Source organism: Nicotiana tabacum, chromosome 15 (genome assembly GCF_000715075.1).
Source record: "Nicotiana tabacum cultivar K326 chromosome 15, ASM71507v2, whole genome shotgun sequence".
In the NCBI taxonomy this organism is placed as follows: domain Eukaryota; kingdom Viridiplantae; phylum Streptophyta; class Magnoliopsida; order Solanales; family Solanaceae; genus Nicotiana; species Nicotiana tabacum.
The window spans coordinates 76,891,672-76,963,760 of record NC_134094.1 but is presented as its reverse complement, the minus strand read 5'-3'; the positions used below and the strand labels follow the sequence as shown (position 1 = coordinate 76,963,760).

At 37.2% G+C, this 72,089-nt stretch overlaps 1 long non-coding RNA gene across 1 annotated transcript; it reads right to left on the bottom strand.

Moving 5' to 3' along the window:
- Positions 1–44,916: 44,916 nt before the first annotated feature.
- Positions 44,917–47,025, bottom strand: LOC107810140 (uncharacterized). The gene is made up of 2 exons (XR_001653569.2): positions 46,233–47,025; positions 44,917–45,197 (listed from the first exon to the last, which is right to left on the bottom strand). It is a non-coding gene; the product is annotated as an uncharacterized LOC107810140 (long non-coding RNA).
- Between the last annotated feature and the right edge of the window lie 25,064 nt (positions 47,026–72,089).

Genomic DNA, 72,089 nt, shown 5'->3' with positions numbered 1-72,089 from the left:
TGTACCATTAAAGAAGGCCACTACTGCTGCATATACTTCTTCTTTAATTATTGGCCAACAAGTTTGGTAAAACAGTACACTCAATCCATCAGGCCCTGGTGCACTATATGTGCTTATAGAGAACACACTCTGCTTGAACTCCTCCAAAGTCGGCAAAAGCAATTAACATGTTATTGTTCTCATCAGTCACTCTAGGTGTGACACAATCCAGTATTGACCAATCGTCTAAAGAGGTATTGTGACTGAATATTTTCTGAAAATGGCAATTGATGATGTAGCTATCTCCTCACTTCCTTCTCTCCATGTTCCACTATCATCCTTTATCTTTGAAATGTTTAGTTTTCTTTTCATGCCGTTAATCATTCTATGGAAGTATGCTTTATTTTTATCCCCATCTTTCAACCGATTTGCCGTAGTATCGAGTCTTGAAGCTTTAAGAACTGGAAGTATTCTGCCTTACACTTGTTTACTTCAGCCCTTTTTCAATTTGAGGGCATCATAACTAACTCTTCCTCTAGATCATCTATCTTCTTTTCTAATTGCTTCGGCTTTTCATATATTTCCTCGAAGGCTTCCCTGGACCAAGAGATGAGCCCGTGACACAGTCTCTTAAGTTTTGATGTAGAATCCACATAGAGTTGCCGTCCATAGATTCATTCCATACTTTTTGTACCACAGGCATAAAATATTTATGTTCAACCCAGAAATCCAAAAATTTGAAGTACTTGGGTTATCTTTTCTCTATTGATGTCATGGAGATCATCAATGGGTTAAGGTCCGAGGTGACTCTTGCTAAGAGCTGGACACCTGTCTCATTGAATAAGTCCAACCATTCTGCATTGATAAGCAACCTATCAAATCTCTTCCATATTATTTTAGGGGCTTTTCTATTGTCACTCCATATATATTTAGCTCCTGAATATCCTACATCAGCTAATTTGCAAACATCAATACAATTCAAGAAGTCCATACATTTCTCAATTTTGTATGGCCTTCCACCCTTCTTTTCTTTCGTAGCTAGTATTACATAGAAATTCCCGACCACTGCCCAGGGAACTTGTATTCGATTACTCCAGTCTCTCAAATCGTCCCACAATTCTCTCCTCAGTTGAGTCGACCACTTTGAGTATGCCACTGTAAGATAAATTGAGGTTGGGCTTACTGGTAAAGAGATTTGCCAAGTGACTTGTTTCTCAGTATCTCCTAATATGTTCGGGACAATATCGGACAACCAGAACAACCAAATTTTATTATTACAATTGTGATGGCAGTGTTGAAACCCCTATTGAAGTTTGAACTTTTCAATTTTTGTTGATCTCGCCATAGGCTCTTGTAAGGCTATGAATGGCAGTTTATGTTGTGTTTGTAGAATTTTTAGTCTTTCAAAAGCTTGTTGGGACTTCATTCCCCTAATATTCCATGAAAGTGTATTAATCATGGGAGACATTAGGGGTGATGGCTTTTGTGCTCTTTTTGCTATGCTTGTTTAACTTAGGGGACGGCCAACCCTTTCTAACACCCCCTCCCCCCCAAGTCTTGGTTACCTCTAGGCAAGTTGTTGTGTTTTGATATCCTTTCTTGTACACTGGATGCTTGTTATATTTCATTCTCAAAAACCAGTGCCCTATGTAATATTCTTGCATTTTCATCATCTGATTAAGTTCCATCTTCCTCCTTATCTAAAAGTTTTAGCACTAGCCTCTGAGTTTTTGGAATCATTTTTACATTTTTGGCCTGTTTAACGTTGTCTTGTTCTCCTTGACCTGTCATCCTAGGTAGATTTGGTGTAGGATATTTCCATGGTGTAAATGTATGAACCTCTATTGGGATTGTTGTGTTCAATTTGCAGTTTTCCTCTCACCCCCGACCTCAACAAAGCTAGTGTGGGAAAAGATAAATTATTTGGATCCCCGTTTGCAAATTCTACTTTGGTCAGGTCTTGGGCTGGTATCTTGGACTTAAACATCTTCTTCTTCCCTATGACAATCTTCTTCACGTGTTCGTCAGTCACATTCAGGAGCATGATCTCTTCAGCCAAATTTTGATCAACCGTCTGCTCTGAGACTGTTGTTGCTGATTTTCTAGGTTTCCTGGGCTTCTTTGGTTTCGTTTTTTTTTTCCAATTTTTATTTATTATTTTTCTCCTTCTTTGTCTTGTTTCCTTTAGCTTTTTTAATATTTCTCTAACCTATGGCATGTAGTGGTACTTCTTCTATCTTATCTACCCTCAATGGACTTGAACCGAGCACCACCTCCATTGGGGTATTTTCCTGAGTTATTTGTACCTCTACTAGTGCCATTGTTTTCTCAACCAAAGTGGTTGGTTTTTTGTGGCTTTTCTCTTCAAATCCTTGCATCTTCTTGTTACCATCATATGAGTTTTTTTAATCATTTAGCCCTAATAACTCCAATCCATCCCTCATCTTTTGATTTTCCTTCTTTGCCACTAGGTTTAATTTTTACCACCCCTGAAGTGACTATTTTCTCGTCCTTTGATTGTTTCAATCTACATTGATCATCCGTGGGACCTTTAAAAACATAGGGAAAGCATAAATCTGGGATGATTTCATATTCTATCGCCTAGTTACAAATATCCAGTTTCATTCGGTCCTATAAGCGTGACCTCTACTTCCTTTATCCTTGGTTTTGTTAAACAAATTTCAATTTGAGCTTTTGTAGGCCTGGTAAGTGCCACTATTGCCTTATCAAGCGCAACCAGCGGTCTGTTGGGTTCCAATATGCATTTCATTGTTGCCCACGTGTGATAATGCCATAGAAATTCTGGCAGCATCACCCATACCGGTGCTAAGGTGGATTCCATATTAGCCTTGAACTTTTTCGTCCACCTCTCGGTTCTCATGATCATACCACATAGCAATATTGATGTTCGCCCATAGCATCTCTTGAAATAGTCTTCGTCTGAAAAGTCCATAAATATGTGCCTCTAGTCGTATGCCCCAATCTTAATAGTTCCCTTTAAGAGGAAGGTTCTCCTAAATTTGTCTAGATCTGATCTTGTCGATTTGTGGTAGGGTTCGTGAGAACTTGCCTACCATAGTTAGCCTGCACTTTTCCACCAGCAATTCGTCTTCCTCTCTGGGGAAGACCACTCTTGCTTTTTCGTCCACCAATTTGTAAGGTCTGTGATTTAGCTGAAGCCTTTTCCGTCCTCCCTCACTCGAAACTCCATCCAAAGCAGTCAAGTAGCTTGACTTATTGAGAAAACCATCACCACCTGGGGTTAGGTGCTATCACTATCCGAAATACCAACCAATCGGATTCGTGATGGCGCATAATAATGCTTGCCAAGCAAGCCAACACGCAACATATAAATAGGAATAACCTCTATAAAAGACTGATAATAGAGTAATAATATAACATAAAGTCAAATCTGAGATAAACATAATAAGTCTAAAGCCACATCTAATGCGAAAATCCAAAAATATGGTGCCACAAGTACATAAGCTTCTAGATTATACAACATACAATGCTTGGAAGGGAAATACAATACTGTCAGAAACAAATGGAAATAGTATATGGGAACTAGGAAAGTGACTCTAAGGAATGCGAACGGAATACAGCTTTACCTTGAATCACTGCCTCATATCGTCTAAGTACCTCTCGGGACTCTGCTGGTACCAATGACAGAATCTTAACAACAAGTGTAGAAATATAGTATGAGTACAACCAGCCCAATATACTCAGTAAGTGTCGAGCCTAACCCCAACGAGGTAGTGTCGAGGCAAAGACAAGATACCTACTATAATCTTGTGCAATTATATATCAAAGTAAAAAAATAACAAGTAAAGAATCAAAAGTAACAATGGGATAGGGACATATGAAAGGGGCAACAATCAGAAATGATAAGTAAAGAATCACCACATAAATCTCTTTCCAAAGTAAGCAACGAAACCACCAAGTCAAGTTCAAGTTCCAAATATCAAGTAAAAGCAATAAAATCAATAAATTACACGGCATCACCCTTCGTGCTTTCACTCTCATCCTCACAATATAATATAAAAGCAAGTGCACCGCATCACCCTTCGTGATTTTACTCTCTTTCCCACATAATAATATAAAAGCAAATTGCACGGTATCACCTTTCGTGCTTAATCCTCTCGTTCACTCAAGCAATAATATCAATATGCAAATAAGACACAACAATAACCTTCGTGTTTTTCACTCTTCCTCACCAAGAAATCACAGCAACACAATACCCAGCAAGGTGGGAAACAAATTCGACTTCAACAATAATATTTGAACACAACTCATCATATGAGAATCTTTTAATAACTAGTTCCAACAACCAATCAACAAATTTCACAATCTAAACACCCAATATCACAACAATCGCAACATAAAAAATAGCATGAAAGCGAGTATTCAAAGAAGTAACAATCTATCTAAAGCATGGAAGACATAATACACAAAATAACATGGTACAAGTAAGGTAAATTCCACCCACATGCTTATCCCATGGCCAACGTATATACACTCATCACCTTGCATATACGATGCCTCCAACACATAATTCACATAGAAAATAGACTCGTGTAATGACCCGGCCGATCATTTTGAGATTTGTAGCCTCGTTCTCCCATTTACTTCTCATTTTGTATTTTATAGCTGTTATGTGACTTGCCGGAGTAGTCGATTCGGGTCCGGTGTGATTTCAAAATGAAATGAAATACTTAGTCTCAAAGTTGAAAGCTTAAGTTGAAATAATTGACCGGATGTTGATCTTTGAGTAAACGACTCCAGAATGGAGTTTTGATGTTTCTATTTGCTCCGTTAGGTATTTTTGGTCTTAAGAGCGTGTCTGGACTGTGATTTTGAGGTCCGTAGTGGAATTAGTCTTGAAATGGCCAAAGTTGAAATTTTTGGAAAGTTTGACTGGAAGTGGACTTTTTGATATCGGTATTGGATTCCGATTCCGGAAGTTGGAGTAGGTCAGTAATGTCCAATGTGACTTGTGTGCAAATATTTGGGGTCAATCGGACGTGATTTGATAGGTTTCGGTATCAGTTTTAGAAATTGAAAGTTCAGAGTTCATTAGTCTTGAATCTATGTGCGATTCTTATTTTTGATGTTGTCTAAGGTGATTCGAGGGCCCGACTAAGTTCGTATGATATTTTGGGCCTTGATGGTATGTTTGGTTGAGGTCCCGGGGGCCTCGGGTTGATTTCAGATGGTTAACGGATCAAATTGAAGTTTGAGAGAAGTGCTGAAGCTCACCAGCTTCTGGTGTAATCGCACCAGTGGAGTGGGGATAGAAGGTGTGATCTCGTAGAAGCGAGAGGTGAACCGCAGCAGCGGCCAGGGAGGAGGTAAGTAGAGGTCGTAGGTGCAAGGTCATTTCCGTGCCTGCGATGCCGCAGATGCGGAGTTGGGCTGTCCTGGGCAGGGCATAGGTGCAAGAAATTTACCACATCTACGAGCCCGCAGGTGCGAGCGAGGCTCCGCAGATGCGAAATTGAGAGAGGGGCCTGTTTCCGTAGAAGTGGATGGAAGGTCGCAGAAGCGGCTCCGTAGGTGCGGCACATGGAGCGTAGATGCGGGCCTGAGGAATTTAATTAGCTTTCGCAGAAGCGGAGAATTTACCGCAGAAGCGGTTCCGCAGGTGCTAAAAGCCTGGGCAGATTATTAAAATAAGGGTTCGCGATTTTGGCTTCATTTCAAACATTTCAAGCACGATTTAGGTGATTTTTGAGAGGGTTTTCGAGGGGATTCTTGAGGTAAGTCCCTTATGCTTGTTTTTTTATCAATAATATTGCTTCCCCATTGATTTTCCCATCTAGTTGGTGTGTATTGAAGGTGTAAATTGGGAGTTTGAGGCTAGAGAATTGGAGAGTTTGATTTGGGGATTTGGGGGACGATTGGGTATCGGATTTCGATAGATTTGGTATGGTTAGACTCGTGGTTGAGAGGGCTTTTGAATTTTGTGACTTTCGAGATGTGGGCCCGAGGGCCGGCTTTTGAGTTTGATTTTGATTAATAACTTAGCATTTTCTTATGGAGTTTATTCCTTTATCCCGTATTGATTATATCGCATTGTTTATGGCTAGATTCAAGGCATTTAGAGGTCGTTTTGCGAGGCAAGGGTATGTTGGAGTAGAGACTTGCTCGTATTGAGGTAAGTAACAGTTCTAAATTTGGTTTTGAGGGTACGAAACCCCATATTATTTGTCATGTATTTGGTTTTGAGTGACGCATATGCTAGGTTACGGGCGTGTGTGCGTGCATCGTAGGAATTGTGACTCGGTCAAATTCTATGGGATTGTGTAGTAAATAATCTGTTATTATCTGCTTATTCTCCATGTATTAGAGAAATTGAACCACAAATCATGTTTAGACTATGTGTGTTCATTGTAGGACCCACAGAGGTAGTGTACATGTTGAATTATCTGCCAATTGTTATGTGTATATTACATCTCAGCCTCTATTGTTCATTTTTGATGCATCACATCATTGATGTATGGGCTGCGTATTATGATTTCTGAGAGCTCGAGAGACTAGAGAGGTTGATGATTTAGTGAGGCCGAGGGCCTGATTGTGAGGTATTATATTATAGTACGTGAGTTGTCCGTGCAACATGTGAGTTGTCTGTACAGCACATGAGTTGTCTGTGAAGATCCAGATATTATACTATAGCACGTGAGTTGTCCGTGCGGATCCAGATATTATATTATAGCACGTGAGTTGTCCGTGCAACACATGAGTTATCTGTGCAGATTATAGCGCTTGGGCTGAAGGAGCCCCTCTGGAGTCTGCACACACACCTAGTGAGCGCAGATACCTATTGAGTGCGAGTGTCGAGTGCTGAGTGCTGAGTGAATGGGAAGGTTGAGTGACTGTGGCCCTGAGAGGATGCATTTGATTTTATTATTGTTGCATTAACTGCCATGTATCATTGTTTGAAATTTCTGAAAGATATTACACTCTGTTTCACTTGAACTGGTCATGGAATAACTGTTGACCTAATTTATCGAACTTGAGAACATGCCTACTTTCTTATGTTGAAATCACTGTAACTGAAATATAACTGTAAAGCTCATCACTACTTTCAGTTCTTTATTTAGTATTATTACTTGTTGAGTTGGTTGTACTCATACTACACCCTGCACTTCGTATGCAGATCCAGGTGTTTCCGGACATAGTGGGCGTTGATTTTCGCGCACAATTGATCTTTTGGAGATTTCGAGGTAGCTATCGGTGTTTTGCAGACCTTGTTTCTCCTTCCCTATCTTTCCACTTATTGTGTTTCAGATTTTCATAGACAATATTTTTCGGACTTGTGATGTATAGATGCTCATGTACTCAGTGACACCCCTATGTTGGGAATTTCCGCGTTGTATTTTGGATTTCTATCTTGTTTATGAGAAGTTGTTACCATTTAAACTATTTTTAAATCCATTTTCTGTTAAGTGTTGGAGTTATTTCATAAATATCGGCTTGCCTAGTACCACGATAGGCGCCATCACGACAGGTTAAGATTTTGGGTCGTGACAACTCGATTCTACCTTATTTCTCTCAAATCAAGGTTAACCAAAATACTTACCTCTTTCCGGAAATAAGTCAACAATCCAACACGGTATTTCCTTTAGAACAAGCCTCCAAACCAACTTAATCTAGCCAAATACCATTCAAACAATAAAAAAAAAAAGCTTTAAAACAACCCAAGAATGAAAAAGGTCCAATTTTTAACTAAATTGAAAAAGTCAACTAAAAGTCAACCTGGGTCACGTGGTAGAAATCCGAGATTAGGATCAAACCCCAATTACCCATTCACCCCCGAGCCCGAATATGTATTTTGTTTCTAAATTTGACCTCAATTCGATGTCTAAATCTCAATAAATTCTACCCGAAACCCCCAATTTCTACTTTGAAATTCATATATTAGATGATGAAATTCATGAAAAAGCAATTGAATTTGATTGAAAACAATTTAGGTTAATAACCAATGAATTTGGGGAAAAAATTACCTCTATGGAGTTTAGGGTTGAAAAGTGGTATAAAATGAGATGTGTCTCAAAATTCCCAACCTTTACCCAACTAGAAATGTCACATGTCTGCAGATTCCGAACCACTAATCGCATGTCTTAGCCATGTAGTTATCGCAAATATGGCATTCCCTTCGCATTTGCAAAGACCCTCCAGCTCTCAAATTCAGACCCATACTTCACAAAAGCAAAGCAGCTCAAAAATCCCAAGTGTCGCAAATGCGATGCACCCACCGGTTTCAAATGCGACTCAGACATCGCAAAAGAAAAGTTCCCAATCCCACTAATGCAAAAAATCACTTGCAAAAGGGGTGTTCGCATTTGTAAGAAGTACCTCGCAATTGCAAGATCTGCAGGCATGAAAATCCAACAGAAGCATCAACTATTCAAAACTAACCAAAACGCATCTGAAACTCACCTGAGCACCTCAGGATCTAATCCGAATATTCACACAAGTGTAATAACATCATACAAACTCGCTCGCTAACCCAAATCATTAAAATAACATCAAATATCAAGAATCGATCATCAAACTCAAGATTTTCAACTTAAAAAAAATCATTTTTTCAACTTTTTACATAATGCGCCGAAACGACCTCGGTTCACCCAGGACCCCAACCAAACATGCGTACAAGTCCAAAGAATATCATATGAATCTACCGAAATTCGTCAAAATACCAATCCGAGGTCGTTTATCAAAAACATTAACCGTGGTCAATTCTAGATGTTTTTAAAGCCAAAAATCACTTTTTCTTTAAATTTTCACATATGAACATTCAAGAAAACGACGCGGACCATGCATGCAAGTCATAAATCAACAAATAAATCTACGGGAAGTCTCTAAATACAAAAAATAATGAGCTAGTACTCAAAACGATCTATCGGGTCGTCACATGTACGTAGAAGGCAAACCTTGTTGATTCCCCATAGCCATCATCATGATCAGATTCATGATTAGTGGTAGCTTTTGGGATAATCTTTTAGCCCTAGGGTAGTCTTTAGGTCGCGCATGGGAGCGCGCTATTTTTCTCTGCTTTCTTTTTTAGTGATAACAAATTGAGTTACTAAGTGGAACTTGATCCCCATTCCTTTGAGTAAATAACTCGGAATTCAACCAAGTGCACCACTCAGCTTTTGTAAAGCATGGGTGCCAACAGATAATATTAGACTAATTTTAGAAAATACATAAATAAAATACCTAGTTTAGTGGAGAGACTATGGGTTCATGTATCCCAAGCCCTGTAAATCCGCACTAATACCATCACATAGATTTAATGGGGCTCCAGGCGGCTCCATAATATTATTCAATAGTTTTGTAATGATCCAACCGGTTATTTTACTTTCTAGATCCCCGTTCCCTTATTTAAGACTTCTCGTATGTGATTTTCCTATTTCATGACTTTCGGGAATGGTTGGTTTGGTTTCGGAAGGGTTCAGGTTGAATTTGGAACACTTAGTTCTGTAATAGTGGTACCTAAGGTGGCCAAGTTTGACTTGAGTCAACACTTTGAGTAAACGACATTGGAATCGATATTTGAAGGTTCCAATAGGTTCATATGGTGATTTTAAACTTGAGTTTATGTTCGGATTGAGTTTCAAGTGGAGCAGGAGCGTCTCGGCGCTTATTGTTGAAAGTTGGCATCTTGAAGGTTTTAGAGTTTTCTAAATTTGATTTGAAGTAGAATTTGATGTTATCGGATCCCGTTTGGCATTTCGAGCCTGGGATTAGGTTCATTTTGTCATATCGAACTTGTGTGCGAAATTTGGCATCATTCCGAGTTGACTAAGTATGATTCGTTGCGTTCGGAGTTAGAAGGAAGAAGTTTGAACTTTAGAAGTTGATTAATTTAGTTTTGAGGTGTGATTCTTGGATTTGATATTATTTTATGTGTTACGAGACTTTGAGTAGGTCCGTAGTATATTTATGGACTTGTTGGTTTATTTAGACGAGGTCCTGAGAGGCTCGGGTGAGTTTCGAACCACCCTGAGCAAGGTTGAAGTTGGCAGATTTTGCTGGTGTCTAGTGTGAATCGAGATCGCAGAGATGATCACACGATCGCGGAGAGCTGTGAGGCTGAGGGGAATTTGTTCTACGCAATTTCAGAATGGGCATCATGATTGTGGAGGGTTTCTTGGAAGTGCTTCGCACTAGCGAGGTTATAGCCGTGAACGCGATGGGTTAATGGTTTGGGCCATGAAGAAAGTTGGTCGTCACAATCACGTGAAGCTAGTCGTGATCGCGTAAGATGATTTGCAGGGGCAGAAAGGTGTAAGCCTTCATGAAAGAGGAACGCAGATGGCTGGGGGTTTTGTGCACCGCGAATGCGACTTGGGAATCGCAATCGCAATGAAGGTTTTCTAGGAAGAAGGCAAATTGGCCTTCGCGATTGCTAGGCATTTTCCACGATCTCGATTAAGAATTCCTGGGTAGAATGTGATTTTAATATTGGACTTAGGCTCATTTCCCTAATTTTTCTCTTGACTTAGGAGATTTGGGAGCTCTTTGGAGGGGGATTTTTGTCAAGCGTCATAAGATAAGAGATTTCTACCTATTGTGAGTTAAATACAAGGATTAGCTGTAGATTTTAACTCGAAATTAGTAAAATTTTGGAATTTTGTTGAAAAACCTAGAATTTGGTAAAATGGAATTTGACCACGAAATTGACTATGGAATTGAGTACAAATTATATATTAGAGTTCGTAAAACCATGTGTAACATTTATATTCGAAAATTTCCGGAATCTGGGCATGTTGGCCCGGATTGACTTTTCTTGACTTTCCGCGTTGGGTTGAGAATTTACTCTAATAGTGAAATTATGAGTTTTGAGTATATATTGATTGGTTTGTACATTCTTTGACTAGTTTCGGGTAGCTTGGCATTGATTTGAAGCGACTAGTGAGGTTTGAGAGGCGAGTAGTGGGCTTGGAAGTAAGGTAAGTGTCTTGCCTAATCTTGTAAGAGGGAATTATCTGTGTAGGTATTTTAATTATTGTGTGCTACTTGTTATGGGTGTTGCACATGTACTAGGTGACAAGAGCCCGTGCGTAGCTAGATTCATATTTATGTCCGGATAGACTTAGACCTACACCATCCCTTAACTGTACTATATAAATTAAACTTGTTTGTTTGATTACTTGAAAGAAAGGACACGTTGTGCCCTGACTTGGGTCACCCAGAAACTGAGGCACTACCTCTTGGCTTATACTATTTACCTCATTTCCAAAATAGATCCCCTAAAGTATATCTTTCAAAAGCTCGTGTCGACTAGTAGATTGACAAATTGACAGTTCTTTCTCACTGAGTTCAAACCTAGTCAATGATGAAAATCAGCCATTGGACACTTACTTCTAGACGAAGAAGTAAATTCAATTGGAGAAGTATTTTTGGAAAATAGTAATGCTTGGAAACTATATTTTGATGGGGATGTTAATGCAAAAGCCGTAGGAATTGGGGCAATCCTCATTTCATCTATGGAGCAACACTACCTCGCCATGGCACTTCTTTGGTTTTTATGTACCAATAGCAACGCAGGATACGAAGCATTCATCATGGGCATAAATATGGCAATTGATATGAATATGCAAGAGTTGTTGGTTATGGGAGATTCTAAATTGCTTATTCAGAAGGCCCAAGGTGAATGGGAAACTTGAGACATCAAGCTCATTCCATATAAACAACATGTGGAAAACCTTGGCAAAAGTTTCAAGTCTATTGAGTTCAGGTACATTCCTTGGTTTCACAATGAATTGGTGGATGTGTTATTTACCTTAGCTTCATTGATCCCGTACCCGGGTAACACTCATATTGACCCATTGTAAATCCAAGTCCGGGATAAACATGGTTACTATAATATGATTAAAGTAGCGCCTGATGGTGAACCATGGTATCATGACATCATACAATTCCTGAAAATAAAAGAATATCCCAAACAGGAAAACAAAGATCCAGAGAGAACCATTAGACAAATTGCAAATGGTTTCTTCCTAAGTGGGGAGGTCTTGTACAAAAGAAATCCAGATCTGAACCTATTGAAATGTGTAGACACCAAAGAAGCCTAAAAGATCATAAATGGAATACACTCTAGAGTATGCGGGCCACAAATGAATGGTTATTTGCTTGAAAAAAAAAATACTTCGAACCGGATATTACTAGTTGACCATGGAACTTTATTGCTTTAGCTTTGTCTACAAGTGTCACCTATGTCAGTTTCACAGTGATCTGATTCATTTGCCACCTTCAGAGTTATACCCTATGTCTTCTCCTTGGCCTTTTGTTGCTTGGGCCACGGATCTTATTGGTTCAATTGAACTAAAAACCTCAAAGGGTTATAGATCCATGTAACGATTCGACCGGTTATTTTGAGCTCTAGTACTTTTCGGCAGGTTGGAGACTTTGAGGAGCTTCATATGATGCAATATGAATTGCGTGTATGATTGGTTTTGAGGTTTGAGAGGTACATGATTGATTTGGAAGAATGATTCTCAATTTAGAAGACTTAAGTTGGAAGAGTTGACCAAAGTTTGACTTTTGAGTAAATAAAATCGGAATTTGATGGTTTCAATAGGTTAGTATGATGATTTTGGACTTGGGAGTGTGTTCATATTTTGATTCGGAGGTTCCTAGAAGACTTTGGCTCTACTTATTAAAAGTTGGCAAGTTGAATAATTGGAGAGTTCTTAAGTTTGACCATAATTTGACTTTGGTGTTATTGGGATTTGATTGGTGTTATTGGACTTTGGATAGGTTAATTTGGTTAATTGGGACTTGCATACAAAGTTTGGTTGTGATCCAGTATGTCTAAGTGTGATTTGGACGAGTTCGGCAAAGTTTGAATGTTTGAAAGTTAAGAGAATGATTTGGTCTTTGACTCTTGTTTTTGATATAATTTATAGTATCTTGAGCCTTTGAATAAATTTGGTTAATGCATGTGGACTTGTAGGCATGTTTAGACGGGGTCCAGAGGGGCTCGGGTGAGTTTCGGGGTGGTTTTGGATAATTTTGAACCACTTTGAGGTTGTTGATTTTCTAGTGTTCAGGCATGCATCATGATCCCGGGAGTGCAGAAGCGATCACAAAGCTTTATCGTTTAGCTGGGGATGTTTGTTCACCGCGGGCACGAAGTGTTGCATGCGATCGGGGAGTAGGATCTTGAGGTGGCTGGATTTTGGTCTTCACATTCGCAGGCTTGATGTCGCGATCGCGTATGGCGGATGAGTTTTTACACGTTCGCATATAGTGGTCCACGTTCACGTAGAGGAAGAGGCCGACTGGGGTTGTTGTATGTGATCGCGATTGGATAACGCTTTCACAATTGAGGCAAATCTGGAGAACTTTGCATTCGCGAAGTGGAGTACGTGATCGCGAAGGCTTATTTCTGTGCAACAGCATTTTGTGCTTTGCGATCACGAAGTGTGTGATCACGATCGCGATGGGTTTACTTGGGACAGGCTATAAAGAGCTATATTTCTGGACTTTTCCCATTCTTTCATATTTTGAGCCCTAAACTTCGAGGGGAGGAGAATTTGAAGAGCAATTTCACTACTACATTGGAGGTAAGAAAATTTTACTTGGATTTGGTTTTATACGTTGATTCTCCTTGGATTTCTATAGATAAAACTTGGAATTTTAAAGTTAAATATGGGACTTTTATCTACAACTTAAGAGAGTGTATTTAGAGGGTTTTAGGAACAATTTGGCCCGATTTCAAAATCTAAATCACATATTTAGACTCATTTGGTTATTTGTAGCCGGGATCTATCCATTGTCTCGGGTTTTCACTATGTGAGCCCTGGTTTACTTTTGGAAATTTATTTAAAGATTGAAGCTTTATTATTTGGAACTAATTCATGCGTCTTTGTTTGACGTTCTTGAGTTGTATTTGACTAGATTCGAGTTGTTTGGTATTGGATTTGTACGGAAAGGTGGTTTTGTTGTTGATTAAATCTTGTCGGGTGGAGGTAAGTCTCTTATCTATCCTAATAAGAAGTAATTCTACTCATAGGTGATCTATATACTACTTGTTACTTGATTTAGGATCCGTATATGCGAGGTAATAAGTGTATATGCATAGTTAGGTTATGTCCATATCCGGTAAATGCTGGCTTATGATTATGCCTTGTTTGGACTATGTGAACTCCATTCACGTTTCTTTAATTTTATGACTACGTGATAATTTATATTCATGATCTTGGAGCATACCTAGGGTTATGATTTGTTGATTTTACATAAATAATTGTTTTGCCATGTTTAGCTTTATAAATCCATAGTCATACACTTGTCTTATTGCTCCATGATTTTGGTGGTTCCTATGGCCTAATTGACTCATAATAAATAATATGATTAAGATAGAACCTGTTAAATTGCTTGTTGAGCGGTTGTGATAAATTGAGTTACATGATTTTCCATAACCATCTTTTAGCCATATAAGCTTTTTATTTGCATTCTTACTATCATGTTCGATGACCTTCTATTATATAGTTTCATACGTATATGCATGAGTTGGAGAGATATATGTTGTGGAAATGTTGAGGAATTTGGCACTAAGAACTACGTGAGCGGATATTGTTTATCGATTATTGATGATATTATGATTGGAACAGGTTGTGCGCTGTAATGATTGATTAATGATCATTAAATATAATATGATCTTACGCTTGGATATGGATCCCTCCGGAGTCGGGTGATTACCCATGTTACCTTGAGCTCTATGAGCGTAGGCACCCATGATTCTGTTAGTGCTTGTTGGACACGTGGCCTATGTCATGCACATGGATTTGTGCTATGAGTTGTTGAGAAAGGGATCAGGAGCATGCAATGGTAGCTTAGACTCATGCATTGGATCTCATATACATTGATATTGGATCATATGTATTGGTAGCTTGGACTCATGCATTGGCTCTTATGTACATTGAGAAAGGATCCTCAGCATGCATATATATATATTGTTTACTCATATAGTGATTTGATATAAATGTTGTTGACATGAATCATGTCTTAATATGAGGATCGAGGTGTTGATATCTTAATTTCTCTCTGTATTTGTTAAGCATGCCTAAATTTTGTATGACATGTGTTTCTTTGAGTTGTCATACTCATTTGATGATATCATGCTTATTTCCATATTTTATTTATGCTTTACCTAATAATTAGAATATTAGCGAGTGTCGATGTTGGACTTAATACTTACTGAATAACGTGATTTTATACTCATACTAAACTTCTGTATAATTAAGTGCAGGTTCTGAAACTGGTATTAGCGATACCAATGAGTTGAGTAGGAGCACTATATTGGAGACTTTGTGGTGAGCTGTTATCTTTGATTCGATTCGCAGCACATGGAGTCCCCTTCCCTGTTTATCTATTTTCAGTTCATGTATTCTTTTTCGAACATATGTATTTGTTCAGTTGACTCTAGTTACTCTTATTAGATGTTCGCAATGCAGTAACACCAAATTTTAAGCAATTAATTAGACAGTTGTGGTCGTGTTTAGCCCATGTCATGGATTATGTACCTATATTATTGGTTAAAAATTCATTCTACATTGTTATTATATCATAAAATAGTTAATAGCTTAATAATTGGATTATATGGTTGTTGTTGTATGTTGGCTTGCCTATCGAGTAGGTTAGGTGCCATCACGGCCTTTGGTAGGATTTTGGATCGTGAAAAATTGGTATCAGTGCGCTAGGTTCATATAGGTCTCTCGAGTCACGAGCATGCCTAGTAGAGTCTTGCAGATCTATATGAAGACGTTTGTACTTATCTTCGAGAGGATATAGGACTTTATAAACTTTTCCTTTCTTGATTCCTTATCGTGCGACTTTATCTCCACTTAAAGATTATATCGTCAGTTCTTTCGATTCATTCCAATGTTAAGTACTCAAAATTAGTTGGGCATCAACGAGTTGTGACTCTGATATATAGATGTGGTGCAGGATGTTTTTCCCCTATGCTAGGAGGGAATACTACTATCATCACCTAATTGAGGGTTTTTCCATCTATAATAGCCCCGGTGTTGGTGTTGCCCACAGATTTAGGGAAATATGCAGTATGTTGTGATGCTTCACGCACTAGTCTTGGCACGGTGTTGGTGCAAAATGGTAGGGAGGTTGCCTACATGTTGTGGCAGTTGAAGCCCCGTGAGAGGAACTATCTAATTCATGATTTGGAGTTTTGCATTTGTTTCTACCGGATGAGAGGCATTTGGGGATATGAAAGTTCCACCCTTGGATGGTTTGAATTTGACAGGAAGTGTTGCTTGAGCTACAAAGGGAATGTGAATGCTTGATTATCATCTTGGTGTACTATACGGTCTTGAGTTTTGGATGTGTTGATGGATCTTTCAGTTGTGCATTGATGAAATAAAATAGATTCTTACAGCATGTAGACGAGTGTGGACTCGGGAGATTGATTGATTACTTAGTGGTTGTATCAATAGCTTAATAATTAGATTCTATGGTTGTTGTTGTATGTTAGCTTGCCTATCGAATAGGTTAGGTTTCATCACGACCTTTGGTGGAATTTTGAGTCATGACAAATTAGTATCAGAGCTCTAGGTTCATATTGGTCTCTCGAGTCACGAGCATGCCTAGTAGAGTCTTGCAGATTTGTATGAAGTTTGTACTTATCATCGAGAGGCTATAGGACTTTATGAACTTTTCCTTTCTTGATTATTTATCATGTGACTTTATCTCCACTTGAATCTTATATCTCCATTTCCTTCCATTCATTCTGATGTTAAATACTCAATATTAGTTAGGCACCAAGGAGTTGTGATAATGATACGGATGTGGTGCATGATGTTTTTTCCCCTGTACTAGGAGGGCATACTACTATCATTACCTAATGGAGGGTTTTTCCATCTATAGCAGCCCCGGTGTTAGTGTTGCACACAAGTTTAGGGAAATATGCAGTATGTTGTGATGCTTCACGCACTAATCTTGGCACGGTGTTGGTGCAAAATGGTAGGGTGGTTCCCTATATGTTGCGGTAGTTGAAGCCCCGTGAGGGGAACTATCTAGTTCATGATTTGGAGTTTGGCATTTTTTTTAGCGGAGGAGAGGCATTTGGGGCTATGAAAGTTTCATCCTTGGTTTATAGATTTGTGAGATTGGGCATCTCTGAGAATAGTGGAGTTCTTGCATGTGTTATTGCGCGGTTATCTCTATGTGAGCGCATTAAGGATTGTCAGTATGATGGTTTCCATTAGCTTGTCCTCAGGGACACAGTGTTTTGAGGTAGTTCTTAGGAGATGGTCCTTAGTGTGGATGGTGTGTTGCGACTTCTGGGTAAGATTTGTGTTTCCAGTGTTGATGGTTCGACGAAGATGGACTTTAAGGAAGGCTAGTGTGATTTGGGTTATTTTGAAAAAATTACTAAGTTTGTGCATTTCATTTTGGTAATGACTACTTACATTTTGGAGGGTTTGAATTTGACTGGAAGGGTTGCTTGAGCAACAAAGGAAATGTGAATACTTGATTATCATCTTGGTGTACTATACGGTATTGAGTTTTGGATGTGCCGATGATCTTTCAGTTGTCCATTGATGAAATGAAACAGATTTTTACAGCCCGTGGACGAGCATGGAATCAAGAGATTGATTGATTACTTAGTGGCTGTATCCATGGCAAGGTCGTAGAAAGATATTTATATGAGGTGACGCATGTGGGCTATCTCCTATGAGAAGGTTGGGGGTTGCATGATTTCTTATGAGGTTCCTATAAAGCATTTTACCTTCTACCTAGTAGAATGTGTGTACTATGATATAGGTTTGGATCACTTGAGTAAGATGGCACGACTATCATGAGGTTGAGTGTGTATTTGGGCTGATGATTCATGATGTGTTATAGGTAGTGCAACATGATCTTATGAGGAATTCAGTTGAATAGTTATGTGGGATCATGGCAGGTAAAGAATAGCAGCCATTTTGGGTTCTTGTATTATGTGATTGTGAATTAAAGCCAAGTAGGGGAGTCTACCATTAGCGATTAGGTCACCTAGTCATGTGTTGTTATTAGCTTCTAGTCTATGTGATGCTTGTGGAGTAGATATGACTTAAGGAGGATGATTTCGAGGATGATTCGAGCAAGGAATTGTTGGGTGTGTGTTGTATTTTACCTTAGTGGTATATAGAGGTTGTGGAAGAACTCATGTTCGATATTCTTCTATGGGGGTAGTATGCAAGGAAAGGATTCACTCAGTTATTTCTTTTTGGAGTATTCATGTGCCAATGGAGCACTAATCTTTTGTCATGATTGTCTATGTATTTAGGACTATGACTGAATAGGTGACTCTCGAGAATGTTCTAATAGATTCAAAATTCAATATGTGGTATCTAAGTATTTTTGGATTTGTGTGTGACTAAGGATTCAAGATTTGTGTTGGATTGTGGAAGAGACTTGGAGAATTTTTGTATCATTATCAGTTCTGTAAAGCAGTGTTTGAGAGATGGAAGGAACAACTTCTGATTTATAGAAGATCTCTTTGTAGCATGTATTTCGGTTTGAGGTACTATTGGATGTGTAAGAGGGAATAAAGTGTCTTATGAGTCTTAGGATGACGAGATTTCATGTTGGGATCACTTGGGATAAGTTTTGATTGAAGTCCATAGTGTACTAGGGAAGAGTAACGTTGCTATGAATGTAGGTCATGAGTAATCTGAAGGAGTTGGATTCGTCTAGCAGTGGCTTGGGGCAGCATGGTAATAGAGATGATCGCTTTCTTTGGTATGATAGTGCCTTGAATGTGTTTTGGTGGTAACACATTTGGGTTAGAAGTCTGCGTGACTTGATTGACTTAGAGAAATTCAGTTCTGATGGCTTGGTTATGTGCATATAGATTCCGAAGAGTTTGTGATGATTTTGACCATTTGCGGTTGGTGTCTTCTGGAGGCAAGAGAAGTTTATTGCGTGTTGTGATTTTCTCCTGACTTGATCTTGTGAAGGTTTATGGTTGATGGAGTGTGTATCTGGTTCATGATAGATGTGGTGAGCTGTATGGAACTGGGAAATGGACAAGATTGTGATTCAATTTTAAAAAGGAAGGTCACAAGTTCTAGACAACGTGAGAGATTTTAGATGCTTAAGAAAATTCTAGCACTATCTTGCATCCCCTGAAAAGGGTGTGTTTTGTGGAAGACGCATTGTATATGGATTTGCGGATGCTTGACTAGTACCACAAAAATTGCATGGTTAGTAGCATTGATGTTCAAGTTTTGGTACTTGGTGATGAAGGTTATGGGAGTATCTCCCATGGGGTGATTGTGTATGCGTGACGTGACAGCCATTTAAGTGAGAAGGTTAGAGATCAGGTATGGGGATTCTGGTACTCTCGTAGTTTGGAGATTCTATTTCTGAGAGGCAGACTATCCCTCTAGTTGCGAACTGTGGAAGTGTTTTCAGGATTTGACTACTGATTGTGTGTGTCACAGACAGGGTCACTGTGGATATTTGGAAGGCTATTGACCTATTTTGGAATGATCCCAATCAGTTTAGGGGGTCCTTTGGTAGACCTAATGAAAATGTGTATTCTACATTGGATTGGATTTGCTTATTCAGCGCAACATTTTCTATGGGTATGTCATCGGGCATAATGGATGTTATTCATGCCTTAATTTATTTCATGTGCTACTCTCTTATGCTATGATGGGTTGTGAGATGATTCTGCTATTCACATGCATGTTATGGCCCTGTTTAGGCTTTATGGCGATATATGAGCGGGATGGCTCTTGAGATGTTGATTTGCTTATTGCACCATAGATGTGCTTGCCTTTTTTAGCGCATTATGATATCCGTCTCCCTATGGTTATGTTTATATGCTTATTGTTGATACATATGTGTTTTGTGAGTATGAGAATTATGGCCCAATAGTTATTGATGATGTTGTATAGATCGGGTTGCATGCCGCTACGGTATTATGTGTGGATTAGGTGGCATGCCACCAGGGGTACATGTGTGGATCGGATGTCACGCAACCACGGGAGCGCAATGGGGTTATGTTGGGAATGATTCCTTGTGCTTGTTTTGTGTGATTCATTTCTCCCTTGTGGGATCGATTTATAGCATTATGCTCTTATTGTTGGTCTGTTAAACTTGTTGGATAATTACCTTATGGCTTTCTTCCCATTATTGAACATATTCGAGCGGTTTCGTGTTTGGCGCGGATCACATCATATGAGGTTCTGGATGGTATTTGATGTGGACTATCGGTCGAGCAGCTTGTACTATGTAAGACGTGGTTATTGGACGTGGGATTAGTACAATCAGATCCATATAAGGTATGTTTAGAAAAAGACTGCCATTAGTCAGTCCGAAATTCAGCAATGGTTATTGTCGAGCGAGAGAAGTCACGACTTGTTATGTTGATGGGTGATTATGAGTTCTTATACATTTCTTCCTTCATTGTGGCAATGCGAAGGTTTGGGGTGAGGTTTTATTTATCATGAGGTATATTACTGGTACCGAGTTTGGAAATGAGAAGCTATTGTGGCTGGAAGATATTTCTATGGGCAAACGAGTTATGCAGTACGTCGTATGGTTATATCTTGGGAGTATACTTATGGTTTGATACAACTTGTTAAGATTGATACAATGTATATATGTAAGATTAGATCTTAGAGTTAGCTCCAGAAGTTGGAATTTGGTTTTAAGGAATGTAAGCTGAGGTTGAAGGAAAAGTTTACAGTCATGATTGTGTTAATGGGCTTATAGGCTTGAGGTGATGTGAGATTACCCATGGGTATGTATATGATGATCTACACTGTGATTTTGGAAGCTTTGGGATGACTTTTAGCACGTTTGAGTATGAACATATGTTTAAGTGGGGGGAGAATGTAATGACTCGACCGGTCATTTTGATATCTAGCATTCCATTCGGCGGTTTGAGAATTTTAGTAGCTTCATATTATGCAATATGACTTGCATGTATGGTTGGTTTTAGAGGTTTGAAAGGTTTGAGATTGATTTGGAAGAATGATTCTCAATTTGGAAGCCTTAAGTTGGAAGAGTTGATCAAGATTTTACTTTTGAGTAAATGACATCGGAATCGAAATTTAATGGTTTCAATAGGTTCATATGATGATTTTGGACTTAGGCATGTCTTCATATTTGGATTCGGAGGTTCCTAGAAGATTTTAGCTATAATTGTCGAAAGTTGGAAAGTTGACGAATTGGAGAGTTCTTAAGTTTGACCGGGAGTTGACTTTGGTGTTAACCTGATTGGTGTTCCAGATTTTGGCCAAATCTTTTGATTGGTACTTGTGTGCAAAGTTTGGTTGTGATCCGGTATGTCTAAGTGTGATTCAGTCGAGTTCGGCGAAGTTTGATTGTTTGAAAGTTAAGAGAATGATTTGATCTTCGATACTTGGTTTTGATATTATTTATGGAGTTTAGAGCCTTTGGATAAGTTTGGTTTATGCATATGGACTTGTAGGCATGTTTGGACGGGGGCTCGGGTGAGTTTCTAGGTGGTTTCAGATCATTTTGAACCACTTTGTGGTTGATGGCTTTCTAGTGTTCAGGCATTTATCGCGATCGCGGGAGTGCAGACGTGATCACGGAGAGTTATTGTTGAGATGGAGATGTTTTTTCACCACGGTCGTGAAGTGTTGCATTCGATCGTAGAGTAGGATCTCGTGGCGGCTGGTTTTTGGTCTTCGCGTTCGCGGGCTTGATGTCGCGATCACGAATGGTGGAGGAGTTGGTCTGCGCATTCACGTAGAGGAAGAGGCCGGCTGGGGGTTGGTGTAAGCGTTCGCGATTGGATAACGCGTTCGAAATTGAGGAAGAGCTAGAGAACTTCGCGATCACAGAGGCTTATTTCTGGGCAACGGCATTTTGTGCTTCGCGATCGCGAAGTGTGTGACCGCAATCGCGAAGGGTTTACTTGGGGCGGACTATTAAGTATTATATATCAGGATGTTTTTCCATTCTTTCATATTTTGTGCCCTAGACTTCGAGAGGAGGAGAATTTGAAGGGCAATTTCACTACTATATTGGAGGAAAGGAATTTTTACTTGGATTTGGTTTTATATGTTGATTCTTCTTGGATTTCTACATCAAAAACTTGGAATTTCAAAGTAAAATTTGGGGGTTTTGTTTACAACTTTAGAGGATGTATTTTGGGGATTTGAAGGACGATTAGGACCCAATTTCTGAATCTAATCACATATTTGGAGTCGTGAGTTATGGATAGCCGAGATCTACCCCTTGACTCGGGTTTGGACCAGGTGGTCCTAGGTTGACTTTTCTTCACTTTTGGGAATTTGATTAAAGATTGAAGTTTTATTATTTGGAATTGATTGTTATGGATTTGTTTGACGTTATTGAGTTGTATTTGACTAGATTTGAGTCGTTTTGGTGTTGGATTTCTAGGGAAAGGTGGTTTTGTTATTGATTAAAGCTTGTCGGATGGAGGTAAGTCTCTTGTCTATTTTTATAAGAGGGAATTCTCCTCATAGGGGATCTATTTGCTCCTTGTTACTTGATATAAGAGACACATATATGAGGTGAAAAGTGTATATGTGTAGCTAGGTTATGACCATATCTGATAAATGTTTGGCTTATTGTTATGCCTTGTTTGGACTATGTGAACTCCTTACTCATGTTTCATTGATTCTATGACTATATGATTCATGATCTAGGAGCATTCCTAGGGTTATGACTTGTTGATTTGGCATAAAAAATTATTTTTCCATGTTGATCTTTATTATAAATCCGTAGTCATACACTTGCCTTATTGCTCCATGATTATGGTAGTTTCTATTGCCTAATTGCCTCATGATAAATAATATGATTAAGCTAGAACCTGTTAAATAGAATGTTGAGTCATTATGATAAATTCAGTTACATGATTTACCATAGCCATCTTTTAGCCATATGAGCTTTTTATCGACATTCTTATTATCATGTCTGGTGGCTTTTTATTACATCGTTTCATATACATATGCATATGTATGAGTTGGATGTTATGGAAATATTGAGGAATTTGGTGGTAAGGACAATGTGAGCGGATATTGGTTATCGATTATTGATGATATTATGATTCGAACGGGTTGCGCACTGCAAAGATTGATTAATGATCATTAAATACAAAATGATCATATGCTTGGATATGGATCCATCCCTTCGGAGTCAGGTGATTACCCATGTTACTTTAGGCCCTATGAGCGTAGGCACCTGTGATTCTTTTGGTGCTTGTTGGACACATGGCATGTGTCAGGCACATGGATTTGTGTTGTGAGTTGTTGAGAGAGGGATCAGGAGCATGCATTGGTAGTTTGGATGCATGCATTAGCTCTTAAATACATTGACATTGGATCATGAGCTTGCATATGTTCATAGTTTTTACTCATGCATTGGTTTAATATAAATATTATTGACATGAATCATGTCTAAGTATGATGATCGAGGTGTTGATATCTTAATTGCTCTCCTTATTTCTTAAGCATGCCTAAATTTTGTATGACCTATGTTTCTTTGAGCGGTCGTACTCATTTGATGATAGCATGCTTATTTCCGTATTTTATTTATGCTTTACCTGATTATTGGATGATTAGTGAGTGTCAATGTCAACCCCTCACCACTACATTTTCGAGGCTAGACTTGTTACTTACTGATTATCGTGGCTTTGAACTCATACTATACTTATGCACATTTTTGTGCGAGTTTTAAGATCGGTATTAGCGGTACCATTGAGTTGAGTAGGCACACTATATCGGGGAGTTCGTGGTGAGCTGCTATACTTGATCTGATTCGCAACACATAGAGTCCCCTTCCCTACTTATTTATTTTTTGTTCATGTATTCTTTTCCAGATAGATGTATTTATTCAGTTGACTCTAGTTACTCTTATTATATTCTAGTGATGTAGTGACACCAGATTTTGGGCAGTTTATTAAACAGTTGTGGTCGTATTTAGACCCTGTCATGGATTATATACTTATGTTATTGATTTGAAATTCATTCTGCATTGTTATTTATATCATAAAATAGTTAATAACTTAATAAATGATGGTTGTTATTGTATGTTGACTTGCCTATAGAGTAAGTTAGGCGCCATCATGGCCATTGGTGGAATTTTAGGTCATAACAATTCATTTTGATCGCCATTGAGTACTTCACATAATGGGTAGAAGTGATCACTTTCAAAGCAGTCACCAAGAAAGCGTTGGTGTACTTTGTACATTCCAACATCATATGTCATTTTGGTATCCCAAAACTATCATTACAAATAATGTTGCTAGTTTTAATAGTAATCTGATGAGGGGCTATGTGATCAGTTCAAAATAATGCATCGCAATTATATCCCTTATCAGCCCAAAGCCAATGGTAATATTGAAGCTGAAAATAAGAACGTCAAGAAGACTCTTAGGAAAATGGTCCAAGATTCCTAGAAATGGCATGAAAAGCTATCGTTTACAGTCTTAGGATATCGCACAATTGTCCGCACTTCGTTCGGCACAACTCCTTACTGGTTTATGGAACTGAGGCAGTAACACCAGCAAAAGTTCAAATCCCCTCTCTTTTAATCATTGTCGAAGCAAAGGTGGGGATGCTGAATGGCTCAAACCCCGATTGGAACAATTGACACTGATTGACAAAAAGTGATTGAGTGCATTCTATCATGGGCAGTTGTTTCAACAAATGATGGCACACTTACAATAAGAAAGTGTATTCCATACAATTTGAGGTGGATCAACTTATTTTGAAATTCATCATTCTGCAACAGGAAAAGGCCAAAGAAAATTTATTCTAAAATGGAAAGGTCCTTATATCCTCAAGAAGGTTTTACCAAAAGGAGTTTTGTACTTGGGAGATGCACAAGGAAATACTCCAGAAATAACCATTAATGCAGATGCGGTCAAAAGGTACTATGTTTGACATACTTTCTTGCAAAAGCTTTCTTAGGTTGGGATGACGAAAGGCTTTTATTCTCACTATACAAATGATGTTTACCCTTACTTAAACCCTTTGAGTCTAGTTCACTTTTGTTTGTTCACCCTCTTTGGAACCAACATATCTAAAAGAAAGAAAAAGAAGAACAACAAAAATCGAAAACAAACAAAAATAAATTTCATGTTTGATTGAACAAGGTTCAACCTGATTTTGAAAGGATACGTAGACAACCCTACTCTAGAGTTCGGTCCCACCAAAGAAAAAGACACACATTCCACTAAAGTTAAAACTGGGATAGAAGGTACGATATTTTGACGATAGTTTCGTTCGAATGGTTCCAAAGTTATAATTCAGTCCATAATTCTTTTTGCCTAACCCCTATTAAGACCTTCTAACAAACCTTTTTGAGAATGTTAAATTCAAAAATACCATAGTTATCAGACCTCACATTTCCAAGAATGAAAGAAATAAAGTGAAAGAGTCTTCTTAGTGAAAATTCTTGCGTGCACTGTAAGGCGATAGTGGGTCAAAAAATAAAAATAAAAGAGTCTTATCGGTGAACACCCTAACAGGCACTGTAAGACGAAAGTAAGTATAGAAATGATAGAGATTAGTTAGTGAAAACCCACAAAGGGAACTGCTGGGTGAAAGAGAGCCTACACTACCACGGCACCAACACAATTAGGAAGGGTCTAGGTTTCAAGATAGAGGTTGGGACTGATTTTGAGAATTAGAAAGTTCATGCGGATCGGGCATCCAATCCAAGAGGCATATAATATTCATTGAAGTCTACATGTACCACCAGATAAGTCTTCTTCTCCATTCCTCAAAAGGGATACCTCTTGTTTAAATAAGCTCTTTCTTTCTCAATCGTTTTCTTACCTTTGCAATCATATATTTTATTGAAATACCTTTCGATTTAATCCTGTGTCAAGAGCAAGGCAAAGAAAGGATGGCAAATTTGGCTACAATACTCTCAGTTTGGTCAAGCCAATTCATTAAATGTCACCTAGCATTGACGAAGGGCACCAAACTGAATGTGATCTACCCTGATTGGCAGATTCCCTAAATAGGTCAAAGCCTTGAGTTAAGAGGTTGAAAGAAATCATAAAAGAAAAATGCGAGGTTGAATGCTAAATCCACCATGGATAAGTCGTATTGGTTACGAACAGTCAATTGGAATGTTAGAAAAGTAAAGGTCTCCATCTGAATCGGAAAAAGAAGCCATCATTCAACACGACCAGCCATCGTAGCAATCGGCATCCAAGAGGATGAGCGTTCCCTAGTCGCATTTTTATACATGGTACATCACTCCCTGACTGCATTTCTCAATATAGGGTACAACACTCCCTAGTTATATTTTCTTTCTCACATAATGTACACCACTCTCTAGTCGTATTTTTATATATGGTACACCACTCCCTGATTATATTTCTCAACATAGGATACATTATTCCCTAGCTGTGTCTTTTTTTTACATAGGGTACACCAGTTCCTAGTCGCATTTTTACACAGGGTACACCACTCCCGGATTATATTTCTCAACATAGGGTACACTGCCCCTAGTTGTATTTTTCTTTTCGACATAAGGTACACCACTCCCTGATTGTATTTCTCATCATAGGGTATACCATGCCTAGTTGTATTTTTTCCGGCGTAGGTTATACCGCTTCCTAGTCGCATCTTTATACAGGGTACACCACTCCTTGATTGTATTTCTCGGCATAGGGTACACCACTCCCTAGTTTTGCTTTATTTCTGATATAGGGTACACCACTCCCTAGTTATATTTTAATACAGGGTATGCCACTCCCTGATTGCATTTCTCAACATAGGGTATATGATCCCTTAGTTGTATTTTTCTTTCCACCACAGAGTACACCACTCCTTAATCGTATCTTTACACATGGTACGTCACTTCCTGGTTACATTTCTTAACATAGGGTATACTACTCTCTAGTTGTGTTTTCGTTTTGATATAGGGTACACCACTCCCTAGTCGCATTTTTACATAGGGTACACCCTCCCTAATTTCATTTCTCAATATAGGGTACTCTATTCCCTACTTGTATTTTCTTTTCGACATAGGGTACACCATTCCTTAGTCACATTTTTATACAGGGTACACCACTTCTTAATTGCATTTCTCAACAAACGGTACACCACTTCCTAATTGTGTTTTTTTATGTAGGGTACACCACTCCCTAGTTGCATTTTATATAGATATACCACTCCCTAGCTATTTTTTCTCAACACAAGGTACACCATTCCCTAGTTGAATCTTAGGGAAGGATCCTAGTTCTACTCCTCTGTTATTTGACTTTACTTTCAATAAAAGGATAGTTTACGATTTTTGCTAATAACCATTAAAAACTTTTCTAGAGCAAAACTAGGGTAGGAAATTTTGTTCATTTGTTTGTCTTTGATGTCCTTACAATTTTTTACCTCATATTACAAAGATAAGATGATCAAATATAAAGGAACTCCGGGTCCTAGTCAAGAAAGAAGCATGTTCGATCACAAGGGAAAAAGGAAGATGACATAGACCATTCAAAAGTAGGCAGTGTCTTGTGTTTCATTCCCTCCATTCTGGTCAAGAAAGAAGCACCCAAGGATGATCCGTAACCTATATCTAGAGAGCATCAAGATTTACGTCAAAGTCCATTTGAAGAGCAAGTGAAGAATCAAGACAAGTCTTCAGAAAATCCACATATAGGAATCTTGTAATTCATAGTTGATAGGCATAGGTAATTTCTTTTGATTTTGGTATAATAAGTAGATCAGTAAACAACAATAGCAACAACAATAACTCACAGCTCTTCGGTAGTACCCAACTATCAAAACTTCCATAACTACACTAGTATGTTTTCTTCATAACCAAGGATATGTAGGCAACCTCAAAAATAAGGCTCGGTCAACTTTTTTTTTAAATGCTTCCTATAGAATACTAAACAGTCCAAAAATCGATCACATGCTCGCTTTTCTTTTTTCGAAAATTCTTCATATTCTCGAGCAAAGATGGAGAACTATGAGCATGTGGTTTTTTATTCAAAATTGTTCCTAAAGTCATTTAGCTAGTAATTTCGTTATTTTTATTTTTATAGAATTTTTAGGAATTTTGTTTTTGCATGATTAATTATATTTTTACATTTTAATTGCATTCCAATTGCATTTTTAAATCATATAAAAATCACAAAAATGTCTTTGTATTTATTTGTATTTTAGGACTTTTAATTGTATCATTAGGCACATAATTAGTTAATTAGTAAACTTTAATCGTCGATTATTGAAGTAATTAGACCAATAGGCTAGTGGTACAAAATGAGACTATTTGAACTTTGAAGGTCAATGCAAAATGGATGTGTTTGAAAGAGAAAAGGGAGGTGATTTGGGGCTATTTGTTTTGAAAATAAATTGAGAAATTTTCAAAAATCACTATTGTTTAGTGGCTATTAACTTGCTATGGCTACCATTTACTTAATTACTTCCTATAGCTATCTTTTCACTTGTTATAGAGTATATTCGATGTATTCAAACTACTGTATTCATGAATATTGTAGCAAAACTCGACGAAAAACAGAGAAGTCCAGCTAACATAGACTGTATTCATATGTATTCGCGAGCTGTATTCGTGAATACAATAACGGAAATCTGCGAAAATAAAGGTCTCTCCAGCTGTTTAAAAACGGTAAGTGAATCAATTAACGTGATAGACTCCTAATATAACTCAACAAACTCAATTATACTTATTGCAGTGACTTCTGACTGTTGTATTTAGATGTATTTTATTTCATTTAACAACTTTTTAAAATACACTAGTTGTTATAGTTTTAGTTATGTATTCCAACTAAATGTTTTCATCTGTATTCTCAAGCCAACTGTATTCTACTGTATGTATTTGATGCTGAACCTACAAATGCATGTTCCACTTGAATGATTTGTAAATCGAAAGATGACCCTTCGAAATTGAATGCTTTGGTGGGTATACCTCGGGTAACCCTCTTCTAAGTTGTTGAATCAGCCATTGGAGATGAAATTTCGAGTTTTCTGGTGAAAGCATAAAAATGGTGATTATTTATAAAAAAATAGTAAAGAGAAACAGAAGAAGCACAGTACCAGCAAAACTCTCACAACTTTAACACTTACCACAACTTTTTGGAGCAAACAATATTGAAAATTGAGAGAGAATGGAGATAAATCAGTGGAGAATCGTAGATATAGAATAGGGAAAAGACTCGCGTTGTGAGATAGATAGTGGAGAGAGAGATCGTGGAGAGAGAAGTTGGATACTATACGGTGATCTTGTGAGAGAAAGAACAGAAAGTAGGAGAAAGAAAAATATTACACAGCGTATTTAATGGCTTAACGGTAGGAAGTGACCATAAATACATATTTTGCTATAAAACCTAAAAGGTAGCTATAGAAAATAATATTTTAAAAGGGTATTTATTTATAATATATAAGGTGTAAAGCTTTGCTATAGGAGATAAAATTTTCAAATAAATTCGAACTGTGCCTACTTCATTTGGCCCAGTCTTGCAAATCCCCGCCCAATTCAACACCTGACCTAGTTTGTTGCCACCTTTGAACCAAAGGTCAAACGACGTAGTTATGAGATAAAACTACGTTGTTTTAGTTCAATTTAATTTTTAATAAAACTAAAAACCAAAGATCAAATTTTTAATTCAATCTTGTTATAAAATAAAGACTGTAAAGTAAAGACAAGTATAGAGAGAGACTGATATATTATTCAAACTTCAAACTTATGTACATAATGAACTGAAACCTCATCTATTTATAGAAGAAAGCAAGTTGATGTGTAAGCTGCTACTATACCAGATATAGATAATCTTCTACCGGGGGTAATGTTTATCCATAACGGAGTACCGAAAGGATAAGCTCATTATACCCGATATAGATAATATTCTACCGGGGGTAATGCTTATCAATAATGGAGTACCGAAAGGATAAGCTCATTATACCAGATATAGATAATCTTCTATAAGGGGTAATGTTTATCCATAATGGAGTACCGAAATGATAAGCTCATTATATCATATATAGATAATCTTCTATCTGGGGTAATGTTTATCCATAGCGGAGTACCGAAATTATAAACTCATTGTACCAGATATAGATAATCTTCTACCGGGTGTGATGTTTATCCATAACGGGGTACTGAAAGGATAATTTTCTTCAGGAGACTTATTTTCAATAGAGTTCTAAATAGATAAATATATTTACGGTGGATTCTTATATAGATAAGCTTATTTAGGAAGCTTATTTTCAACGGAGTACTAAATGAACATCCATAATATAATATATTTATAACACTCCCCCTTGGATGTTCATTAAAAGATAATGTGCCTCATTAAAACCTTACTAGGAAAAATTCCATGGGAAAAAAATTCTAGTGAAGGAAAAGAGTGCACATATTTAGTAATACGTATAACTAGTTGTCTCATTAAAAACCTTATAAGGAAAACCCTGTGGGAAAAAAACTTAGTAAAGGAAAAATAGTATAGCGCGTATTTTACCGCATTCTAATCTTGTATACCATCTTCTCAAAAGTTGAAGTTGGCAAAGATTTAGTGAATAAATCTGTCGGATTGTCACTTGAACTGATTTGTTGCACATCAATGTCACCATTTTTCTGAAGATCATGTATGTAGAATAATTTTGGTGAAATGTGCTTCGCTCTATCTCCTTTTATAAATCCTCTCTTTAATTGGGCTATACATGCAGCATTGTCTTCGTATAAAATTGTGGATCTTTTATCACATTCCAAACCACATTTTTCTTGAATAAAATGAATCATTGATCTCAACCACATGCATTCCCTACTTTCTTCATGAATAGCTATTATCTCAGCATGATTTGAAGAAGTAGCAACAATAGATTGCTTTGTGGAGAGCCATGATATGACAGTACCTCCACATGTAAACACGTATTCGGTTTGAGATCGAGCTTTATGTAGATCAGATAAATAATCTGCATCTGCATAACCAACAAGATCTGCACTACCTTTGTTAGAATAAAATAAACCCATATCAAGTGTTCCCTTTAAATCTCTCAATATATGCTTAATCTCCTTCCAATGTCTCTGTGTAGGAGAAAAGCTATATCTTCCTAGTAAATTAACAGAAAATGCTATGTCAGGCCTTGTAGCATTAGCAAGATGCATAAGTGCACAAATTGCACTAAGATAAGGTATTTCGGGACCAAGGAGTTCCTCATCCTCTTCTAGAGGTCGGAACAAATCATTATTCACTTCAAGTGATCGAACAAACATTGGTGTATTCAATGGGTGCGCTTTGTTCATGTAAAAGCATTTTAAGACCCTTTCTGTATAGGTAAATTGATGGATAAAGATCCCGTCTGCTAAATGTTCAATTTGCAGACCAAGACAAAGTTTTATCTTTCCAAGATCTTTCATCTCAAATTCTTTCTTAAGATATTCAATTGCCTTTTGGAGTTCTTCTGGAGTTCCAACAAGATTTATGTCATCAACATAAACAGCAAGTATAACAAATTCTGATGCCATTTTCTTTATAAATATACATGGACAAATAACATCATTTATGTAACCCTCTTTCAGCAAATATTCACTTAGGAGATTATATCACATACGCCCAGATTGCTTTAAACCATACAAAGATCTTTGTAATCTGATTAAATACATTTCCCGAGATTTTGGATTTGCTTCAGGCATTTTAAGTCCTTCGAGGATTTTCATATAAATTTCATTATCACGTGAACCGTACAGATAAGTTGTAACTACATCCATTAGATGCATTTCAAACTTTTCATGTAGTGCTAAACTGATGAGATATCGAAATGTTATGGCATCCATAACAAGTGAATATGTTTCATCAAAATCGAATCCAAGTCGTTGTGAGAATCCTTGTGCGACAAGGCGAGCTTTGTATCTTTCAATTTCATTTTTATCATTTCGTTTTTGCACAAAAACCCATTTATGACCAATTGATTTTATACCAGCAGGTGTTTGGACTACTAGTCCAAAGACCTCTCTTTTAGCAAGTGCGTTCAATTCTGATTGAATTGCCTCTTGCCATTTTGGCTAATCAGATCTTTGTCGACATTCTTCGACAGATCGGGGTTCAAGATCCTCACTATCTTGCATAATATTAAGTGCAATATTATATGCAAAAATATTATCCACCACTATTTTCAGATCGATTTAAATTAATCCCTTTACCAGTAGAACTTATTAAAAACTTCTCACTCACTTGAGTCTTGGGTTCATTTATTTCTTCAGGAATCTCAGCACTAATTAGATCTTGGGTCTCTTCAGGGGATCCCTTCATAGTATCGTTTTGATCATTTGTTGATTTTCTTTTTCGAGAATTTCGATCCTTAGAACCCAAAGGCCTACCATGCTTCAGGCATGCTTTAGGTTCACTAGCTCTCATGCTAGTAGATGGTCATGTTGGAACATCAATTTGGATAGGCACATTCTCTGTACGGATATGTGACTTAGTTATCCTTTTCAAAGCAGTAAACACGTCTGGCATTTGATTTGCTGTATTTTGTAAATGGATGATCTTCTGGACCTCCTGATTATATATAGGGGTATGTGGATCAAAATGGGATAATGATGAAACTTTTCACACAATTTCTATTTTGATTTCCTTTTTCTCTTCCCCTAATTGTGGGAAATTTATTTCATCAAATCGACAATCTGCAAATCGAGCAGTAAATAAATCTCCCGTCAATGGTTTAAGATAGCGAATAATAGAGGGTGATTCAAACCCAACATATATTCCTAATCTTCTCTGTGGGCCCATCTTACTGCGATGTGGTGGTGCTACTGTCACATATATAGCACATCCAAAAATTCATAGATGGGCAATATTTGGTTCATGACCAAAAACTAATTGTGACGGAGAATATTTATTATAATGTGTCGGTCTGAAGCGGATAAGTAATGTTGCATGCAAGATAGTATGGCCCCAAACAGTAGTGGGCAATGTTGCTTTCATAAGTAGTGGTCTTGCTATCAATTGCAGTCGTTTAATAAATGACTCTACAAGGCCATTTTGAGTATGGACATAAGCTACAGGATGTTCAACTTTAATCCCAACTGATAGACAATAATCATCAAAAGCTTGAGATGAAAATTCTCCAGCATTATCAAGGCGAATAGCCTTTATAGGATAATCTGGGAATTGTGCCCTTAATTGAATTATTTGGGCTAATAGCTTTGCAAACGCCAGGTTGCGAGATGATAGTAGGCACACATGAGACCATCTTGAAGATGCATCTATTAGGACCATAAAATATCTAAATAGCCCACTTGGTGGGTGAATCGGTTCACATATATCCCCATGTATACGTTCTAAAAAGGCAGGGGATTCAATGCCAACCTTCATTGGTGATGGTCTGGGATCATTTTGCCTTGATAACAAGTATCACAAGAAAATTCATTATTTGTAAGAATTTTCAGGTTCTTTAATGGATGCCCACTCGAATTTTCAGTAATTCGTCTCATCATTATTGATCCAGGATGGCCCAAACGGCCATAACAAAGTACAAAAATATTTGAATCAGTAAACTTCTAGTTTACGATAGAGTGTACTTCAACTGTACTAATCTTTGAATAGTATAAGCCAGAAGACAAAGTTGGTAACTTTTCTACAATGCACTTCTGGCCAGAAATATTTTTTGTAATACAAAGATATTCCATATTCATTTCATCTATCATCTCAACATGATACCCATTTCGGCGGATATCTATAAAACTCAACAAATTTCTTCGGGACTTGGAGGAGAAGAATACATTGTCTATTATAAGTTTTGTTCCCTTAAACATAAATGTAGTGGCTCTTCCGGAGCCTTCAATTAAACTTATATTACCAGAAATTGTTGAAACATTTACTTTTTCCTTATGCAAATAAGAAAAGTATTTTTGATCTTTGAATATGGCATGAGTTATTCCACTATCAGTTACACAAATATCTTCATGATTGGTCTTTGATCCAAACATAATTTGAGTATTATCCATATTATTCAAAATGGCATAAACAAAATAAATATGATAGTAAACATCATTATCAAATCATAACTTTTATTTATGTACAACAATTACATAACCATACTATCTACTACAAACAACAAAAATTAAAATATTTATTTTATATCTCTACAGATTCATCACCGATCACATGACTTGTTTCTCCTTCTGGTAGTGCAAATTAATCAGTTACATCCAAATGTATGAAGTCTAAATTATCTTCAGAAATAAAATTTGCTTCAGCATTTTTCTCTATCTTCTTCAGGGAGGTTTGATACAGATCAACCAGGTGCTTTGGCATACGACATGTACATGAACAGTGCCCTTTTCCTCCACATCTATAGCATGCATTTTTTGCGTTTGCTATTTGCACCGCTTCATGCTTTTGTTCCTTTCTTTTTCTCTGCTGGTGGTGAAGAGGGTTCTTTGGTGCATTATTATTACCATGATTAGAGTTTCTTCCCCGACCATGGTCATGACCACGACTGGGGCCACGTCCTCTTCCACGCTTAGCTTGGTGGAAGTTCGTCTCATTCATTTCAGGGAATGGACAAGAACTAGTACGTCGGCATTCATGATTTTTCATTAATAGCCCATTATGTTGCTCGGCTATAAGAAGATGTGAGATAAGTTCAGAATACTTTTTGAATCCCAGCTCTCGATATTACTGCTGCAGAAGAATATTCGAGGCATGAAAAGTGGTGAAAGTTTTCTCCAACATATCATGATCAGTAATACTATCACCACATAGTTTCAATTAGGAAATAATTCTGAACATAGCAGAATTATACTCACTGATAGATTTAAAATCTTGTAGCCTTAGATGAGTCCAATCATAACGTGCCTGTGGAAGAACGACCATCTTCAGGTGGTCATATCTATCTTTCAAATTATTCCACAGTATGACTAGATCTTTAATAGTGAGATATTCCATTTTCAAGCCTTCATCAAGGTGATGGCGTAGGAATATCATTGCTTTGGCACGGGCTTAGTTTGATGCATGATTTTTGTCCTTGATGGTGGCTTCCAGACCCATCACATCAAGATGAATTTCAGCATTAAGCACCCAAGACATGTAGCTTTTGCCCGATATATCCAGGGCTACAAATTCAAGTTTAGAAAGATTTGACATTATTTAGAAAAAGAAAGTTCGTACCTTTGATACTTTCAAAGTATTTGCTCGAGATGGCAGAGTCTCGTGCTGATAACGTATTATAAAATAAAGACTTTAAAGTAAAGACAAGTATAGAGAGAAACTGATATATTATTCAAACTTCAAACTTATGTACATAATGAATTGAAATCTCCTCTATTTATAGAAGAAAGCAAGTTGTGTAAGCTGATACTGTACCAGATATAGATAATCTTTTACCGGAGATAATGTTTATCCATAACGGAGTACCGAAAGGATAAGCTCATCATACCAGATATAGATAATCTTCTACTGTGGGTAATATTTATCCATAATGGAGTACCGAAAGGATAAGCTCATTATACCAGATATAGATAATCTTTTACCGGGGGTAATGTTTATCCATAACGGAGTACCGAAAGGATAATCTCATTATACCAGATATAAATAATCTTCTACCAGGGTAATATTTATCCATAGCGGGATACCGAAAGGATAAGCTCATTGTACCAGATATAGATAAGCTTCTATCGGGTGTGATGTTTATCCATAACGGGGTACTGAAAGGATAAGTTTCTTCAGGAGACTTATTTCCAATAGAGTACTAAATAGATAAACATATTTACGGCGGAGTCTCATATAGATAAGCTTCTACGGGAAGCTTATTTTCAACGAAGTACTAAATGAACATCCAGAATATAATATATTTATAACAAATCTCATAATTTCATCATTTCTCTTTGGGGCGGTCGAAAATCGCTCTGCCATCCCCTCCGCCACAAATTACTGCCTACCATCACTCTGCTACTGATCAAAAATTACGGACTCCGAACGGTGACGGGCATCAACCCCAAATTACCATCAATCGACTCTTTCTCTTCTCCTCTACCTCGATCTTCTAAGATTGAACCCAATCCTCACTCCATCTTCACCAAGTCAAGCCCGAAATCGAAACCCTAATTCCACTGTCCCATTTTGCTTTCAACCTAGCCAATGCCCTACTAGTTATGAAACCTACCTCAATCGACTGTTGGTTCTAGGCTATTTCATGGTGGTCGACTTATTATTGACCGGCCAGAACCACTGAAACCCCTCCTTTATTTGGTTTTTCGTCTCTTAGAAGCCATTTTCACATGTAGCACTGGACAAATTATTGTTAGGATCGGGAACCCGGGTAGTGCAAAATTTAGCCAAATAACGTTATAATGACAATAACAAAGACAATAGAAGTTGATAACAACGGCAATTAAAGCAGATAAAGAAGACACCAATTTAACGTGGTTCGGTCAGTGTGACCTAAGTTCACAAGCGGAGAGGAACAATTTCACTATACTAATAAGAGTATAAAAGAGAGTATAAAATTAGAGTAAACATTCTAATTAATCGCAAATATCCTAAGAGAATAACCTCACAAGATCACTCCAAAGAAAGGGTTCACACAAGTACTTCCTAACACTAACTCTCGTACAAAACACTCTTAATAAAGGAGGAAAGGAAGAAACAAGAAATGAAGACTCAAGTCTTGTTGGTGTCTATAAAATAAACTAATTGCCTTCCCTTTTTATAGGAAAAATGTCTTTGCCTCTTAGGTGTAAAAGAAGAGATACAACTTGTGCAAATGATATCCACCACACAATGCAATATTTTTGGATCCCAAAGAATATTTCCAACAAAGTCTACACATTGCAAAGATGCTTATGCTTATGTGATATGGACTCCATTAGCCAAAATATTGGCCATATTATAAATCTCCACATTGGCCTAATTTTTGATGATATAGTAAATTTGCTCCACCCTCTCTGCAAAAGCCCCAATGGGCATATGTCAAAATCTAATGCCATCAAAATCAGACAAGTTGTCTGATACCGAAACTATAGTAGGGCCTATAACAATGGATCACAATAAAGTATACAACGAACCAGATCTATGTGCTTTCATGATCACAAGAGCACCATGAGAAACTTTCAGAACTCCACCTTCACTTGTGTACTTGCACCTAAGAGATTCTAGAATGCCCAAAAAGATGAGATTTTTCTTCAAGTCAGGAACATCTCTAACATCGGTGAGAATTCTCACCACACCATCGTGCATTTTGATTCGGACTGTACCTTTTCCAAAAATTTTACAGGCAACATTGTTGCCCATCAAGACAACTCCACCTCCAATAAATTCATATGTGGTAAATAAATACCGATTGTGACACATATGATAAGAACAACCCGAATCTAAAATCTACTTATTATTAGATTTAAAACTATTATTAGTTGCTAAAAAAATAGTTCCCTCAGTCTCATCAGCAACTACACTTGCTTCGGCAGTGTCAGTATTTTTGTGCTCATTTTTCCTTTCCTTATGCTTTTCTTTATTTTTCAGTTTATAGCATTCGGAGATAATGTGACCTTTCTTATGACAATAGCGACACTCTAAATTATTATATCTGAATTTTGAGTCGGATTTCCCCCTAACAAACAAGCCAATTTCCACTTGAGTTCCACTAGTTTCCCCAGTAATATCACTATCTATCTGTTCTTTTGATTTTAAGATAGATTTAACATTCTTATAAGAGATATTATCCTTTAGATAAAGCATAGTATCTCTTATATGCTTAAAAGATGGGGTAGAGAACAAAGCAGTAACACGGCTTGATCCTCATCTTTAATTTCAGCATCTATATTACTCAAATCCATAAGAATGGAATCAAATGTGTCAAGATAAGAGAGAATAGAGGTACCTTAACCCATACGAATTGTATAAAGCTTCTGCTTCAGGTAAAGTTTATTTTTCACCGTCCTATTCATATATAAGGTTTTTAATTTTTTTCACATGCCTTTGGCTATGATTTCTATAGAAACTTCACGTAAAACCTCATTTGAGAGATTTAAAATGATACCTGATTTTGCCTTTTTATCTATGATGGCAAACTCCTCGTCCGTCATTTTATCTGGCTTCTTCTCATTTCTTTGCAATGCCAAGTCTAAGCCATCCTGAATTAGGATAGCTTCCATCTTTAATTTTCACATTCCGAAGTTGGCACTTTGGTCAAATTTCTCAACATAGATCTTTGTTAGAGTCATTTTGGCTATTGAAACTAACCCGGTTAGATCCGGCTCTAAGACCAATTTGTTAGGATCAGGAACCCGGGTAATACGAAATTTAGCCAAACAACGTTATAATGACAATAACAAAGACAATAGAAGTTGATAACAACGGCAATTAAAGCAGATAAAGAAGGCACCAATTTAACGTGGTTCGGTCAGTGTGACCTACGTCTATAAGCGGAGAGGAACAATTTCACTATACCAATAAGAGTATAAAAGAGAGTACAAAATTAGAGTAAACACTCTAATTAATCGCAAATACCCTAAGAGAATAACCTCACAAGATCACTCCAAAAAAAGGATTCACACAAGTGTTTCCCAACACTAGCTCTCGTACAAAACACTGTTAATAAACGAGGAAAGGAAGAAACAAGAAATGAAGATTCAAGTTTTGTTGGTGTGTATAAAATGAACTAATTGTCATTCCTTTTATAGGCAAAAAAGTCTTGGCCTCTTAGGTGTAAAAGAAGAGATACAACTTGTGCAAATGATATCCACCACACAATGCAATATTTTTGGATCCCAAAGAATATTGCCAACAAAATTTACACTTTGCAAAAATGCTTATACTTATGTGATATGAACTCTATTAGCCAAAATATCGAACATATTACAATTATGAAATCCAATCCAGTGCTAATGTGAAAATGACTTCTGTTGGCCGCAAATTCATTAGCTCCGGTCAGATCACCGGATAAGCTCAGGTCATTTGCTTCTACTTCTTATCCGGCTTTTTTAGAAGCCATTGCCGCATATAACACTGACTGGTTTGAAATCCAAGTCAGTGCTCGTGCAGCAATGACATCCACTGGCCGAAATCCAATTGTGCCAGCCTAGCAAAGCTTTGTGAGATAATTTCAATCCCTTTCTCCTTCGTTTCTTTTGTTTATCTTACTTATTTTCACATGTCACACTCGTATCTGGTTTCTTTTATTGAATTGCATACTTAATTAGTCTAACAGTTTGGTTTTCTGTGTTTTAGCATGTTCTATTCTTGATTTCATGTAATTGCATGATTAGTCAGTCGCTAGTATCTCATTTGTTTGTCTCGATTGGTTTAAGTCTATTAGTTTAGGTCTGTTTAATTGGGAAAAGGGGTTTCAGAATTTTGGCTTAGAATTGTGATGGTATATGGGCCTGTTATGGATCATATAGAGGACCTGAACCCTTTTTGGTAACTTGGCATTGGGCTTTGACCTTCAAAGGTCCATTAAGTTGTGCCCGAGACTTTTTGACCCACTTTAACTTAAGTGGATAATAGATGAGCTGGAAGGATAAGGAGAAGGCTAAGGAAGGGTTTATTTAAAGAAAGGTCAAATACATATATAGCCCCTTAAAGTTATCATCAAATTTTACTTAGACACTTCAGTTGAAATTGTTACCTATTAGACACTTAAAGTATGTCAAAACTGTTCCTATTGATCACCTCACGCATATGTGGCACAAGAAGTGATTCTCACTTTGAGTTAGGCGCGTGAATCACTGAATCTTTTTCTCTCTTTTCTTATTTCTTCTTTAACAAGACCCAACCGTCATCTTCTTCTTTTCATGACTACTCTACTGCTACGAATAGAAATAACATAGAAATAGATAACAAAAAGAAATAATAAAGAAATAGAAAAAGATGAATTGTGACTTACTATTCTCTTGCTCGAAGAAAGAAAAGATTAGAAAGTTTGCTTAATTTTATTTATTTATTTTTAAGCTAATAAAAAGTTTGCTTCATCGAATTTCCATTATAGCCAATTCGGTGCGGAGAAAATGGAGATGAGCTACTTGATTCCTTTAGCTCTTTTTATTATGATCTGTGATGAATTCTCGTACCGTATTTTTAGATGAAAAAGACAAAGCTATCAAAATATTTTTTGGGCATTGATCTGAAACCCAAAATGTGTCCTTTCGTTGTCCCCACCATCTAGGTTTGCCGGAGACCACTAGTTGTGTCTATAGTAGGAGGTGTCATATTTGGGTTTGAATTCACATCTTCTTGGTAGAAAATATTTCTTGCTATTTTATTTATTGTATTTGTTGAGGTACCATCGTAGTTGTGATTCGTCTGATTATTATTTTTTTACTGGAAATTGATCAAAAAATATGAGGTTTCGGTTTTGTGGCGAAGAAGATGACAATGGTAGGGAGGTTCTAGTTCAATATTATAACAGCAGATCTGAGAATGAGAATTTTTATTTTTCTAAAAGACTTTAGTATTTTTCTAAAAAAATGAGAATGCTAACACCAAAACATAAACAGACTTGCCGGCTTCAATGGGAGAGAAGAGTTGTTCATCCGAAGAGAAAGCAGTATCCTAAGGAAGAAGATGACAGTAAGAAGAGTTACGAAAAATCTTTTCTTTTTTGGCCTTTTTTTAATTTTTGACATGTCTCTTATTTTTGGGTTGATTTGTAATCTTTTAATTGGTTTGATTTGCCATGTCAAAAGAGTCCCCAGAAAGTGAAATGCACATAATGTTGGTTTGGAGATATCAAATTTGTGTTCAATAGGAACACTTTTGACATACTTTAAGTGCTTAATAGGAAAGACTTTCGGTTGAAGTGTCTACATGAAATTTCCCTACAACTTTAAGGGACTATGTATGCATTTGGCCTTAAAGAAAAGAAGCTATCGGAAAAGAACCTAGAGGCATTCTGATAGGCTAGCCTTCCTAGGATTCTTTAGTGTGAGGGTAAAAGAGAAAATAGGGGATCTGCTGAGAATGTGCCATTACTTTTAAATGATTTGTTGATACACCCATAGGGACTCTTGAGAGGTATTTCGAGTGGAGGTCAGTTTGGGAATGGAAAGAGAAGAAAACCCTAAGTTCCCTTATAAAATAACTCTTTCTCTTATTTTGATGGAGTCTGATCAGCTGCACATTAAGTTTTCCTCTGAAATTATCAATTTCTCTAAGAAGCTGAGACAATAAACAAAAGTTTGCAAAAATATTTTAGATACTGGAGAGATAAGAAGATCAAGACATGGTTTTGAATTTTTTTCTTGGTTTTTTGAGTGATAAACTATTGCTTTTTCTGGGTCTTAAAATGTTGAAAGTGGATTAGAGCTTGTGGCTACTGTTGTTGACTTTTGATTGTTGAGCTCCATCCTTATTGCATTTCTATGCTGTTTCTTTGTATTTTTCTGCTTACAACGTACTCTTTTCACCTAAAGAATGTAAAAATTCAGCCTGTTTCATGAATAAAAATGCATAACTTGCTAGAAATATGTTGTTTGATGCTAGATTTATGTTTGTGTAGGACTAATGAATACATACGTGATATTTGAATATGAATTTCACTGTTCTTTGATCTCCTAAACTTAGAGTTTGAATAATGTTTAATGATGTGAGCATGTTCGTTGTTTGGTTTAGTGGACTCTTGAATTAATAATTTACATATTTAACCACTTGCTGGTAAAACTTGTTAGTTTAAAATCAGAATAGTAGCTTGCTTTCTAGTAATCTCAAGATATTCGAAGATCAGTATGCATGAAGCTTGAAGAATTTCTAAAGGGGGACTTAGATTGATAGGTGGTTATGATTGTAAAACATAGAAGTGGCTCTAATGTAAAAAGTCGGCTCTACAAATGTAGAGTTCATCTATACCCAGTTTTTGGGTCACATTTTAACTTATACCCGCTTTGCAAAAAATATTACAAGCGTACCCACTTTTCGGATAACTTCAGACATACGGGCCTGAAGTAGTAAAAAATTATGTCTGAAGTTTGAACTTTAGAATGTTTTGCCTGAAGTGTAACCTTATCAAAGCAAAACTTCAACCTAAAGTTTGGCCTGACTTGCAAAGGCAATCACGCAAACTTCAGTTCATAGTGCAATGGCAAGCTTCAGTTCAATAAAACTACAACATGTTTTGGTTGAAGTTTTTATTTTGTAATTATTGAACTTCAACATTCTAGGTACTGAAGTTTTGTTTTGTAATTGCTGAACTTCAGTATTCTAGGAGGTGAAGTTTTGTTTTGTAATTGCTGAACTTCACCATTCTAGGAGTTGAAATTTTATTTTGTATTTGCTGAACTTCAGCATTCTAGGAGCTGAAATTTTTGTTTTATATTTGCTAAACTTCAGCAGTCTTAGAGCTGAAGTTGTGTTCTGCCTTTTTTGAAGTTAGATGGCTTTAAAATATAACTTAAGCCAAATTGTGCTAAAGTTTTAACTGATTTTTTGATAATGTTCTGAAGTTATTTTTTCTATCTTTTATTGTTCAGTTCTGCAACCCTTTTCTGTCATTTTTCTTGCAGATGATATCATAAAGCAAGGGGTAAGCTAATTCCAAAAGATAGCAAGAGCAACTATTGTGTATAATAAATTTCACATGTATGTGTCATTCTTGTGGAAGGTAACTTGGAAGAGAAGACATGTAGTAGTCAATTGTTGTTGTATGTTTAAGAAGGATAGATTAGGGAAAGACACAAATCACACCTACTTTAACCAGCTTGTGGAGTTTTATTTACTCGTCCTTCAACATAGAATATGGTAGTTGATAAGATTTAATAAAAACTTTACAGATCCAATCAATAATACCTATACAAAGTCTCATGTGTTTGAGAGAGAAAAGACGAAGAGAAAATAAAGAGGAGGAAGAAAGGAGCGCATAGGTCAGGAGGAAGAAGATGAGGCGTCTGAAGTTGTCAAAATTAGGGTATAGGTTAAAGAATTTTAAAAATATGGGTATCGATTAAACGGGGGCGACCAAATAGGGCGCACTGTGTAATTTTTACAGTTCAATGTGAGGTGTTATTTCTGAAAAACTAAGTTGTAACTAATTTAAATTAGTGGCCATATATGCAATAAATCATGTATGGATACATCACTTTTATGAAAAATAGCATGTGAGTGGATTACAGCTATGAGTTAAAAGCTAAGACCTTCAAAAGGTCACTAGGCGAGGTTTGCTTTCAGAGCCAAAAGACCAAGTCTGCTAGTTCTGAAGCCTTAAGGTCATATGTGCATGAAGGGGGATTTGCATCTATACCCAATTTTTGGGTCATATTTTAATTTATACCTGCTTTGTAAAAAAAATTGCAAGCGTACCCACTTTTCGGGTAACTTCAGGCATACGGGCCTGAAGTAGCAAAAAATTTTGTCTGAAGTTTGAACTTCAGAATGTTTTGCCTGAAGTGTAGCCTTATCAAAGCAAAACTTCAGATATTTTTGCCTGAAATTTGGCCTGACTTACAAAGGTAATCACGTAAACTTCAGTTCATATTGCAAGGGAAAATTTCAGTTTTTCCTCACTTCATAGTGCAAACTTCAAACAAATTAGTCTGAAATTCTTCAATTTATAGTGCAAACTTCAGGAACTTTAGTTCATAGTGCAAGGGCAAACTTCAGTTTTCTCTCACTTCATAGTGCAAACTTCAGACAAATTAGTCTGAAGTTCTTCAATTTGTAGTGCAAACTTCAGGAACTTCAGTTTATAGTGCAAGGAAAAACTTCAGTTTCCCCTCACTTCATAGTGCAAACTTCAGACAAATTAGTTTGAAGTTCTTTAATTTGTAGTGGAAACTTCAGGAACTTCAGTTCATAGTACAAGGGCAAACTTCAGTTTTCCCTCACTTCATAGTGCAAACTTCAGACAAATTAGTCTGAAGTTCTTCAATTTGTAGTGCAAATTTCAGGACAAATTAACTTTTCAGTATAACTATGAGCTGGTCTGGCATCACATCGGGATTTACCTCATGGGAAATTCTTCATGTTCTTCATACTGGATCTAGAACTTCTGTATATTCAGTATGAGATAAACACATAACAAGATGAATCAAAGAGTATCTGTTGCGCTCTCAATGCATTTGGATTTGTATCTCGAGCTTGCAAAATAAAGGATTGTAAAATTTGCAGAAACCCACGTATTACCTTCTGTTGACAGGGTTTCTGAATTCAAATAGAGAATAATACAATACTCTATTTTGTTATTTTATGACAGTATTTAATCAAATATAGGTTAAGTTGTTAATTTAACTTCACATTTTATTAGTGAATATATTAAAGTAGTGGTTGAAAAGTTAATTTGATAGACAAGAAGAGGAGGAAGAAAGGAGCGCATAGGTCAGGAGGAAGAAGAGGAGACGTCTGAAGTTGTTAAAATTAGGATATAAATTAAATAATTTTAAAAATATGAGTATAGGTTAAATAGGGGCGACCAAATAGGGCGCCCGTGTAATTTTTACGTGCATGAACTTCGTATTGGTCGCATGAGCCCAATATCTCTCGTGTCCCGTTAAGGGTCTGGAGCCTTTCGTTTGATCTGTAGCCCATTCTTATTCATGTTTTACTGATTATAACTAGCAGGCCACAATGACATGCCCAACTTTCAATTCCTAAAGTCCATCCAACTTTTGAATCTAGAGATATAGATAACCCATTTAGTCCATTAGATTATATTTGTTTCAATTAACTTTGAATGAAATAGTTTATAATTATATGCCTTAACTATTTAGCGTGCACTAATCTTAGAATAAAGAATAAAAATGCTAATGTTGTTATTACGGCGAATTAACCCCAATTGCTGCCTTATAGCAGTTTTAGTAGCCTTACCGTGCTTTCAACAAGCTTATTAAGTTTTAGTTGCTTCATTAGCTAATTAGATCACTTTATTGCCACACCCCAATCTTGGAAGAAGCGATCAACACACGACGCCCGAAGGCCCGTGCGAATCGATATTCATACTAAGACCTTTTATAATCATGAAATATGGGCCAACGAGGCCTCCAAGTAAAATACCAGAATTTAAAATGTACACATCTCACTATGAAAGGAATATTAGCATTAATGCAACTTCACCACTGTTTGCAACATAGTCATGACCAACCCTTACATACATCCGAATATTGCTATGCAAGCCTCTAAGAGTGCTAAACATAGTACCTGACATGGTCGGGACAGGGCCCCACCGTACCCAAAATTAACTGGAACATACACATCGGTACCTATTGACTTTTGAACAGCTACTCCGGAGAAGTGAAGTGCAACAACCAAAAGCTGGAGCAAACACCCTATTGGGGAAGGACGTCACCGGATCTATCTGTACCTGTGGGCATGAACACAGTGCCCAAAGAAAATAGACGTCGGTACGAAAGATGTACTGAGTATGTAAAACATATAACGTATGTAAACCAAAGGGATATCATAGGAGATAGAAATGCACAAATCTTAACCTGAATACCGTAGATAAGCCACCGGGGGCATACACTGCTATAATCATGAATGTATGCAAGCTTTTGTCAAAATCAAGACACTCATTGGGGCTAGGCATTAATTATAATATATACATATATGTACATTCAGCCACTCTTTGGGGCACTTCACATCGCTCCGTACTCGGCCTCATATAGGACTCAGTCGTACCCGACCGTACCCGGTCTCAGCAGAATTCGGCGTAACCGGCCTCGAGAGGACTCGGTAAAGTATCACATTATACATTACTCCATACCTGACCTCATAGAGGACTCGGTCGTACCCGACCTTAGGAGGACTCCACTGAACCCGACCTCAACATGTCTCGGTGTAGTCGGCCTCAAAAGGACTCGGTAGCCTTACATCACACATCATATATATATATATATATATATATATATATATATATATATATATATATATATATATATATATATATATATATATATATATATATATATATATATATATATATATATATATATATATATATATATATATATATATATATATATATATATATATATATATATATATATATATATATATATATATATATATATATATATATATATATGTGTGTGTGTGTGTGTGTGTGTGTGTGTGTGTGTGTGTGTGTGTGTGTGTGTGTGTGTGTGTGTGTGTGTGTGTGTGTGTTCAAGATGTACTAAGATCAAACTTAGAAAGCATCATATTTTTCCGAACTTAGGGAACTATCTGCAAGATATCTCAAATTGAAGGAATGCCATCGGTAAGAATAATATACAAGAATAGAAACAACATTATTGAGAAGATTTTAGAACAACCCAATCTCACAACACAGAAATCCTTGAAGAGGAAAGAGAGAGAGAGGGACACTCATATCAAGAAAGAAAGTTGTCCTACATACCTTCTTGAAAAACTAGCTATGTTTTCCTGAATTCTTACGACTTCGTGGTGATTAACTCTACCTTCAGTAGGTCTCCAAAAATCGAGATAACATGTATTATAGTGATAATCCAAAGCTTATTCACACTAATTCTTACTAGAATCGCTTCTAATTCAGTTTAGTCTACTTAGAAACTCTCAAGGGAGGTTTGAGAGCGTTTTGGGTGGTTTAAAGTGGTGACACTCTCTAGAATGAAAGAGAAGGAGCTACATTCACCTTTTATACTTATACCAAGTCTAGGAAATTCCGCCACTCCACATGCACAATGGGTCGCCCTGCCCAGGTTGCAGCACCGAGGGATATCTGGCTTTAGCCTAATAAATCGTGTAATCCTCTTCTATCCTCATATGTGTCGCTGGCCGATTGTCCTTGCTAGAAGCTAAACTTTCCAATCTTTAACTCTATGCGTGGGGAAAAGTGTGGGGTGTAACATCATCCCCTTTGGAACATTCGTCCTCAAATGTTGAATCGTAGTCACTCCTAACAAACTTCTTTAGTCATGTTGGGTTGTGCCTGCCATATTAGTCTCATTGTTGTCTCCTGTAGCGAGGAATAAATGGGGTGTATGAGCTGTGAGTAAGGTGTGCATATGCCTCTGTATTCAGACGGGAGTGAGGTGAGAATGAGCTTGTGTGATAGAGAGAAAAGAAAAGAGAGGGGCAGTGACTAGGGTTGATTCTAATGGGGGATCCGTCTCTACTCCTGAAAGAGATGGCAAGGCTGCCCTTTTTGTGTATGAAATTGTGAGGGTTTTTGGTGAATGGGCTTGGGTTGGCGGATGATTTTTTGGGGCGAGAATTGGGCTGATGCAAATGCCTGGCCCAGTTGTAATGAAGAACAAATATCCCCCTTTCCTTCTTTCCTTGTATTTCAAAATTAAACCATTAATTAAAACATCCAATTTCAAATTGATTTTGCAAAAATGGCCTATTTAACTAATTGAATCTAAAAATGCAAAAACAAAGCAAGAGTGATTGGTATGTATTTTTTTTTTCTTGATTTCATGTATTAATTATGTGCTTAATGTGTAACTAAATCCAAAAAATATAATTTAAAATCTAAAATGCTATGAAATTAAGATTTGAACATTGTTTATGATTTTTTATGATTTACGATATTCCTAACCTAACATGCATAAACAATGCGAATAAATGCAAAACCAATAAAGAAAAACTCCTAAAGTTCATAAAACAATTAAAATTATTTTTGGATTATTTTTTAGGAGTAATTTCTTATGTGGGCAAAATTAGGTGCTCACACTATGAAAACGGAAAAATGATGAACACAACATACGCCACTAGTAGTCTAAGTCTAAGACAGAACACTATCAGACTAGCCCAACCCCCAAAATAAAGAAGAAAAACGCTCGACTACCCCTACCCTTCAACCTTAATGCTCGATCTCCACATCTTCCTATCAAGAATCATGTCCTCGGAGATCTGAAAATTAAGGCTCTACCACTGCAGATAAAAATTAAGCTCGTATAAGAGGTGACTGGAGGACATTTGTGGTATTGGTAACTGGTAAGTACGTTGATGCAAAAACCAGTAATCTCTTTGTTTATATTTTTATTTTGTTGTTCAAAACTAAAAACAACATTGGAACTGATGTCTTGACTAATAATGTAAATCCAACATTATGTCATGTACATATCAAGGACCACTATAAAATTTGCAGTTTCTAGACCCACTGCGCTTCACACTGGATTATTTATATTCCTTCTAGAAGTACCACTTGTTTTTATATAATAATCTGATTATTTTTGTTTTGAAGAAATATAATTTTCATTAATTTATCCTAACATTACCACTTTAGTATTTTAGCCTTTTATATTATTGTACGTTTTAAACTTTTTTGGTAATGATAAACGGATCATAATGTGAGGTATCTATCGATACTTATTCGCTAAAAAATTATACAGTGTACGTGATATATATATTCGTCTGTTTACCTTTTTATATTTTGACGTTTCTCAATGAAAATCTTAACTAAATTAACGACTAATTGAAAAAGCTTGTAATGCTGAAGAAATGTCATATATTTAGACTAGAATAACAAAACTCAAGAAGCAAAGGTCTTTGACAGATCTTTTACACATATCCCATGCTAAAATGAAAAGGGGTTCATCAGATTAAAGAAATCTCAAAGAATTCCTTTTAACTTGCGAATCCATTAGTCTTCACCACAGCACTTGTTGCAGACTGGGGGAATCACCTCTATGTTGCAGTCACAGCAGAATTTCGGGCATTTGTTTGTGCATGCTGCGAATACAGAAAATTTAAGTTTTTTTTAAAATATAAAGTTTATCTTTTGAAAAATCGACTTAAAAGGAAAGAACGCCGTTTAAACTGAAAATGAAAGAATAGTACGGTAGACAATAACATCTAATGCTCGTCCATGCTGCAAACGGCTGACGACAATCGGCTTTTGGGCATTAGATTTAGCTCCAGCTTCAACCTCCACACAAATTATGGAGGCTAACAGAACAAGAATAGAGGCGACTGTTAACAACTTTGTCATGGTTTCACGAATCCAATAAAGAAAACAATCAGAAAATTACAGTTTAATTTAGAGTGTTGGAGATATTTTGTTTAACATGACCAGAAGTACTACTCTATATATACAAATGCATGTGCTCTGGAAAATAGTGAAAGAAATGGCTCAAGATTGAGTGAATCTTTCATACAAATAGAATTGACCAATATAATTAGTATGTAGATAGACCTAAGAAAAATAATGCAAGAAGTTCATTCACACAAGATAATAAGTTAGTAATTAATGCTACAAACTAGAGCAAGATATGACCAAAATAAACTTTCATTAATCATATTTTATCGATCTCTTCTTGGATAGTATTCATACCTGGCAAATTAATTGACCATTGTCACTCCCATTTTTCCCCGTACAAACCCCATTAAAAGTTATTATGGTTAAGTGGTTTTTCAAATTAAAGTGACTATTTGAGAAGGAATTATTTATTTAACTTGAGTCGTCACTTGGAATTGAATTTTGTTATTCCAGGTCACCTTTTATTTGAATTTCTAATCAAATGGAAGATTTGACTCCTTATTTATGCTCCGCAAAAATAAAAAACTGAATAAGAAATTCTATTGATCGGGAAAAAGGGTGAGGTACCCCTCGAATCGTGATTCTAACACAATCGTAAAACTTGATGTAAATTATTATTGGATAAAATGGTGTTTGTTAGTTTTCAAGTCTTACTTATGATCCACTTTTATTGTTAAACTTTTATCAGCCTCAATTAAGACGAGGCTACAACTCTAGCCTACGCTAACTAAGCGGGCGACCTTAGCTTATGTATCACACCTAAAGATTGGAGTCTACTCGTCTTAATTAAAACAATGACGATCTTTTATTAAAGTGTCTAGGTCAAGCCGCAATCTTGCCATTTTATTTGTATGTCTCTATGTAAGGCAAAAATATCCGCATTCTTGGTTAGGACGGTATATTATTCGTCATTATTTGGCCTAACATTAAACTATTTGATTATTTGCTTTGGCAAGAAAACGAGCCAGCTTATTATGAAAGAGCATGGGCCAATGCCTTCAAGACCAAACAAAGAAACTTAAAGCCCAAATCTGATTCTATAAACAGTACCCCACGGCCTAGTGAAGCTAATAAATAATGGACCACTACTTTTCTTTTACTTTTTACTCAACAATGGAAGACTTACGTCAATGCAAGCTAAGCAACTAAATTCTACATTTAATTAAAATAAAACATTTTCCATTCGATAATCAAAAATATCAAGGTAAACTTCAAATCATTATTCACATAATCATGTCAACGGGAAATCATGCATAAAAATAAAAGGATAGAGAAAAAGCTTGTACCTTTATTAAATCTCTCCCACAGAGTAAGCAAAAAGCTTTTGACCCAGACTTGACTAGCGAACAAGATTACTCGGCCGGAGAAAGTAACCTCAATGACCTCGGAAAAACTTTACCGACGAGCTCGAGTCAACTCGGTTGCTTCTCGTTCCAACCAATCTGGAAGTGTTTGGACGGTGCAATAGAGTTTTTAGTGATGCTTAGATGGTTTCAGGTGGTGTTGATTTGGAGCTTGTTTGTCGGCAAAAATGGAGGTGACGACGGCAGTTTTTACGACCGTAAAAGATGGTGAAGACTATATAAGCATTTAAATTTTATTGGACTTAAATTCAATAAAATAATTTGGAATATATATTTTTTAAAAAGTAGTCCAAAATTCGAATAAATTTTATGGGCTAATATAATTGTGTTAATTATATAAGTTCAATATATGTAGATTAAATAAATAAACCAAAATCTATTGGGATTAGCCCGTTTAATTGGGCAACAAAGGATGAGCCTGCTTTATTCAGCCCAAAATGTCATCTTCCTAGAGGCTCAGTTTGGTCCACATGTCAAATGACATGGCATGACAAGTCAAACGGAAGAGCCAATAAATTACGCCACATGTCAAAGCGACATAACATGCCAAGTCAAATTAAAAAGCCAATAAAATTATGCCACGTGCACAAGTGATATATTTTGGCCAATCAAATGCGACCTTGTCACTGCTTCAATTTGATTGGTTAGTGATTCAAGTCAACTAGTTAAATCAAAGAAAAATACTTTCTCCTTATCATAATTCTTTTCTCCTACAACTATAAATAGGGGTTCTCATAACTTAGAAAAGACACCAAAAATTATAGCAAGAAGCACGAGAGAGCTGGTGGATCAAACGACGCAAGTTTCTCTACAACCTTCAAATAATCAAGTTCAAGTTCAAGAACGATGAACAGTCAACGTTCAAGGAGTACGAGTTCAAATCATTTTTTCGTGCTAGTTTAACTCAAAATTATCGTTCGTGGCAAAAAAAAATAAATTCAAGATCACGCTCAAATGCTCTTGAATTTATCTTAGAAAAGAAGAATCAGAGGAGTTATAGAGATTGTAACACTCAAATTATTTAAAATAAAAAACAAAAATTATTGTAATATTTTTTAGTGTTGTTATTTTCTTGACGCAAATTTTATTGTCTATAAATTTGACACGCTCGCGGGACAATCTCTATCTTTTATCTCATCTTTTCGATCATCAAAGTTCAAGAACAAAGAAATAACTCCAAAGAAAATCAACTCCAAATCAGCGACCTCTAAAGCTGCTAATTCCATGTCACGACCCAAAATTCCACCAAAGGTCATGATGACGTCTAACCCACTCGCTAGGCAGGCCAACACCCAGTCAATAATAATAAAAGCAAATTATAAAGCCATTAACTATTTTACGATATAAATAATAAGGCATAATAAATCTCGAATAAATATCACAAATACAAAATCAAAGACAAGGCCTAAACACGATCACAACTGTCTAACAAACACCCAAAATTCGATATCACTACATCACGGGCATCTAATAAAAGTAACTCATATCAACTGAACGAAGCACTGTCCGAAAAAGAATACATCGACAAAAATAAATAAGTAGGAAAGGGGGACTCTATGTGCTGCGATTCGAATTAAGTATAGCATCTCACCACGAAGTCTCCAAATAAAGTATTCCTCAACTCAATAGTACCGTTATACCTGTCTCAGAACCTGCACAAAAATATGCATAAGTATAGTATGAGTATAAACCACAGTACCCGACAAGTATCAAGTCTAGCCTCGAATAAGTAGTGGTGAGGGGTCGACTCTGACATCTACTAACAAATCAATAAGCATATGAATCATGAATAAAACATGAAATAAAGTATGATATCATCAATCAGTTCTGTACAAAATCACAGTAGACTGGAATTTTGACATGCATTTTAGGAATATAAGTCAAGGCATCAACTTTTTCACAGAAATCACTTAGACAGAGATTTATCAAGGTAAATGGTGATTTCAAGTTCTAAACATCAAGTAGATATATCAATACTTATTAGCATGAGGAAAAATATAACTCTATGCCTACATGTCAAATACACATGCCCAACAATATCAAAGTTAAATCATCAGGTACATATAATCTCAGCATATTAATAGTATCTGGCACAAGTCCCCCTCAATCATACCCTCAACACTCTCACGGTGCTTGGCACAATGCCCCAGGTTCCTGACATAAGTCCCTCACTAAGCACATATTAAGTGCCTGCGCTCATAGGCCCCAAGATAACATGGCAAATCACCTGACTCCGGAGGGACGGTACCAATCCAAGCGCCATGAATGCGTGCCACCCGATCCACACATGTACCCGTAGAGGCGTGCCACTCGATCCACATACATACCAGTATCGGCTTACCACCTGATCCATACATAAACCCGTGGCAGCGTGCCACTTGATCCACACATAAACTTGTGGCGGTATGCCGCCCGATCCACATAATATCATCAGTAACCAATATCCGCTCATAATATCCGTGCTGCCAAAACTCTATTTTATAATATTCAGCTCTCAAACTCATAGATATATGTATGAGGCAATATAATAAAAGGACACCGAGTCATAAAAATAAAAATGCGGATAAAAGCACATAAGGATAAAAGATGGCTATGGATAATCATATAATTCAACTTATCTCAACAATTCAATAAGCAATTTCATCTTTCAAAAGTCTTATCTTAATATTTATCATGAACGAAATAAGCCATTCAGCCACAGAATCATGAATCAATAAAATAAGTATACGACTACGAATCGACAAAGAAGCTCAATATGGCAAAACAATTATTTATTCCCAATTCAACAAACCATAACCTTAAGCATGTTTCTAAGCCGCAATTTCAAATTATCACATAATCGGAGAATCAAAAAAATATGAATAAGGAGTTCACATAGTCCAAATAAGGCATAATCATAAGTCAAACATTTACCGAATATGGTCATAACCTAGCTACATATATGCTCGTCACCTTGCATATACATGGCTCCTAAATCAAGCAACAAGTAGCAAATAGATCACCTATGGGGAGAATTATTTCTTACAAGGATAGACAAGAGATTTACCTCTACCACGAAAGCTTTAATCATAACAAATCGTGTTTCCTTTAAAATCCAACTCCAAATAACTCGAATCTAGTCAACTACAACTCAATAACGTCAAACAAAGCCATAGGAATCAATTTCAAATAATAAAGCTTCAACTTTTAATCAAATCCTCAAAAGTCAACAAAAGTCAATCCGGGCCCACATGATCAAAACCCGAGTCAAGGGATAGATTCTGACTATCCATAACCTTATGAGTCCAAATAATATGATTTGATTCCAAAATCAGGTCCAAATCGACCCCCAAATCCCCAAATTACACCCTCTTAAGTTGTAGGCAAAATTTCAAAATTTCACGTTAAAATTTCAAGTTTTAGGTGTAAAAATCCATGGAAAATCAAGATACATAGCCAAATCCAAGTGCAAATTACTTACCTCTAAAGTAGTAGTGAAATTGCTCTTCTTAATCTCCTCCTGTCACGACCCCATTTTTTCACCTTAGGATATCGTGATAGAACCTCATCTCTAAGACTAGGTAAGCCTAACATGCATTTGAGAAACAACAGAAATAATAATAAAACTTCAAATTAAACTATTTAAAATATCATAATAGAACTCAACAGTACAACTGACAACAACTCCCCAAAACCTGGTGGAACAGAGTCATAAGCTCTGCAAGAATATGCTAATAGGCTCGGAATACAATACTATTTTGGAACAAGAAATAAATAGTAGAATATCTAAAATCAGAAGGTGACTTGAAGGCATACGAACGTCAAGCAGGTGTACCTTGAAGTCTCCAAAGGGAGATGATCAATCAACCTTTAGCGTCTAACATGGACAAACATACTTGGATCTGCACAAAAGATATGCAGAAGCGTAGTATGAGTAGACCAAAATAGTACCCAATAAGTATCAAGCCTAACCTCGGTAGAGTAGTGACGAGGCCAGGTCAAGACACCTACTAGGACATAATAAATAGAATATAAACAAAATAACGAGAAGTAATAAAAAGTGGAGAAAATGAATTATAGAAATGCAACTTAGTACATAAACTAATGGAAGAATTTTAAGCAAGATGACAAGAAGAAGGAAACAAATAAGGAGAAGCACAAATAATCAAATATGGACAAAACTGGTAAGACAAGGAAGAAATAAAGCAATGAGAACTGTTCAACCATTAACTCTTTTCAATATGAAATGCACAACAAGAATCATAATCGAGGTACCGCCTCGTATTCACATTTCACAATTTCAATCACAATATTTCCTAATATCACCACGTGACCCTTTATATTTAGATTTGAAAATCATTTTTCCCTAAATAGGTATACGCGTTTTAGCCCACCTTATCACACCGCGTGGCTTCAAGTAGTTTCCCTACTAGAAACACGCGTATCAAGCCCACCTTATCTCACCGCATGCGTATCAACCCCTAGCCTTATACCACCGCATGCGTTCAATATTACAACATAATCACAACTCGCACCACAAGTGCTTATATGCCACAACTTGCCAAAAGAAACAATGCCAATGTTTTCACAACAAATAGCCCATGGCTCAACCACAATGTGTACAAAAATTTCAACAATAACAAAATGAATGAGAATTGCCCAATAAGAAAGATGTCTCAATAATTAACAACTTCACCTCAATGTGATAACGACTTTTATAACTTCAACACCAATAAATCTACAAGAATATATTCCACGAAATAACAACTTCAAGTAAAAGTAATTCAACAATTTAAGAGGCAACAAGGCAATAAGGAAGGCAATAACTTTAACTAAAGTATATAAGAGCCAAATAACAAGTAAGAGGTAGAACAAGTGTTAACAATATCAAATAAAGCATGTAAGGGTAGATTAACACATGTAAGAGTAGATTATCAATGAGGGATATAACATGTTACGACAATTCAATTAAAGGCATGGAAAAAGTTTAATAACCTAAACCGGTCAATTACCATATATTGCCCATGTACCTACTCGTCACCTTGCGTACACGACTTTCACATAACACAAATAGCACAATTAAACCAAATCCTAAGGGTAGTTCCCCCTCCCCCCCCCCACAAAGTTAGATAAGATACTTACCTCAACTAGGCCAACTTAACCCTCGAAAATAGCTTTTCCCCTAAAATTCGCCTTCATCGGCTCAAATCTAACCAAAAGTGACTCAATATCATCAACCAATGCAAGGGTAAATAGTTACAGTAGATAAATCTTTGATATGTACAAAATTCTCAAAGGTCAACAAAAGTCAATTCTGGACTCGCCTGGTCAAATCCCGGGTCCAAGGGTAGATTCCGACTACCCATAACTCCACGAGTCCATATATGTGATTAGTTCCCAAATCCGAGTCCAAATCGACTCTCAAAACTCAAATCTTTATTTTTCAAAATTTTGACAAAAATCCCTAAATTTCCTCTTTGATTCACATAAAATTGTTGTTAAATCTAAGATATAATCATGAAATATAGTTGGAAATTGATTAGAATCACTTTTCCAATGCTTGTAGATAAACATCCCCTCTTCAAATAGCCTCTTACCGAGTGTAGGGTTCTAAAATATGATAAAATGATATGACATCCCAACTTTCTAACCTTTTGTTAAGTTTCAGGTGTCGCAATTGCGATAAAGGGTTCGCAAATCACAATTGCGAAGGAAATCTCGCAAATGCGGCACTGACAGCCTATGTGGGAAGTCGCAATTGCGAAGCCTGCTTCCCTCGCAAAAGCGACAAATATATCGCAAATGCGAAACTACCCCAGCCCAGGTCAACTTCGCATTTGCGACCCAGGCATCGCAATTGCGATACCTGTGATTCCCCTGCTAAGGTCGCAATTGCGATGCTGGTGTTCACAAATGCGACACCAGAGGCATAAGCACACAAGTAGTTCAGATTCAGTCCAAATGATTCCAAATCACGTTCAAAACTCATCCGAGCCCTCGGGGCTCCAAACCAAACATCCACACCAGTCTAAAAATATCATACGAACTCGCTCGCTCGATCAAAATACAAAAATAATATCTAGAAATCAGACAACAAAACACATGAATTTCAAAGTGTAGTTCAAGAATTTCTAAAATTGCAACTAAGCGTCCGAATCCTATCAAATCAACTCCATATGATACCAAATTTTGAAGTTCTATATAGCATAACAGACCTATTCCAAGTCCCAAAACCAAATTTTGAACCCGATAGCCAAAAGTTAACCTATGATCAAACTTCTAAACCTCAAATTGCCAATTTTCGGCAAAACAACACAAGTCAACCTACGGACCTCCGAATTCGATTTCGGGCATATGCCCAAGTCCAAAATTACAATACGAAGCTATCGGAGCCATCAAACACCGTTCCAGGGTCGTTTTCATAAAAGTCAAAGTTTGTTTAATATTTCTAACTTAAGCTTCTAAGGCAAGAACTAAAGGTTCTAAATCAACCCGAAACCTTCCAGGAACGAAACAAATCAACCCTGTAAGACATAAAAACAAAATTACACATGTGTGAAGCATCAAACGGGGAAACGGGGCGCAAATACACAAAATGATCGGTTGGGTTGTTACACCTCCTCTCGAAGTCTAAAACTCAAAATATGAAATAATGGGCAAAGTTCTAAATATAATACTTCAAAGTTCTGCCTAGGTATACCCATCGCAAACGCAGTACCTTCCTTTTATTCACGAAGAAGAAAGTTACCCCGTGCTCAAAACCTTCAGCGTAATCGCGAAAACATCCATGGGATCGCGAAGCTCACCGAGATAAAACACATCATGAACGCGAGCACGAAGCACCAACCATGCTATACCCCTATGCGAACGTGTGCGCTACTCCGCGAACGCGGAGACCTTCTGCCAACACTTGACTAGCCATGCGAACACGATTCACAAAGCCCCAGCTCCCAACATACACTATGCAAACGCTATTATACCTTCGCTATCATGAAGAACATCAGAGGCATCAGAAAACCAACAATGCAAACTCATCCAAAATGGTTTAATACCACCCCGAAACTCACCCGAGCCCCTCGAAAACCCGTCCAATCATACCAAAAATTCCAAATAAATCCATAGGCCCAAATACCATAATTAACATCAAAACTAAGAATCAACGATCAAAATCCTTCCCTTGAGTTTTAAACATTCTAACTTAGATGAACTCATCCGAATCACACTTAGACAGACCGGATCACAACCAAACTGTCATGCCCCAAACCTGAAGAGGCATGACCGACACCCGATGCCATACTCGGCCTGAGTGTACCACTTCCTAACTGTGAACTATGGAGGGGTAACCCTCAACCTAGGCCGATGAGGCCATATTCTGAATCATTTGAAAATATCGTCTCTCTCATCTGAGGGGTAAACATACCCAAAAACTCATATATATTTAGATATATATATATAAGTGTGCAGGCTGATGAGGCAGCCATGAACATCACGAGGCCGCCATGAACATCTACTGATATACAAACTATACAGGACTCGTCTACAAGCTTCTAGAGATAACCGAACTATATCATGGTCGGGACAGGGCCTCGACCTACCCATCAAACCTGTATATATATATGGACTCCAAGGTCTAGACCTAGTAACTCTGAGGAAGTGGAGCTTACCAACCGAGCTGATGTTTGACTCTGTCTACTGGGAAGTTCTATCCAGCTATCTATCAGGACCTGCAGGCATAAAATGCAGCGTCCCCAGCAAAAGGGACATTAGTACAAAATAATGTACGGAGTATGTAAGGCAACAGAATAACTGAAAGCTGAAACTGAACTGATAATATAACAACTGAAAGTAACTAGGAGTCAAAGATGATATGAAGATATGCTTACCTGTTGATACTGACGCAACTCTCTCAATATAGTAAATAAAATAGTTGTCCGGCCATATAAGGCTCGATACATATAACTGCTATGCCGTAGTAGGCTCGTTCATAGGCGCTCGGCCATACTAGGCTTTGTATCTCGGCCATTCTGGGCTCACTCATAGGCGCTCGACCACATTAGGCTCGGTATATAACTTACCATCTGATCAGAGATTACCCAATAGGGGCCTGCCCATCGATTATAGCTCGATGGTAATGAAGTTACTGTAATACTGCATATATAGGCTCTCTGCTCTCTTGACTAGAACAAGACAATACTCAATATATATGCCCTCTGCTCTCTTGACTGAAAGAAGACAATACTTAAGTGAATATAAAGCCCCGATAAGGGAGAATATGATAACTTATGAGACTAGGATAATATACATAATTTCAGGAATACGAACTTCTCTTTATGTCTAGTTATCAAACACATGTAGTTACGGGATCATGCCAAAATGAAGGAAAGGTTTAGCCTTAACATACCTTATCATAATCTGTCCAATAACCACGTTGAACTCGGCTCGTTGCACCTTAATCTACAACAACGATAACAATACTATCATCAAGTTACGGAAGGTACAACTATCGCATAATGAATGACAAACTTATTTTATAATAAAACAGGTAGCATCTTCCCTATAATCTTTACTTCCTCCCAATTCAACATAACACCTACAAAAACAAGAACACAATAATAACAACATGTATACATTATTTTCCAACCTTATATCAATCACAAAATACCACAAAACAGCCCACACACCCCAACCAATTCATACATAATACGACAACCCTAGTAGTGTCAAACAACCTGAAAATGTAATTATGAACAACAAGCGAACAACCCTGCCATTATGTGGTGTTTCTCTACACCCTTTCTCCTCCCAAACGATTTAAAAACAGTATCAAAAGAGACAATCCAACAGCAACACGAAACAGCCTACAAGTTCAGCAACTCAAAACTGATTTTTCAGTTTACTAAAATATGTTTCGACTTGTCTTTTCTTTCAAATTGGGCAACATAACCATCAGTACATAATTAAGCCTCTTATCCTATAACCAGCCATGAATTCAACTTAAAAATAAGTTCACAACCAGACAACAATGATGCAACAACAAACAACATACCACTCTTTCGAAACTCGCTAGGTCTAGTCTTTACGATCGAGTTACAACACGTACAAGCATAGATAATGGAAGGAGAAGCATAAATTTACCTTGGACTGAGTAGAACCCACGAAAACTAGTCCTTATTCATCTAAAATTAGTCCCCCAACGCAGCTACAAGAAGGAAAAAGAGAAACTAGCAAGCTGTCCAGTGTTTTCGCCACTAGAATCATATCGTATCACCCGAAATTACCTAGGGTTTATTTGGGATTTTTGGGGAGGAGTTGCAGGGGCTCAATCTGATTTTGTTGGTCTGATAAATGAGTGAAAGAAACGAGTTACTAATTCCTTAAAAGTCCCCTCTTGGCAGACTTTAGAGCTTTTAATTGAGGCCTTTCCTTTTGGCAAGTAGGTGATGTACCTACTTGTCACCTACCAGTCTGCACAGTCTTGCAAAAATATGAATATCTCTATACTTCAATGTTGTATCATTGAACGGTTTAATCCATTGGAAACTAGACTCGTAGATATTCAATTTGATTGGTAGATCATCCTGTAATTCCAAGTACATTGGGAGAAATGCTCCGCTACATTTGACCTAATGTTCAGCATATTTATGAATGTAACTTGTAATGAAATTTGTCAACTTTTGTTTCACAACTCGCTTGACTTCAAAACATAACACACGACTATTATAAGACTAAAATAACTCATAGTATAACCTCCTTATCATTTTGAGCACCCTAGTCTTACCCCAAAAGTACATGTTATGACATTCCCAACTTTTTGACTTTCGAAGAAACCTATTTTCTTCAATTTGCTTAGCTTCTAAGCCTTCCAACCCTCTTGGTACTTGTTACTCCTGATCTTAAATATTTGCTACCTCCAAGGTAATATGATTAACTTACTTTAGGTACTTTCAAAGATGATCTCATTTCTAAGCTTACATTAATTGACTTGCGATGTACTCTTGCGTACGAAAATATGGGGCGTATCATCAATGCCCCATTTGGAACATTCATCCTCGAATATTGACTAATGCGATTATCAGTCTCATAACCTATATCTCTTATGAATACTTTAGTACTGTCTTAGTCATGTAGGCAACTATTCTGTGAATAAATCCAAGCCCAGGGCATTCCCCGCTTTAGGCCTCTTTCTCGCACCACGACCTGTGGTCAGAATTCTTCCAATTTCGTTACTGTTGCTACCTTCTGTCGTGGAGCCTGTACGACTCCATTTCTGTATGTGCGCCTATGTGACTCTTCTCTCCTTTTTCCTCCAGCTATTATCCAATCTCTAGGCCTCACTTTGTGAACATATACAGAACTATGACAAACTGTCCCTCTAGACATCTATAGTTGTACTAAAGTCCTTTGCTTTGTACTTTGTCGAACTTACGACTATTGCTATATCTTATTTCATAGCCTCGGTTATCTATCCTTATGAATTTACTACATCTAGGTAGGTCATACTATACGATAACACTTACTTCAATTTGTTATTATCGAGGTTTGATACCCAACTCTAGGTTACTTCCTCATTACTGTTCATCTTAAGAATGACAGCTTAATCTCATCTCATACTTTGAAACTTTTATCCATCTATTTTTGATCCACCTTAATGTTGATCTATAATCTACCACTGATAACTTGAAACCTCTTACGTAACACATTGTCACTAGGGCTCACGTCACATTGAGGAACATCTGAAGTGATTTGCTTGATCCATATAGGGCGATATTATACCAATAACCGTATTTCATGGCATCCCAACGTGGTTCATCCTATGGGGGGTATTCTAATCCCGTGCAATTCATGAAATCCCTTTTCTTTAAATCATTACTCAATCAAAGGCCTAAACATCATTCTCTTATCGTTTATCACAATTACAATCTCATTCTACTACCAGGGCAGCATTCCATCTTTTCTAAATGCCCCTAGTCATAAACTCCTCTGAGTTCACTCAAGCTATACTAAGCTTTTTATAACTTACAGAAATCATCAACTCTCTTGTTTTAATGGGTTTAATCCCAAGGAATTACTTATTCTCGTCACCTTCTCACTCACCTTTTCTTATCCTTACTCCTATCTACCTAAAACCTTATCGCTCTACCATACTTTAGCTTACGACCTACACATATCTATTTGTACTACTCGCAAATGTTCCTTTAACTTGCTAGCACCATAGATTTCCTTATGTTATTCTGGAACTTCAAGCGAGACATCACATCGTCTCCAAATCTTATTTACTCTCTTAACTAGACCTCTCGGTACCTGGAAACCATAGGCTGGAAGATATCACACTGACAACACCACTACCATTTGTGGATACTGAATCACAGCGCTTCTAGCCCTCTATCTGTAGTCTGGACTATTCACAACCTTCTGCACTTTAGTATCTCTACCTTCTTTACCTTTAACTTTCTTATTTTTAAATCTTTCGTTGTATTTTCTGTCACTTTCATAACGTTCCTTCCACATAGGTGGAATTCACATCCACACCTTAAAGCTCCTCTAAAGTACTTGCACCTCTGATGTATACACATTCCGGCGGGAGCTTCATACTGACTTCTTATGAGGCTGGTACTCTTCTAACTGGCTTTATCGTAGATCCATTAAATAATATGGCTGTTGTACTATCTCTCTCATACCTCTAATATTAAGAGTGATTCTGCAATGTTCTGAATCACGATTTCTATAATTATCTGGATCTAATAATCAGACTCCTGATTTACTTAGCTGATGTAACTCTTTAGTTTCCTCTTTTCTCTCAGACTTTAAGTAGGCTTAAGCTATCTTCCGATCTGCGGCTCAGGGTATTAGTTATTACTTTAGCCTTTTGTGGACGCTATGGAACATCCATGATATAACCTTCTAGCAATTCAAGCCTTTGTTTGTGATGTGGACTCAATTCTTTATTTTAACTTATACTAAAGTCTTCTATAACTGTAAGAATGTCAACATATATACTGCATGAATAATACTCTGAAATCTTAAGTACGGTCATAACGTAACTAACTCTGGGTCATAGATCGAATAATTCCTTTCGTGCCTTCTCAGTTGTCTTTAAACGTAAACAATTACTTATCCTGGTCTTTCTGGCACTTGTTTCATGAATACTTAGGCTTATCTTGGTGCCCGCATATATTGGAATTTCGTGCAACTCATATGATCACGAATATTACTTTTGATTTTTTACATCCTGTTCATTAGCCACGATAGGTGACATTTTCTTATGGAGTGCATACAATGTTGTAGTGAGACTGTTGTTACAAGACCATTTCTTCTTCAGGTTACTATGGTTAGGTTAAAACCTTATTTCTTATTTCCTTGTCTAGTCTTTTGTTGTAGTACTTAGGGAAGACTCTCTGACTCTTGTAAAGCTGCGAGCTTATTACATCATATACCCGATGGAATTTTGATGTTCTTACTCACCTATAAATATCCTTAGTTACATACCTCCGTGCCCTTGTTTTCATAGGGTTACTTCTGAATTCAAAATTTTTATTGTCTCCCCTGTGGCACTCTCTTTTATTTTCGTAATACTTATACGATACCTTTAACTACCCCAACTCCTATCTGAATATTTCTCAAGGATTACAATGTTATATCTGTGAGACTGAATTTCCTGTGCTGGGTTTCACTACGTTTATCTTGCATAATCTGCTGATTTATCTGAGACCTCTTGTCTTGCCATAACTAGTCTCTTCTTGAATCAACTACTAACTCATCAATCCATGCTCATATTTATATTCTGCGTAACCTCTCTTGGGTTATGTCTTTTGTTGTAACTTACCTTTCGCACTGGCTCCTAATGTATCAAGTGTCCATTCACACTTATTTATCAATAACATCCTGGGCAGGAACCCTTACTGCCTCTCCCTAGTGTCGTGCTTGCATAATGTTCTGGAGTCGTAACATATCTGTAGGATATGAATAAATGCAATCTCATTCCTTTTGCCTTTTTATCGCATTCTTCCTTTACTATTCCATAGTTACCTGAACCACTTAACTCTGACTTAATACCATATCACCCAATCTTCCCCCCCCCTTTAAGGAAGTGCTAACATTTAATGCTATGAAGATTTACCTATAAATATTTTACCTCTTCATCTTCGGCGTCTTTTCACGTCTTCATTGATACTTACTCGCCTTGTGGTAACCCTTCTCTACCAGAGATGACTGAATTTCTTACGCGTGAGGGTGACACCTAGTGTAACTGGCACATTTAGTTCCTCAAGCTTAACTCTGCTCACAGTGCTTGCTTTAGGGAAGCGTCTTCCTGAATGACCTTTAAAGGTTATTCTTCCGTTATCCATTCTATCATTGCCGAAACGCGATCTCTGAAATTCTCACGATGCCGACTATTATCAAATCCTTTGGTCCCTAAATCATGTTTGGTTTTTTTTCTTGTTTACTAGCCCATACTAATTTCTATTACTCCGGGGGTCTAACTTAGCCTTCTAGTAATCATGTTGGAGTCATCAACTCATTTCTCGAAATAAGGATATGACTTTATGGCATATACTCTTTTATAGTCTCAAGGCATGTCACCTCTTGTCTTTTCCTTTACTTGACTATAGACTCTGTCATCTTGTCATGTTATGATTTACTGTTATTACCCATTTATCACATCTTACTCGTAATGCTTCATTTACTCTCTTCTTATCCTCCTGCTAATATCTCTGTCTATTACTTTATTTTGAACACTTCAAGAAAACATTCTTTCACTTTTATCTCCCCTTTCTCTATCTCACTGGCTCTTCAGGTCGCCTAATATTCTCTTTTTACTAGGGGCGGGAGTCATACTAAGGTAAATATTTATCCGTTTTAGGATTCCACTACATGTCTTCTGATATTTTTGAACGTTCTAGTATTCATATCTGACTGTATTATTCTAGAGTGAACCATCTGGTATGCACAATCTAATAGCACTTCAAACAGGGCCACGTCGTCAAGAACTCTCTCTCTACTAATGCCCTTACCTGCCGCTGTATTAACTTTATGGCTAGCTGTAATTTTTCTAATTGAAAGCATCTCTATATTATTAGTAAACATAAGTCTTGGCTTGAAATCTCATGACTCAGCTCTATATCACGATTTGGATTTGAAAGAAGAGTAACAGACTCCTAAATGCCTTGTAGCTTCCTGTTTATATGATGTGGTCAACAATACATCTATAAACAAGGCTCTACTAGACACTGCTTGTAGACTCCCTAGGATATAATTGCTCTGATACCAAGTTTTTCATGCCCCAAACCTGAAAAGGCATGACCGGCACCCGATGCCATATTCGGCCCGAGCGTACTACTTTGTAACTATGAATTCTGGAGGGATAACCCTCAACTTAGGCCGATGAGGCCATATTCTGAATCATCTGAAAATATCGTCTCTCTCATCTGAGGGGTAAACATACCCAAAAGCTCATATATATGCATAACTATCTATATATAAATGTGCAGGCTGACGAGGCCGCCATGAACATCTACTAATATACAAACTATACAGGACTTGTCTACAAGCCTCTAGAGATAGCTGAACTATATCATGGTCGGGACAGGGCCTCGACCTACCCATCAAACCTGTATATATAAAATGGACTCCAAGGTCTAGACGTGGTAACTCCGAGGAAGTGGAGCTTACCAACCGAGCTGATGTTTGACTCTGTCTACTGGGAAGGTCTATCCAGCTGTCTATCAGGACCTGCAGGCATAAAATGCAGCATCCCCAGCAAAAGGGATGTCAGTACGAAATAATGTACCAAGTATGTAAGGTAATAAAATATCTGAAAGTTGAAACTGAACTGATAATATTACAACTGAAAGTAACTGGGAGTCAAAAATGATCTGAAGATATGCTTATATGCTGGTACTGACTCAACTCTCTCAATATAGTAAATAAAGTAGTTGTCCGGCCCTATAAGGCTCGGTACATATAACTGCTATGCCATAGTAGGCTCGCTCATAGGCGCTCGACCATACTAGGCTCTGTATCTCGGCCATTCTGGGCTCACTCATAGGTGCTCGACTACAATAGGCTCGGTATATAACTTACCATCTGATCACCGATTATAGCTCGATGGTGGTAAAAATACTGTAATACTGCGCAATAGGGGCATGCCCACCGATTATAGCTCGATGGTGGTAAAAATATTATAATATTGTATATATATAGACTCTGTGCTCTCTTGACTAGAAGAAGACAATACTTAACTGAATATAAAGTCTCGATAAGGGAGAATATGATAACTTATGAGACTAGGATAATGTACATATATTCAGACTTCTCTTTATTTATTTCTTGTTATCAAACACATGTAGTTATGGGATAATGCCAAAATGAAGGAAAGGTTTAGCGTTAACATACCTTATCATAATCTTTCCAATAACCACGTTGAACTCGTCTCGTTGCACCATAATCTACAACAACAATAACAGTACTATCATCAAGTTATGGAAGGTACAACAATCGCACAACGAACGACAAACTTATTTTATAATAAAACGAGCAGCATCTCCCCTATAATCTTTACTTCCTCTCAATTCAACATAAAACCAACAACAACAAGAAAACAAATAATAACAACATGTATACATCATTTTCCAACCTTATATCCATCACAAAATATCACAAAACAGCCCATACACCCCAACCAGTTCATACACAATACGACAACCCTAGTAGTGTTAAACAACCCGAAAATGTAATGATGAATGACCAGCCAACCACCTTGCCATTATGTGGTGTTTCTCCACATACTTTATCATCCCAAACCCCTTAAGAACAGTAGCAAAATAGACAACCCAACAACAACACGAAAATGCCCACAAAATAGTCCCACAAGTTCAGCAACTCAAAACTGATTTTTCAGTTTACTAAAACACGTTTCGACTTGTCTTTTCTTTCAAATTGAGCAACACAAACATCAGTAGATAATTAAGCCTCTTATCCTATAAACCAGCCATGAATTAAACTTAAAAATAAGTTCACAACCAGCCAACAGTGACGTAACAACAAACAACATACCACTCTTTCGAAACTTGCTAAGTCTAGTCTTTACGATCGAATTACAACACGTACAAGCGTAGATAATGGAAGGAGAATCATAAATTTACCTTGGACTGAGTAGAACCCACGAAACCTAGTCCTTATTCATCAAAAATCAGTCACCCAATGCAGCTACAAGAAGGAGAAAGAGAAACTAGCAAGCTGTCCGGGGTTTTCTCCACTAGAATCATATCGTATCACCCGAAATTACCTAGGGTTTGTGTTGGATTTTCGGGGAGGAGTTGCAGGGTTTCAATCTGATTTTGTTGGTCTGAGAAATGAGTGAAATAAATGAGTTACTAAGTCCTTAAAAGTCCCCTCTTGGCCGACTTTAGGAGCTTTTAATTGAGGCCTCTCCTTTTGGCAAGTAGGTGATGCACCTACTTGTCACCTACCAGTCTGCGCAGTCTCGCAAAAATATGAATATCTCTGTACTCCAATATTGTATTAATGAATGGTTTAATCTGCTGGAAACTAGACGCGTAGATCTTCAATTTGGTAGATAGATCATCCCGTAATTCCAAGTACATTTCGAGAAATGCTCAGCTACATTTGACATAATTTGCAGCATATTTATGAATGTAACTTGTGATGATCTTTGCCAACTTTTGTTTCACAACTCGCTTGACTTCAAAACATAACACACGACTATCATAAGACTATAATAACTCATAATATAACCTCCTTATCATTTTGAGCACCCTAGTCTCACCCCAAAAGTACATGTGATAACATTTCCAACTTGTCGACTTTCGGCGAAACTTATTTTCTTCAATTCGTTTAGCTTCTAAGCCTTCTAACCCTCTTGGTACTTGTTGCTTATGATCTTAAATATTTATAACCTTCAAGGTACCATGATTAACTTACTTTAGGTACTTTCAAAGATGATCTCATTTCTAAGCTTACATCAATTGACTTGCGACGTACTCTTGTGTACTAAAGTGGGGTGTATACCAAACTTTGTAGACAAGTCCAATCAACCAAATGAACCTATCTGAAGTCTCAAAACTCCAATTAAAGGCCGATAATACCAAAGTCAACTCCCGGTTAAACTTATGATCTCTTCATTTATTCAACGTGCCAACTTTCGACAAATAGGGATAACTAGGAACCTCCGAATCCAAATTCAAATAGACGCCTATGTTCAAATCACCACACAAACCTATTGAAACCGTCAAATCTTGATTCCAAGGTCTTTTACTCAAAATTCAAACATTAGTCAACTCTTCAAACTTAAGACTTCTGAATTGAGAATTACTCTTCTAAATCAACTCTGAATCTCTCGAAAATAAAACCTAGCCATACACACACACTTCATAATGAATTATATGAAGCTACTCAAAGTCTTAAACCGTCAAATGGAAATTCTAAAGCTCGAAATGATCGGTCAGGTCGTTACATTCTCCCTCACTTAAACATACGTTCGTCCTCGAACGGGACAAAAGTCGTCTTAAGGCTGACACATCGCTGTATAACTCATCATACAGATATCTAGGGGTGATCTTATGTCACCTCAAATCATATAAGAGCATTAATACAATCTGCACTGAAGATTCTCTCTTCTACCTTAGCCTATAAGTCTTAGAACTGAATTCCATCATCCACAATTTCATTTAAGATCTCATTCTTATATGTACACACTGTATCAATCCCCATAAATTGCACTAAATCACAAATGTATTTACAAGTTTTAACCACACGATGTGCCCATTAACTCATATACCCTTACACATATCTTCCGACCATAATAGCTGCTCATTACCAAACTCGGTACCGATAATATATATCATATCAAATAAAACCTCTATGCCAAACTTTCACAATAGTGCTAATGATGAAGAAAACGTGCAGAAACTCATAATCACCCATCAAATCAAAAAGTCATGAAGTTCTCTCACCCAACAAGAACCATTGCCAAACTCTGAGCTAATTAATGGCAGTCACCAAACAATACCTTATTCAAGTCCGATTACATTACTTCCAGGCCTAATAACCCCGTCCCACCCAATACAAGCTGCTCGACTAAGGGGCTGCATCAATGCCATCTAGAACCTCATACGACGCGATCTGTGTGCCAAACAAGCAATAAATCGAGTATGACCAATAATAGAAAGAGAACTGAATAAGAGAACTATCAAACAAGTTTAACAGATATACAACAAAAGCATAATGCCATGAACTCATCCCACAAAGGGAAGCAAACACACGAAATAAACATAAGGAACATTTTCCCCCGTAACTTTGTTGCAGTGTGCAACCCGATCCAAACATATCAAATCACATGGAGATACCCATCGAGTCAAACTGCTCATACTCACTAAACACATGTGTATCAATAACAAGAACGTAAAGTGCATAAACGTAACTATGGGGATACAGATAGCACAATGCACTACGAGAAATATCCAGGCACGACTAAGGTGTAATAAGCAAATCAACATCTTACGAGCCATCCTGCTCAGATAATGCCACAAGGCCTAAACATGGCCAAAATATACGTGTGAATAATCGAGTAGTCTCGCACCCACTATACATAAAGGACTACCACATGAAATAGATCTGGAATGAATAAGATCAAGTCCACCCGTTAACACACCCATAGCAAACACTGCATTGAGTAAGAATATCCAATCCATTGTAGTACACACATTCTCATTAGGCCTAACAATAGAGCCCCATTCTGATTCAAATCATTCCGAATTAGGTAATTAGCCCTCAGAGAGTCCACATTGATCCTTTCCATGACACAAACAATCAGTTGTCAAATCCTGAACACACTTTCACAACCCGTGACCGAAGGAATAGTCTGCCTCTCAGATATAAAGCTCTAAACTTCGGGAACACAAGAATCTCCATACTAAATTTCTAGCTCTCCCACTTATACAACTGCTATGTCGAGAAATGCTCCAATAAATCACTTGCATCAAGTAGAAACTTAGACATCAATGATTATCAACCATGCAATATCTATAGTACTTGTCAAGCATCCAGAAATTAATACACCACATGTCTTCTACAACACACATCCCCCTCAGGCAATATAAGATAATGCTAGCATGCTTTTAGACAACTGAAGTCTCCCGTGCTGTCTAGAACTCGCGAACTTCCTTCCAAAACTGAATCGCAACCTTGTTCATTCAAACCTGATTCCACGTAGCTCACTTCATCAATCATGCTATGAAGCAAAAATATGAGAATCTCATTATCATCTCTGAATCACAAATAAGATATACACTTCATCGACCAAAATCCTACCACTTAGCTCAATTTAGGAGAAAATCACAACATGCGACAAACCTTCCATTCTCATAGGAGACATCCACCCTAAGTCGTGGTCAAAATCATCACAAACTCTTTGGAAACCATTTGCATACAACCAAGCTTTTAAAACTGAATCTATCTAAATCAGCCAAGTCACGCAGATATCCAAACCTAAAAGTATTACCACCAAAAATGCTTGTAAAGCCCAATTATACCAGAGGAACATATCATCAAAATTACCATGCTGATCCAAACCACTACTAAATTGACCCAACTTCTTCAGACTATCCTTGATCTTCCTGTAAGATAACATTTTCCCTTCTAGTACAACCTCAACCAAAACTCATTCCAAGCGATCTCAATATGAAACCACGTTGTCCAAAGACCCATAAGCCACTTTATTCCCTCTCATGCACCCGGTAGTACCTCAAACTGATATGCCCGCTCTGTAGAGACCTTCTATGAATTTGAAGTTGTGTAGATGTTGAATGCTTAGTCACACACAAATTTAAAAACCCTATGATACCACATATCGAATCTTGAACCCATCACAACCATCCTCGAGAGTCACCCACTCAGACCTAGTTCTAAATGCACAACCAAACATGCCGAACCACCAATGCTCTGTTAGAACATCTATACCCAAAGAGAAGCAACCGAGCGAATCCTTTTCTATGCCGACTACATCCACAAAAAGCATCAACCTGAGTCATTCCACAACCTCCCTATAGCCATAAGGTGTAATACATCACACATCTGGCAAATTCCTTACTCGCATCACACTCGAAGTCATCCTCCTTAAATCGATATAACCCGCAAGCATCACTTAGTCTAGAATCTATAATAACACATGACCATGTGATCCAATCGTCGATGATAGACTCTCCTACTTGTCTCTAAGCCACGATTTTATAACCCCAGAATCTACAATGACTTCTCCTCCTTAGCTGTCATGATCTCATACCGTTACTCAGCTAAATTTCTCATAAGCTCATGTTTCACAAACCATAACACATCCCATCAATGGACAACTAAAAGATCCATCCACATTCAAAATTCAAGACTGTATTGTACACCAAAATGATAATCAAACATTCACATTTCCTTAGTAGCTCAAAAAAACCCTTCCTCGTCAAATTCGAAATCTCAAGGTGAAACCCATGCCACTCGAATAAATAGAATACTACCTGCTACGAGTTTACTTAGAGATCAACTCCCTCAATCCATCAACACCGGGAATACTAATCCTACCCTGAAGTTGCAATACACCGTTATCACCGAGGACCAGCTCCTAAGCACCACTCCACAACACCACATCCCTAAGTACAAGCAAACGAGGATCATCGCACTGACGAGCTCTGACGCGCTCAAAATAGAACGACTGTGCAACCACATAAGCAAGAACTCTACTAGGATCAGAAATATCCAATATCATAACTCTAATAGCCCAAGCCCGAACCTCCGTAGCCAAGTGACCCCTCCTTGGCGGGAACAAATGCCGAATTCCAAATCATGAACCTTATAATCCTTCTCACGAGGTTCCAACTGCTGCGATACACAAACAATCACCCTACCATTACACCCATTATTGCGCGAAGACTAATATGTGAAGCATCACAATACATTATGTAAGGCCTCGTAGCCGTGGGAAAGACTAACACTAGAGCAACAATAGAGGGAAACTCCTCTACAATGTGACAATAGAAATCTACCCTCATTGCACAGGGGAAAAACATCACGCACCACCTTTGTAGCATCATCACACTCATCAACGCCCAACTAATATCGAGTACTCAACATCGCGTATGAATGAATAGGAATGAACTAAAGATATAGGCATTAAGCCAAAATAAAGCCGCACGATAAGGAATCAGGAAAGTGGAAGTTCATAAAGCTATATAGCCTGTCGCAGATGGATATTGACGTCTTTGTATCAATCCATAAGACTCTACTAGGCATGCTCGTGATTAGTGAGACCATTAGAACCTAAAACTTCGATACCAACTTGTCACAATCCAACATCCTACCAAAGGCCATGATGGCGCCTAATCCGCTTGCTAGGTAATCCAACACTCAACATCAATAAAAGAATCCAATTATTAAACCATTTAACCATTTCATGACATAAATAACTATGTGAAGTAAATCTCAATTCAAAATTATAACTACATAATAAATAATAAGGTCTAAGTACGATCACAACCGTCTACAATGCCAAAAACCCGGTGTCACTATATCACGAACATCTAATAAGAGAAAATAGAATCAACTGAACAAATACATCTTCTCAGAAAAGAAATGCATAGACATAGATAGTTAAGTAGGGAAATGAGACTTTATGTGCTGCAAATCCGGTCATACCAAGCAGCTCACCACGAAGTCTCCAATAACACTACTACTGAGCTCAAGGGTATCATGAATACCAGTCTCAGAACCTGCACAACAATGTGCAGAAGTGTAGTATGAGTACAAACTATAATTTCCAGTAAGTATCAAGTCTAGCCTCAAAGAAGTAGTGGCGAGGGGTCAACTCCGACACCTACTAACAACTCAATAAACATATGAAGCATGA